This window comes from Nymphaea colorata, unplaced genomic scaffold (genome assembly GCF_008831285.2).
Source record: "Nymphaea colorata isolate Beijing-Zhang1983 unplaced genomic scaffold, ASM883128v2 scaffold0001, whole genome shotgun sequence".
NCBI classification, from domain to species: domain Eukaryota; kingdom Viridiplantae; phylum Streptophyta; class Magnoliopsida; order Nymphaeales; family Nymphaeaceae; genus Nymphaea; species Nymphaea colorata.
In genome coordinates, this window is record NW_022204507.1 from 1721547 (window position 1) to 1793635 (window position 72089).

At 40.8% G+C, this 72089-nt stretch overlaps 1 protein-coding gene and 1 long non-coding RNA gene across 4 annotated transcripts; one reads left to right on the plus strand and one right to left on the minus strand.

The window, feature by feature from the left end:
• Window positions 1-1285: 1285 nt before the first annotated feature.
• Window positions 1286-6879, minus strand: LOC116267905 (uncharacterized). Of its 2 annotated transcripts, XR_004175691.2 has the most exons (6): window positions 6436-6879; window positions 4878-5634; window positions 3650-3847; window positions 2995-3138; window positions 2334-2415; window positions 1290-1802 (listed from the first exon to the last, which is right to left on the minus strand). It is a non-coding gene; the product is annotated as an uncharacterized LOC116267905 (long non-coding RNA). The 2 variants fall into 2 exon arrangements; XR_004175690.2 differs by having other exon boundaries at window positions 1286-1802; window positions 3650-5634.
• A 9167-nt stretch (window positions 6880-16046) lies between these two features.
• Window positions 16047-53878, plus strand: LOC116267843 (ALBINO3-like protein 2, chloroplastic). Of its 2 annotated transcripts, XM_031649770.2 has the most exons (14): window positions 16047-16635; window positions 17576-17682; window positions 18668-18795; window positions 18927-18998; window positions 30843-30944; window positions 31501-31560; window positions 31696-31761; window positions 32087-32134; window positions 32635-32751; window positions 32850-32905; window positions 51340-51457; window positions 51614-51685; window positions 52626-52735; window positions 53500-53878. In XM_031649770.2, exons 1-14 carry the CDS (start codon window positions 16076-16078, stop codon window positions 53615-53617), a joined length of 1734 nt encoding a protein of 577 aa, XP_031505630.1. In that variant the 5' UTR covers window positions 16047-16075; the 3' UTR covers window positions 53618-53878. The 2 variants fall into 2 exon arrangements, with proteins under 2 accessions (XP_031505630.1, XP_031505631.1); XM_031649771.2 differs by lacking the exon at window positions 31696-31761.
• The last annotated feature ends 18211 nt before the right edge of the window (window positions 53879-72089 follow it).

Sequence of the window (72089 nt, forward strand, 5' to 3'; positions counted from 1 at the left end):
GTTTCAGTCAATCCATTTTTTCCAATATCAAATGCAACCAAATTTAAATTTTAAATTATGAATGCAACAGGTCCTGCATGCACAAACTGTTTGAAGTCCAAATTAAATGGATCTATGTCACAACCTTAAAGCCAAACCAAATAGATTGAGATCATGGATCCAAAGCCAAATGGATCCATGTCATGTCTCTAGATCCAGACCAAATAGATCCAAATCATGAATTCAAGTCCAATCCCAAACAGATCTAGTTCACAATACTAGATCCAAACTGAATATATTCATATCATGATTTTGGACCCAAACCAAATGGATCCAGTTCATGGATTTGGATTTAGAGAAAATAGATCCAGATCATGGATTTAGATCAAAACTAAATGGATCCAAATCATGATCGAAACAATATGGATCTAACTCATGTGTCCCAATCAAACTAATTGAACTCGGTACGATCCAAATGTGACAATCCATACACGAACATAACCTAAGTCACCAGGGTGCACCCTGTTTGAACTTGCACCCGCGTCGACACGGTGTGGGTGTGGGTGCACCTCCGGTGCACACCCAAAGCGGTCAAACAAGAGTCGGGTGCGGCTGACTGCACCCGACTAAAATTGTCCTTTTCTGACTCGCACCTGACTCGCGTTTGACCCGAGTCAGGTGCGATCAAATGCGAGTCGGTCAATTTTCGTCCAATTTTTAGGGTTTTTTTAAATTTTTAACAAAGTCAACCACCTGCGTCGACCTCTCCCCTTGTCTCTCGCCCGCGTCTTCCTCGCCCCTCCCTTTTAAATTCTGAACTCATTAAAACTAAAATTTGGTAGTTGACCTGTGCCACTAAAGTTAGGTTGGATGGGCTACGAAATACCGATCATAAGCTTGTTTTTAGTTGAGGATGAAAAATGGAGCTGAAAACATGCCGTTTCTGGTGAAATGGGCTCTACCAAGCTCAATTGAGCTGCTTCAAGTTCGAATGAGCAAGACGGTGCACTAATAAGCCAGAAAGGAAGGTCATGAAACCTATTCTAGGGCTGAAAATGGGTTAACTGAGGTCTATGCATTCAAATAAAGCTATTACTAGGGTTTTTCTAGGGCTTAAGGGTAAATAGTAATAACGATTAGGGTTAACCTAGGGGGTAGGGTTTTCCTAGGTTTGGGACAATGGTAATCCTTCTGGTGAAATGAGACGGCGTGACACTGGCCATACAATTTGGAAAAGGGGTTTAGAAACAATAATAAAATAGGTGGAACAATGGTAAATTTGTCATTTTACAATGTGAAAATTTTGCGGTGTTTACACATATGTTTGGCGCACACATCATCCACACTATTTTCATCATAAGCAGCAATTGTAACAAACGAATGGAATGGTTGCAACATCTGATACGATCTTGTTGCAATGAGGTATGAGTTTCTTGACGCCCTACCCTGCTTGGATGAAGGGGAAGGCAGGGAAATGGTAGTGTCACACCCCAACCTTTTGACCCTCAAACAATTTTTTTTCTAAACATAAAGCATTGAGGTGCGACTATACAACAAATCGAAAAGGACACCCAGTTTGGGAAGGCGTGAGCCCAATGCTCCAAGCACATCACACAACAATACCTTGAGGCCTTGCATCGCCTGTGCTCCGAACAGGCGAGACCAGTGGCGAAGGCGGAACAACTCCCAAACACAATGCCACAACCCACTGGTCTCTCAACTCTTATTCTTTCATTCTTATCATTATAATTGCACATTCACAAAATGACTGGCTACCTTATGAGGTTGGTTTACTTCATGAATACACGTACACCTCCAATTGCCTGCACACGAAGGCTACACATATCATTAACATTCTTAGCTAGCCGTCATAACAATACGGGTACAACTACCACTTCAATCTCATTCAATTATATCATTGCTCACGGCAATACACATGCAACAATTCACAACATTCACATTAATAAAAGTTCACATCTTGTCAAAACACATCAATCACATCTTTCAAAACTTAGCCAAATCCTGGAGAGTAGTCTCGATCTGTGATTGGCTCGTAGCTATCCTAGGTAGTTATCATTCTTGGATACTTTCTAATGCACAATTGGGGTTGAGAAGATACTCGACTCGATACCCCACCTCATCTGTCCTACGCAATTATCAATCTAGCATGCACATGCAATTGCGTATAAATTTTTAAACAAAACTAATCACATAAGCATTAACCTCTCATGCATATATTCATTCAATCACTTTACAATCATTCGATCACATCACAATCCTAGGGTCCAACCATCATAAGAACACACATTCACGAGTTGGCACCAGGCAGGGATTTGCCTGGAATGCTGGTATACCTGTCGCGCGTCCACAAAACACTTCAAAATGCCTCGAGTTTCACGTCTTGTTACTCAAGTCTACTAGATGCGCCCGGTGTACCTGCAAACACAATCAAATGGTAAGTTCTCTACTCGCTTCGCTTTTTGATTTATATAAATCTGAAAATACAATCATTGAGGCATGTCATCGCCTCAAAAGGGTGTCGACATGTAGTGTCGACCCACAAGACCCTCCAATAGGCCACTTCCCAACTTCTTGACGTTGCCACCAAACGTCAAAACTTAAGGCTTCGATCAATCCATCACTAACACATTTCTCATTTGCTTTCTTTAGTTGAGGTGTCTTCCTCACAATTAAGATTTTCAACATACAACGCATATGTACATCAATAAAAGCATATTTTCCAAGTTCACTAAAACGATACTAAACGTTCTCTACAACAATACAATCTTTACCATGCTTCCTAATTGCTTCGAAATTTAACCCATCATGCTTATTAGATCATTGTAGACATGGATCATCATCCCTTCAAATTAGTCGTAGACCTTCCTCAAAATAGTAACGTCGTTAACAAACATCCTAATTCATCAAATCTTAAATCTAGCATGCTCCACTAACAATTATGCATGCTCCAACAATAAAAATTCAACCATCTAGGCTCGATTACGCCTTGCTCACCCCAATCTTAAAATCTTAGCTGCTGCAGTCCTCCCGACAGCCACCGCATGAGTTCGATCAAGTGCCAAAGTCAATGATTGCTTGTTGTCGTCGCTAACAACACGGCCTACTTGCTGGTAAGAGGTGGAAAACAGACTTCCATAGCTGAAATCCAAGCAAACGGCAATAGGTACGATGAGAATCAACAAAAGGGAGATGAAAATAGAGGTATGTCGTGAGAAGGAGGCAGTTGGCAAGGCAAATAAAAAGGGGGCTCGGCTGAGAGGCAGGGTTCGGTCGAGGGAGGGGCTGGCGGCAGGGAGAAAGAGCACAGAAATGTTCAGTTGAGGGAGAGAGCTAGAGCAGAGAGAGAGAACATGGGTGATGGAGTGAGACAGCACGAGCGGGAGAGTGGAAGAGTGGCAAGGGAGAGAAAGCGTGGGCAGAGAGGGTTCAGACAGAGGGTAGAAGCAGGCAGGGAGGGGGAATCGAGCGGGGGGAATGGGGGAGATGGAGAGGAGGAGACCGACGAGACGGGGAGACGCTAGAGAAGAGAGGGCGAGAGCGCACGGGAAAAAGGACGGCACTAACGGAGAGGGGAGAGGGTCGTGCAGGAGGGAGGAGGAGAAGAAGATAGAAATGCGAGGAAGAGGCAAGGAAAGTCGAGAGAGTCTACCAGAACGCTGTCACCCTTCACCACCGTCGTGGCTGTAGTCACCTCCGCCTTCTTCTTCTCTGTACTATGGTCGTAGCAAAGGGAGAGACGAAGAGGGGAAATGAGGGAGAAGAGGGAAAGACGATGGAGGAGAGGGTGACGTTGGCACCCTCCTGGTGATGGGTCTGTGTCTGGGTCTGGATCCCAATCCGACCCGACCTGCCAAAAACAAATAACGTTACAGGTAGTCATTTATGTGTTTGGTTGGCTAATTAGTAACAAAAAGAAAACCAAAAAACCTGTTTGGATGTAAGGGAAAGGAAATGAATAATGTAAATATGATGCCTTCAAAATTGAAGAGATTGGGATGAAAAGAAAAGGCATAGTGACATCTAGATGAACAACGTTTTGCAGCATGTGATCAGTGATGACAGCCACTGTTGACCATCAATTTGCCGGTCCGAGTCTCATTTTGGCAGTCCGAGCCTAGGCCCGACCAAGTTGGACCATGAGCTGGGGGAGGGGGTAAGTTTATCACCATGGGCTAAACGGGTTTTCTAGAAACACCGCCCTCCCTTTTTGGCTGGCTAATGGGAGATTTTGCCACTCAAAACCATGTTTTGGGTGCCATCCAAACAGGTCTTAAAATTTTTTCAAACTTACTTATGGGGTAATTATATAAATACTTTTTAAAAAATACAAAATCCGGCCTAACTAATAGGCCAATCTTGAACACACACTAACTTTTGAACTTCAACAAAAAAATGGTTTACTTTCTAATATAGTTCTCACATAATTTTTCCTTAATAAAAATATTAAAATAATAAAATAAAACATAAAATTACCCTTTCTCTAAAAAAAATTAGATAAAATATTTTAAAAATGAAAACTTTGCGAGCGGCAAATAAGAATAAGAGTGGTGGGTACAGAGGTGACGGCCTGCCAGGCTTTCGGGTCCCAGCCAGGGTTGATCGGATCGAGTCAATAATTTTTTTTATTAATTCTAAATTATATATTTATATATTATTCTTCTCGAAATGCCGTTTTGGGGCGTAGGCAAGAAACTCGTGGGAGAAACTTGCTTGCTGGAGGAACTTGTTTACAGGAGACAGTAGACAAAAAACATCAATAGTGGAGTGCACATTCCCTTTTGCATCTTCATGTTACTATGTACTAGAGCCCTATAGCAAACAAAAGAAAAATCAACAATTTCTGGCTCCGCAAATGGACTGGAGTGGACTGAACTCACCATGAAGGCATCGATTGAGCATTGACGGTGGAACAAAACATTAGCAGCTACTAGTTTCAACCTCGATCAACAACCACATCATGCTTTTGAGGCAATGAGCAGGTTGCAAGCAGCCCGTGAAAGAATCCATTGGGTGGATGACGGGTTGCAGGGCCGTGAATGCAAGGTCAGTGAACAGTGAATGTGAATGGGGTTGCGCTATTTATATGGACGAACCTGGCACAATGAAGCACCATGAGGGATTTGGGCTCAATCAAAGGCATCATGAGCTACTGCAGATAATTTCCCCTTTCCTTTTAACTATATTTCCTTTATCAATTTACATGCATACATGTGGACGCAAATCCATAAACTCATTATCACATATTATATATAATATGTTGGATAGTGGCCATTGAGCCCTATCTGAATATCTAGTAACTGCAAAGCAGTTACTAGAAGTGCTCCTAAAATATCTCTTAAGATATCTCCCAAGTAACCGCAGCTAGGGTTGGGGAAAACCTAAGGGGCTAGGCTTTAAATTCCAAGCAAGCTTTTCTTGAACTGAATGAAAACGAGCCGTGAGCAGCCCTTTGGAAGAAAACCCCAAAATCTAACATCCTCTTCTTTTCTCCTCCCTTGCACTTGATCTGTTCGGCTCTACAGGGGACCATCACAACTGGTTAAAGAAGTTACTGTGCAGGCGACTACGTGCATCCTCCGCTGCAACTACACTTGATCCAACAGTGGTATCAGAGCCAGGTTGGGAAATTATCGTCTGAAATAGGTAAGTAACTTCAGTCAATGCAAAGATAAAAACTAGCTTGAATGTATGAAGCATGTTAGCCGTATGAAGTATGAAGCATGTTAGCCGTAAGCAAGGAACGATGCCTAAATCAAAAGTTAGTCTGAATGAAGCATGTCATTTGCAGTTTGCTAGATATAATATCTGTGCATGTAAATCCAGAAGACTAAGGCGATTTAATATACTTTGCCAAATTTTTATGCATATATTGTTTGCGCCTGTGTTTTTCCAGAGGATAGAGAGTTTCCCGGTCTGGACAAGGACAACGCTGCTGATGACAGTCAGCGTTGTCGGCCTCACAGAATAGAAAGCCTTACTAGAAAATGAGGAAATAACTTATATCTTGACCAGAACTCTCTTGAGACGAACCCTCTGTCGCAGCTGGAAGTTCACCGAAATTTTTTTTGATGAACCCATAATCAAATGTAAACCTGCTTCATCATGTAACTTCGTTTTTTTTTTTTTCTTTCTTTTCTCTCTGCCTATTGTTGTCGGTAATAGAAAGGAAAGCCAAAAGGTTCGCCTATGCTAAATAAAGCATAGCATAAAGCATGATAGCATTAGTTCCTTTTTTTGTTCTCTGTGTCTGCGAGAGACGGAGACCAGGACAGAGCCCTACGGCTCTGTAAAAACTTTCAGAACAGGCCCCGAAATTGGGGATCTACGTCTCTGGCAAACCGTAGAACAGGAGGCAGAGCCTGCTCTGCTCGACATACATAGACAAAAAAAAAAAAAAAAACCAATGAATAGGAAGGAGGGAAGGAAATATACAACCTCTGTTCTTTTTTTTTTAACTCGACCCGTCCATCTCTACCGTTGAGTAGAAGCAGACGTACAATCGACTGAAAACCAGTCGTCTTCCAAGTGCGAGGAGCAAAGATCTTCTCTTGCTGAAAAGAAAAATGGGAGGTGACTTGGGTGAAGGAGGAAGACGGCATTTGACATCCATATGAAAATGCCGGCCCATCCTGTGGTTTATTTGCTTCTGGTTTTGGGGAAGGCAAGTCAGCTCGAGGGCCTCATATGCTCTCTACTGGTAAACTCTGCTTCCTGCAACCCTCCGCGCGGTAGAATAGAGGAGGATACCTTCTTTCTGTCACGGTGGTAGAAGATGGGAAGAGGCAGCGATGGTGGCGTGGGAGGTGAAACCTTCTGCTAGGGTTTCGCGAGAGGGGAGAACTCTCGAGAGGAAAGAGAGAATGAAAGTGAAAATGAGGAAAACGGGCGAAAAGAAGCTTTTATAGTTAAAGTTCAAAATTACAAAAATAGTCCACCATGTTAGCTAAATTCTCAAAAAGGCTGTTATAAATTCCAGAATTTCATGCGGCAACTTTTTTGCGGAAAAACTCTTCCAAAAGAGGCTCGCGAAAGTCTTTTTTATCAAAAACCTGGAACTTTGTAAGAAATTACTTTTTGGTACCCTCAAATTATCAGAAATTACTAAAAAAAGGGGTTACGGAAAATTATTTTGCAATTTCAGTAGGAAACCTTGATTTTAAGTGAATTACACAGAAACACCCATAAGCTTGTTAGACAATTATAAAAGTAGGGCCCTGAAAATAACTCTGAAAAGAGATTATGTATGTTTCATATTTAATCTAATGTCTTGTTATTTTAAATATTATTTTAGAATGTTGTTTGAGATTCATGTACATGCTCTAGAATTCCTTCTTTAATGTCTCTTGATGTAATATTGTAAATTTCTTTCTTTTGTTATGATTGTTCTTTGCTTGCCATCGAAAATTAATTTAGAAATGACATCAAGAGTGGGAGCTTCTGAATTAGCTAAGACTGAAAAACTCAATGGGACGAACTTCCATGCATGGAAGCGTAGAATAATGTTGGCCTTGACCTTAGAAAGACTAGTTTATGTGATCAACGAACATTTTCCAATTTTAGGAGACAAACACACAGATGAAGAGAAAAAGACATATGAGTCATTTTTTTCTGATGATCTAATGGCTAAAACTATTATGTTAGCCTTCATGGAAGATGATCAAATTAGAGTCTTTGAGGATTGTCCAACTGCCAATGATATATTTGATACTATCGCTTCTAAATACAACACCATGACTGCTATGCACATCCAGTTACTGCAAGAACAGTACAATTCATATAGGATGAAAGAATCAGACAATGTAATGAACCATGTTAATAAGATGTTGGTCATAGCTAAAGATTTAGCCGTGGTAGGGAATGTCATATCTGACAATATGCAGATAAGCACAATTCTGAATAGCCTACCTCCTTCTTGGGATATGGCAGTTACTGCTTTAAGTGTTCAATTTGATACTCTTACTTTAGAGAAGCTTCCTATACAGTTAGCTCTATAGCAACAACGTTTGACTAAGAGAAATAGAGCAGAGTTGATGACAGTCCAGGAAAAACCTGCTGGTAGTCATATGCCTGTAAAACCAAAACAATTTAAAAATCGAAATGATGGCAAGTTCAAGGGCAATTATGCAGGTATTAAGAAATCTCAAGGAACTGTAGTGAAATGCTACAGATGCGGGAAACCTGGACATATAAAGAAGAATTGCAGGACAAAATTCCCAAGTAAGAAAGACAACAATGGTCGGGGCAACTACAACAGAAGGAAGCCTCAAGGGGACTCTGACAAAGAAGTCATCTGTGTCGTATCAGAATGTCTGTTTGCAGATGGAGATCTAACTGGATGGTGGGTCGATTCAGGAGCAACTCGTCACATTGCTAAGATGAAAGAAGGAGTGATCCACATGGAAAATCTGAGTCCGGGAACCCACAAAGTCTATATGGGAAACAATTCTTATTGTGATGTCATGGGAATTGGGGCATATCGTTTAAATGTTGGGGGTACAAGTGTTGTACTTAACGAAGTTTTGTATGTCCCTTTCATGAGGAGGAATCTAGTGTCAGTTCCTGCACTAACTGGGAAAGGTTTTGAAGTACGTTTTATTCCAGGGAAAGTAACAGTGGGAAAACATGGAAGGCTCATGTTTAGTGGAAAATTTGTAAAAGAGCATGGTATGTTCAAACTGAATGACATGAATGAAGCTTCAAGTTCTGCTTATTTCGATTGTGCAATGAGTGTGAATGTAAACTTATGGCATGAAAGATTAAGCCATATAAGCATAAAAAAGATGCAGACTCTAGCACAACAAGGTTTAATACCTGACATAAATATAAATGATTTTGCGAAATACAAATCATGTGTATACGGAAAAATGACAAGGAAACCATTTCCGTCTAAAGTAATTCGGGCCACTGAATTATTAGAGATAATTCATACAGATATTTGTGGACCTTTTAGGATCCAAACTCATAGTGGCAAGTTATATTTCATAACTTTCATTGACGACTTCTCAAGATTTGGTTACATATACTTAATCAGATATAAATCTGAAGCACTTGAGAAATTCAAGGAATACAAATCTGAAGTCGAGAGACAACTTGGAAGGAATATCAAAATTATAAGGTCTGATCGAGGAGGATAATACACTTCTAGTGAATTCCTCAAATACTGAGGAGACCTTGGAATTAATAGGCAAAAGACAATGCCTAGGACACCACAACAAAATGGTGTGGCTGAGAGGTGTAATAGAACCCTCTTGAACATGGTGAGATCCATGTTGGCAGGAGCATAATTACCAAAAGTTTTTTGGGGAGAAGCTGTGTTGACAGCTATGTATACAATAAACCGAGTGCCCTGCAAAGCAGTCCCAACCACTCCTTATGAAAGATGGACTGGTATAAAACCAGATCTGAGATATTTAAGGAGATGGGGATCTGTAGCACACGTGAAAATTCTAGATCCAAAGTTGGATAAACTAGATAATAGATCAGTGAGATGTATATTTATTGGATACCCAAAAGGATCCAAGGGCTACAGATTATATCATTCATCTATGGGACTTATAGAAAGCAGAGATGTAGAGTTCATAGAAGAACTCAATAATAAAGATTATGATCCAGTGGAATATCGAAATGATACACTGGATGAACTGATTTATTCAGATGAACAGTCTGGTAATGAACCGACTGGAGGTCAGTCAGGAATTGAACCGACTGGAGGTCAGTCAGGAATTGAACCAACTGGAGTTCAGTTTGGCAATGAACCAACTGAACAAGAATCGTCTGAGGAACAGTCAGGAAATGAACCGACTGAAGATCAGTTAGGCAATAAACCAACTGATATGAATACTTCATCATCTCAGACGTTATCAGGTCATAAAAGACCTAAAGCTCCTCCTTCATATTTAAATGATTATTATGTATATTTGGCAGAGGAGCTATGCTACCTAGCGGACATTGACGAAATGTCTGACAATCTGACATATGATGAAGCGGTAAGCTCACATGAATCGTCAGATTGGGTGAATGCTATGGATGAAGAAATTGAATCCATAGAAAAGAATAAAGTCTGGGAATTAATAGATCTTCCTAATGACAGAAAACCCATTGGATGTAAATGGGTACTAAGGAAGAAATATAAAGCAGACGGATCAGTCGAAAAATTCAAAGCCAAACTGGTAGCGAAAGGTTTTTCCCAAAAGAAAGGAATTGATTACTCAGAGACCTATGTGAGGTTGCAAAGTTCGCATCAATCAGAATAATTTTGGCTATCGCGGCATTCTATGACCTGGATATTTGTCAGATGGATGTGAAGACTGCTTTTCTGAATGGTGAATTGAAAGAAACTATATATATGACTCAACCGCAGGGATATGTCATCAAAGAAAAAGAAGACAAAGTATACAAGTTGAATAAATCGTTATATGGACTGAAACAGTCTCCAAGACAGTGGTATTTTGCTTTTCACAAAGCAATTACAAAACTTGGGTTTGTAGCAAACCAACTAGACCACTGTGTATACGTTTGGAAAAGTGAGAGTCTTTTCTATATTCTATCATTATATGTTGATGACATATTATTAACAGGAAATGATAACGATATGAGATACAAAACGAAGACTTTGCTAAATAAAAACTTCGAAATGAAGGACTTGGGTGAAGCATCCTATATATTAGGAATAAAAATCACTCGAGATAGAAACTCAAGAATCCTGAGTTTAGGCCAGGAACGGTATATTGATTATATCTTGAAGAAATTTCGTATGTTAGACTGCAAACCAATTGGGACTCCTATAGCTAAAGGAGCAAACTTAAGCAGGAGTGATTGTCCCAATGAAGGACAACAAAAATTAAATGTTCCATATGCACAAGCAGTTGGTAGTCTGATGTATTTAATGCTTTGTACCAGACCAGACATAAGTTTTCCTATCGGTCTGGTAAGTCGTTATCAAAGTAATCCTGGATGGCCTCATTGGCAAGCAGTCAAAAGAATTTTTCGGTATATTAAAGGAACAAAAGGACTGAAATTGTCTTATCAAGCAGATGAGCTAACTTTAGTTGGCTATTCTGATGCAGATTTTGCAGGCTGTAAAGATGATAGTAAATCCACTTCAGGGTATGTTTTTCTCTTTGGAGGTGGGGCGATAGCCTGGTCCTGTAAGAAACAGGGATGTGTTGCTCAGCACACACAAGAAGCAGAGTATGTAGCATGCAATATTGCAACTACTTTTGTTGTCTGGATAAATCGGTTCTTGAAAGACTTGAAATTAGATCTTGCTCATGAACCGGTCCAACTGTACTGTGATAATCAGGCAGCAATATCTCTGATGAAAAATGGAGCTGTTAGCTCAAAGAGTAAACATATAATGGTGAAATACCATTATGTTCATGAAATGATCGAGAAAAATGAAATCTCGGTTGATTACTTGCCTACCAATGATATGGTGGCTGATCCCTTAACTAAGGGGATATCTGAAGATTTGTTTTCAAAGCATGTAGCCCATATGGGGCTAAGATATATTTGAAGGTTGCGAAGGAAAAACCATTGAATGGAAAACCTCGCTGTAAACCTTGAAAAAGGTTTGGATTACGTTGGATAAGCCAATTAAGGAAAACCACGTAACAAACTGAGCAAAGAAAACCCACATATAGTGGAAGAAAACTGGCGGTCTCATGGCCAAGTGGGAGATGTTGGATAGTGGCCATTGAGCCCTATCCGAATATCTAGTAACTGCAAAGCAGTTACTAGAAGTGCTCCTAAAATATCTCCTAAGATATCTCCCAAGTAACCGCAGCTAGGGTTGGGGAAAACCTAAGGGGCTAGGCTTTGAATTCCAAGCAAGCTTTTCTTGAACTGAATGAAAACGAGCCGTGAGCAGCCCTTTGGAAGAAAACCCCAAAATCTAACATCCTCTTCTTTTCTCCTCTCTTGCACTTGATCTGTTCGGCTCTACAGGGGACCATCACAACTGGTTAAAGAAGTTACTGTGCAGGCGACTACGTGCATCCTCCGCTGCAACTACACTTGATCCAACAGTGGTAATATAAATTTAAATAGCACTATAATCTAATTCCACCATGAGGGTCTAATGCGGAAAGTATTAAAACCTTATTCATTCTCCCTGCATATCTGACTTTGCATTTTGTAAAGTTAGCAACTTGCTATAAGTACGTTGCACTCCATGCATGTCCCCCAGCACTTTGTAATGACGTGCTCTATCTCTATGATTCTGTTCAGTTACCTCGGATTTCATATCCATGATCTTTCATAAGGATCATAGTCTTTATTTGAAATTTTGACGGGTTACGATATGACTGGTAGTCCTTGCATCTTTAATGTATGGATCCCAACTTAGAATTTTTCATGTTTAGAATACTTTGGTGAGAAATTCTGAGAAAGGGTAGATTGTGGTTCTGTCCTCTAAGACTCTTGACATATGCATGCATCGAAAACTTCAGCTGAAAATGGGTTACTGAAGTGTGAGTTGTTGAATGCAAAATGGACAATATGACCCATAAGTGTAGCATCATGATTGAACAACTTAGGGATAAGTAGAGTGAGAAGCACAAATATGGACACCAGAGATAAGACTTTTTTGGATTTCCTCAAGTTGTCCACTACTATTAACTGGGAAAACACACAAAAATTTGTTCATGTTTCCAATACTCTGTTTCAACACCAGTCTTATCAAGCAATCAAATGGTAAAAAAAAGTCACAAATGTAAGTAGTTTGTTTAATGAAAAGTAATTAATGGAATACTATAAAAATGAACAGATCATGATGCACTAACTTTCAGATTCATGGCTTCATTTTACAAAATTGAATTACATATATATATATATATCATTTGTTTCATAAGGTGCCATTGTCAGGTACAACTTATCCCTTGTCAAATACGAAGAAAAAGCACAAAATCTGTAAATGAGATTTAATTTCAGCTTCAAAATAGAGCGGAGATGAAAAAGGTACGAGTTGACACCTCAGGTTCAGACTTTCTCTGCCAACTTATTTTTGATGTTTGTTTGATTTAATAAATGAAAAGTTCCAGCCTTCCTTCCAGCTTAGTATTTGCTTGACATGTTAAGTTGAAACAGAGAAACCCTTGAATAAAGGTTTCTGATTAACCAAAAAAATTAATTTGAGGACTACATCTAACAGCCTGCCTTAGATTTTTCCTTTTATTAAACCTGAGGTGTGTAGAATTTTGAAATTTAAGATCCCCAAATTCTTACCAAATTTATGGATCTATAGTCTCAGAAAGGGAAAGGGTTGTGACTTCAAGTTGTTTAAAGGTGCATAACTTCAAGATTTTTAATCATTGCATCTTTCTTTCTCTTTAAAATTCATGAATTTGCAACATCATGATTTTTTTTTTGTATAGGTTCTTCAAAAATAGCAAAATTACCAATCCCAAAAAATTGTTCATCCCAATCTACAGTTGTATGATAGGGGACCATCTTAATTTCATGGTTTTCGAACTGTTGATTTTAGAAGATTTAACTATCATGGGCTTATTCTTTCCTATTTGAAAACTGATTTTGGATTAGAAAATTGCAGAAACTGGTACTGCAAAAATACAAGTGTAAAAAATAAACTAACTGAAACAGAAAGAATCAGTTGTTAGTGGCCAAAATGATGCACACACATGCTATTAATGAGTTGTTCATTTCATATACACATGTATCCTCTTTTCTCTCTTTTTTCACTTTGTTCTGCCAGTGGATATTTCCTTTTTATGGCCAAATAAGAAAAAAAGACTTGTGTCCTCTTTAGATGTATTGTCTTTTCCCAAATAAGGTGTGATCTTTTAATGAACTTCTTAAAACCTTCTGGCAGCCATTTCCTTGTTAAATTTATTGGCCTCTTGAGAAAGACATGGTCTGGTTTGGAATGTCCTATATTTCATTTATCTTGAATGAAACAGGTGTTTGTCTTTATTACTTGGCAGTTGAATGTTATCAACTTCATTGCATGTTCATGTTTCATTTTTAGTTTGCATTTTCTATTTGAAACTTTCCATACTTTTCTAGTGTCATTATCTTTCTTAATTAAGCTAACATCAGTCTCCTAATTTTCATCTGCATTTTCCTTTACGTCATCATGTTTAAAAGGCAGGAATGAAAGCTGGCCTGATTGCTTGTGTTGGTTTCATAAGTTTTAACATGTAAACTTTGGCATTAATAATAATGTGGAGAACGGTTGGTCACAATGGACCTTGTGCCTTGTTTATGTTCCTCATGTTTTTATCCTCCTTATGAAACCTTTATCTGGCAACATTAGTTTCGCTTGTGTAAGATTACTGGAAGCCTGTTTGGAGGTGGCAAGACCTTATTATCATGTTTAGTGTTTCAAAGAAATTGTTGATCAAATGTCACTTTCACCAAACAAATAATGAATTTCCTCATGGAATCCTTTCTGGTTTATTTACAGATTCTAGGTTGTTTTTCTCCATATGATGCACTTGCTTTTAGTTTTTCTACTGTTTAATGCTTCGCAGGACGGGGATACTATATCTACATTCAATCATGGGCTTGTTGGTTATTTTTGTTTGTGCTAGAAGAAAACATAAATGTCATACAACATCTACTTGCATACTAGCTTGACCTCGAGCCTTAGCTTTAATTTGAAAAAAAAAAAGACACCCTTCCATTATCTTTCTGATTGACAATCTTTGGATATGCTTAAGGACTTCAAAAAGATAAAAAGAACCACCAAGGACTTACCATGTTCCTTTTTTAGGATGAAATTGGACAATTTGGTACACTTGCGTAAGTCACAAACAAGAATAAAGTCTCAGCTATGTTATTATATGTTGGCTCACTATCTACAATTCATGCAAGTTCATGTAGTAATAGTTCAAGAAGAAACATTATCATCACTTTGTCTATTTTGCCCCCTTCAACATTTTAGCTTCTTGGCGTTGCGTATCTGCTGTTAAAAAAGAGAAAAAAAGGATATCGTGTAGGCTATGTATTAAAAGCACAATCCTAAGGAACAACTTGATAGTCGAATGTAATCAGTGATATGACGCTTTGGGTGCATAAGATGGAGAAATAGAAGACATGGAATCATTGGTTTTCAGCTTGGGGAGCCAAAAAACTGCTACCAACAGCTTATTTGACGCAAATAAGCTTGGGGAGAGTGGATTCGGTTCCATCTACAAGGTACCTTTCTTAGCCATCAAGATGCAATGGTCATGATAGTTATGATCATGCCATGAGTAGTACTAAACTTGTGCATATTTGGGAAGAGGCAAACTGTGGATGATCCTGAATTGATGCTTTTATGAAGTTGTTGTCTTCAAAACTCAAATATGTGATCTCTTACTTGGCACCCTGAGCATGTTACTGTCAGAAACAAGCAATGAACTTGTTGGAATTATGCTAATCGGTTAGGTGAAACCCTCACATTATGAGGTGTTTGATGATTGGTATTGGATAATGCCAGGAGAATAGTGATAGCAGTGAAAAGGCTTGCAAGAAACTCAGGGCAAAGAATAACGGAATCCAATAATGAGGTCCGTCTGCTAGCCAAACTTCAGCATAGGAACCTTGTCTGGCATCTTGGTTGCTGCTTGGAAAAGTTGCATTGATTTCCAATGCCTGCTTTAAAATTTCTGCATTGAAGTGCAGCAGCTATGTGAAGCATTTGTTCATTTTCAAGTTGCATTCGACCAAACATGAGCCGAGGATATAACTAGTCTATATAATAATGCTTGATAGGGATGTATGCTGTAACCAATCTTCGTTGGCATTGCTCTAGTGTTCCTTGTTAATAAGTGTAATGATTTTATGATTTGCTTTAACGGTAACTGTATTATGCATAATGGGTGTTCTTATTTGTTCAACTGAAGTTGATTTCTAGAGGCTTCATAAAAAACCCTGGTTTTTTGTTGACAAAAACTATGTTTAAAATTTAAAACCTCTCTTCGATATTGTCATCTAAACAAACAAATTATGTTTTAAAACAGTTTCCACAAAACCTGATTTTAAGGAGTGTCATCCAAACGCCCTCTTAAAAACCTATCATAACAAATATACAAACAACGCTATGAACTCTTTACCAAACTACATACATCGTAACATGATGTGTGAAGAGAGAAGCTTGGTCCTCTTGCACCGTACAGACTTACCACCTGCTCTCTCTCCCTCCCGGCCCGAACCTGGCGATGCTCGCCGGTGGACTCAGGCGTCTCTCTCGCCGCCACATCTCCACCTGCTCTCTCTCCCTCCCGGCCCGAACCTGGCGATGCTCGCCGGTGGACTCAGGCGTCTCTCTCGCCGCCACATCTTCGTCTTCCCCCTCTACCCTCCTCGCCTTCTTCCCTTCCACTCCCTTGACCCCTCCGTTCCATTTCCATCTTCAGATACACCAGGCGCCTCCCCTTCACCTTCATGCGACTTTTTCCCCACCGACCTCCCGAAACTCGTCTCTTTCAAACTCTTATCTTCGCGCGCCTATCCCGAATTCTCTCAAGAAACCCGTCCGACTCCAGACGAATCGACTCCGGAAGATGTTTCCGTCCTCGGGTCCGACGCGCTTGACCTAGGGTTTACTAGCTCGGAAATGAGTGGATGGCGCACGCCGGTCGATTGCGTCATCGACTTGCTTGATACCGCCCACGAGTTCTCCGGCTTTCCCTGGTATGGTATCCGATGCTGGGTACAGCTTCCGTTCGATGGTGTCCTGATATTTATCTTGTCCCTTCTGGAGATTCGGAGGTGGTGGTTGCTAGAAATCGTGTTAGCAATCGAGGATCATGGAGGTTTTCCTTTCTAATGCCGGAAATTGGAGGGATCGCAAATTTGCAATTATCTTAAGTGTACCATTAGCAAAACGGCAATATACTTAGCTAGAGATGCAGCATAGATTTTGATGTTTTTCGTCCAAACGCCTGCATTGTGGGTACCGTTGCTTAATGAGTGCAAGGTGGTAACTCCAAAGATGTTCTTGCTCCTTAGGGAGGAATCCCGCATTCAGATGTATGTCTGGGGCTATTTCTTCATCTTCAACGGACATAATAGCCGCTAAGCGTGAAGTCGTTGGGATAGTCTTCGCATGGTTGCTTTGCACTTCGTTTGCGTAGAGAAGAGTTACAGATCTAAGCTATAAAAAATTTGCGCATCTGCACATTCATTTTTTAATTTAATTATGGAATCAGCTATTTTAAACTAATATTCATGAGTACTGATCTGATATAACTCTTAACCGTGATCGGGTTTCCTGTCGCTTGATGATTGTAGGCGTGTGTTCTGTAGCGTCTCTCTTCCGACCTCTCGATGCATGAGCTTGATGTTTATTGCGTAATTTCTGCTCATTCATGTTTATCCTCACTAAATAAGCACGCTCTTCATGCATAAATAGTCGTATAAAATTCTTCTTGACCATCTTGGTTTCCCGTCATCTATGACCACCTCAGTTTTGAGTAAAGTAATTTCTTGTGTCGAACAGCACATTTCCGTCACTTTATAGTGGTAGACTATCGAAACCATCAATTCATCAAACCGTCAGATGCTTACCTGTTGTTTTGTTTTGTATTTCTTTTTTCTGGTTTAATTTACTAACTTCCAAATCTTCATACAGGTGGCTGGTAATTTCCACTTCCACACTGGCCCTTAGAATTGCATTACTTCCAGTAACTATTTTGCAATTAAAGAAAATGGATAAAATCGCTCAGTTCACCACCAGATGTAAGTCTTGATTTTTCAACTTACATTTTTCTCTTTTACTTGGAAAAGTGAGGTGCTTCTTTCCTAATATGAATGAACAGATGGTATGAATAAGCTATGTATTGTTAATGCTCAGAATGTAGTGTTGTCGAATTTTGTTAATCTACATGAATTTTTTTGAGAACCTTGAGGGACAGCAGGATATAGAGAGTTTTGATTAGTTTTGGATGTTGTACTATCTGATCTTCTTGAACCTACCGTAACTTGGTCTTGATTTGGGTTCTAATCAGTACATCTATAACTCTTTGGTGATTTGTCATATTAAGTTAACTCTAGGCTAATCGAGTTCCTGTATTTATCAAACTTATATATGTATACTGTAATGCTTGGACAATGACAACAGTGTTGGTATCAGATAGTTCATGTGGGTGTTGGATACTGCCAAAAAGGGCAGGCACTTGGACACAGCTACAGAGACAAAGAAACACACACACACACACACACACACACACACACACACATATATATATGTATATTATATCTTCTCTTTCTTATATATATATATATATATATATTATATCTGCTCTTTCTTTTCTTGTTTATTGTCTAACCGATAAGGTGGGTTTTTTTTGTGTTTTTTTTTTTTTTTGGGGGGGGGGTGTGGTGTGGTGGTGGAGGGGGAGGGGGAGGAGGAGGAGGAGCAGCACCTCATCCCCAATCTTTTTTCCCTTAAATTTGATGGGGAAGCCCTCATTCTGTGAAATGAAAACAAAAAGGCTCAAGACAGATCCATTAAAAAGTATCTAAGGAGTATTGGCATCCTGTATCTAAGTTGCATGACATCTTTGATTTAGAGAATCTTTAGTCCAAACGCCCTTTTGGTAGACCTTTTCCTCTAGTAAAAGGAAGTTAAGACAAAAAATTAATGTGCTGTTATACAGAAGTTTATTGATAATGTAAGGCTTGAATGTCAAAGTAGACTAATATTTTACTGGGCTTCTCCAAGCGCCTCCTCCATTATCACCACCTTCTTCAGGATCGAGTTTGAAAGAACGAGATATACTTCACCAAAAGCAAAAGAATGCAATTGGGCGTCCATCATTTTTATGGAGCTTCACATCTTTCTTTGTCCAGGTAATAATGCCAGGTAATCTTTCTTTTGTGTGCAGATGTGGCTGACACATGTTCTTCTCTCTTAACTGGATTAAAGTCTATTTGATTCATGATTCCGGTTTATAATGTCATCCTTTGCTTGAAAACCACAGGCACCTTGCTTTATTCTGTGGATGATGAGCATTCGTAGGATGTCATTGGACAGCCATCAAGGATTTGATTCTGTAAGAGAAAATTTTGAAATCTGCCTTGACCTAAGCTTATTTAATTTTCCAACACTTTGATTCATCTTGTGAAAGCAACCTACCATATGGTTCACAGTGCTGCATGTGGTGTTATTCAAATTTCATATGTTGAATGACCTTCACCTACCCCCCGCCCCCTACACCACAACTCTCTCTCCTCTCTCTATCTCTATCTCTCTCTCTCTCTCTATATATATATATATATATATATCTTTTGCTGCACCTGTACAGAGATCTTGAACCCCATATGTGTCAATGGATGGATTTTTCTTCCTTTTTTAGTCTAGTTCTCTCTTTTTTTTTTGTTACTAAAAGTTTCTGATTTCTCTGTCTGTCTATGTTAGGCTGTGTTTTATTTAATATATTTGGTTCTGTTTTAGTGTACGTTATATTTGGGTTCATCAGTCAGTTTGGATCAGGACCTTAGTAGGGACCTGCTTTGCTTATGTTGTAATCTCTTTTTTGGCATGATTAGCCCTAATGCAGATCATCATGATGTTTTGTTCTCTCTCTTGATCTCTCTCCCTCTCGTTCTCTTTTCTTCCACCGTACCAGTCGATTGATAGCCTTGAAGGCTATCAATTAGTATCAGAGACATGATAGATCCTGCTGCCGCCCTTGAAAATAACGTGACGCTCGCCGTCTTTCGCTCGGCCCACCTGCAACACCGCCGCCACCACTCCTCACACAGTCACCGGCGATTCCCTCCTCGGCACGTCGGGCGTGGGCCACGACACATTGCTGGGCATTGGTCTACATGACCACCCACAAAATGGCAGCACGATGGGAACAATTCTGCCTACACAGCAGCTGAAAGCCAATGGTGGTTTCAGCGTTTCCTTTGGCACCTTTGGTGCTACCGGCGTGGGTGTCGGAACAGCCACGGGTGGCATTTTCTCGGGCAATATGAACTCGGCGCATAGTGGTGGCAGCCCACCGTTGGCACTACCTAGTTTTTCAATATGGGGGAGGAGACTTAAACAGATGGAAGCCGATTAAGATGGACTTTCCCTACTTCAATGGAGACGACCTGCCTAGTTGGAACTTTAAGGCCGAACAGTTCTTTGAGTGCCAAGGAATTTTGGACGATGAAGGTCAGCCATGCGGCTATGCATTTTGAAGGACCTGCCATTCAGTGGTTTAGATGTTTGGTATCGCAACACAGACGACCTGACTGGTAGCAACTGGTGGCTGTCATGACAATCCGCTTTGGACTGTCGATATATGTGGACTACAATGCAGAACTTTCTAAGATAAGCCAGAAAGGAAGTGTGGTGGAATACCAAGAGCAGTTTGAGGAAACTAGCAACGTGGTTCGAGGGTGGCCAGTCGAGGCTCTCATCGGGGCATTTGTCAGCAGCCGTAAGGAGGAATTGCAGATTGAAGTACAAGCGTTGCGACCTTTCATTGTACATTTTTGCTTTGCCGTGGCACGTATGGCCGAAGAAAAGCACCGTCATTTCATAAGCGTCAACCGGTCGAGCAGGATAAGCCGATGAACAAAGCATCAGCTGGAAAAGGTTTCGCCCGACCATTGGTACGACGCCTCACGATTCGAGAGAAAAGCACCAATGAATCTGCTTTCATTGTGACTAACCGTGGACAGCGAGACATTCATGCAACCTCCACATGTACTTAGTGGAGGAAGATGAAAACATGTTCGAGGAGGAGCCCCCAGAAACACTCGATGAGTCGTCGACCGTGAATATGACCATGGGGTACCCACTGGAAATCTCCTTGCACGCACTAGCCGGGAACGAAGTGCCTCAATTGATGTGGGTAGAAGAGCGACTCAGAGGCCGATCGGTGAGTGTGCTGGTCGATACGGGCTCTACTCACAACTTTATCTATGACAAATCTGCGAAGGCACTAAGTTGCAAGATTGATACACAACCAGTGTTTAACGTGGTGGTAGGGGATGGAAGTACCCTGAAATGTAAAGGACGTTGCAATGATTAAAAGTTGAAAATTCAAGGCCATTGCTTTCCCGTGCAGTTGTACACGCTAGCCATGGCAGACACCGATCTCGTGTTGGGAATGCATTTGGTTACGAGGGCTTGGCAAAGTGGTGTGGGATTTTGTTGGCATGCGGATGCACTTTACACAACATGACGGTTGTCGACTCACGTTATCGGTCAACACACGACTGGCGGCTAATTACAAGATGTTGAGAGGAGTAGCCGTGAGCCTTTTCTCTTATGAGTCAAATGGGCCAGTCGAAAATTCAGAAGCCACACCGCCAATAGATGGAGTACGTTTATCCTCACTTCTCGATGAGTTCTCTGATGTGTTTGCAGTTCCTCGGGGATTACCGGCACTATGCTCATGCGACCACAGGATCAATCTTCAACCTGGGGCGATCGCCGTCAAGCAACGCCCCTATCGGTACAACCGGTTCCAACGGGAGGTGCTCACGCAACTAGTATAAGAGATGCTAGCACAAGGCATCATTCAGCCTAGTCGGAGCCCTTTCACTTCATCAGCATTACTCGTGCGAAAGAAAAATAGAAGTTGGCGATTATGCATGGATTATCCGGCCCTCAACGCCATCACTATCAAGGATTGATACCCTATTCCTGTCGTGGAGGATCTTTTGGATGAGTTACAAGGAGCGTTGTTCTTTTCCAAGCTCGACCTGCGAGCCAACTACCATCAGATCGGAGTACTTGCAGAAGACGTGCTAATGACCGCCTTCCTCACACCCGACGGCCATTACGAGTTCTGTGTAATGCCTTTTGGCCTCACCAATGCGTCGACAACATTTCAGTCTCTCATGAATGACGTGTTTAGGCCTTATCTACGCAGGTTCGTCCTTGTCTTTTTTGATGACATTTTGGTGTTTAGCACAGAAGAAGAGACACATTTCAATCATTTGCATGTCGTTTTGTCTCTTTTGAGGCAACACGTCTTACACGCCAAAGTAATTGCACATTTGGCATGTCTCACGTTACATACCTGGGCCATGTAATCAGTCGAGGCAGTGTGTTGATGGAGGCAGATAAGGTGGCAGTGGTAAAGGAATGGCCGTCACCTCGGACAGTCAAGCAGCTTCGTGGTTTTTTTGGTCTGGCAAGAATGTTGTAAAAAGCGTATCCTAAGCCGTATCATTCCGGCTTTTAGATACGCCGTACCGTAACGTATCGTAACTGTATTCCTAAATTTAAAAAAATAAAAATAAATAACAAAAATATAAAAAAATCAAAAAATTCATAAAAAATCAAGAATAATATGTTCTTCATAAAAAACATGTTTTACAAAATGATAGACTTATGAATTATTATTGCTATAAAGTTACACGTTCATTATTCATAAACATCAAAATTCACAAGTCATGACTCATAACAATATCAATCTAAAAAGCACAACAAGTCAACAATTACATAATGAAATTGTGAAAATGTTCAATGCCAAATTGCCAATACATAGAAAATGAAAGCATTCTCTCGACTCTCATTCATAATCTTCATCATATTCATTTTTATTTTCATCTTCATCTTCTTCATCTTCATCGTCATGAATTTGAAGATCCTCACCAATATATCCAGCAGACTCTCCTTCATCAACAAATTCTTCTGTTGCTTCACCTTCAAGATTGAAGCATTGAAGATCTTCATCATCAAATATTATAGTTGGTTCTTCCTCAATCCATGGTTCTAGATCGTCAAAGTTTTCTAGGCTGATAGGATCAAACTAAGATGTGTGCCTTTTGCTGATGTTTTTTGTAATTGTTTATGTTAAATAAGAGAAAACTTATTAATAGATAATTATATATAAATATATTGTAAAACAACTGTAAATATTAAGTTATATTACCTTTGTTTCAACCTCATATTATATCGAACAATGACAAGGTCATTCAACCTTTTATGTTCGAGTCTATTCCTTTTCTTGTTGTGGATATGTTGGAAAACACTCCAATGCCTTTCACATCCACTAGCACTGCATGTCTGGCTCAGGACTTAGTACCCTATGTAAGGCCTATCCTCGCTGTCAGCTAACCTGAGGACTTTAACTAATGGAACACATACCTTTAATAGCTTCACACATGATTCCCAAAATTCGTTATGAATATAATATCCACAACTAAAAAAGAATTTCTTTTATGAGCATGTGGATATGCAGCCCATTTTTCATTAAAAAACATCTGCCTCAACGGAGTTCTTTGTTTCACTATACTCTGCGGAGTTCTTTGTTTCACCATACTCTGCACAGTCAATACATTTGTGGCAAATCTAGTTTGTGCAGGTCGTATTAATTCAACTCTTTTTGTAAATTTTCTCATCAAACTTAATACATATGCATGATTATAGATAAATTTTGTAACCTCTTGGCATTGGTCAACATTTGATTTCATATCATGCATCTCACTAAGATCATGAAGCATTAGATTAACACAATGAGTGACACATGGACTCTAATACAATGTTCTATACTTTTGAAATAGCATATCCCCTGCAGCCAATGTTGTAAAAAGCGTATCGTAAGCCATATCGTTCCGGCTTTAAGATACGTCGTATCGTAACGTATCGTAATTTTTTTAATAAATCAGAAAAAATAGGAAAAAAATTCGAAAAATTCATAAAAAATCAGTAAAAAACAAGATTAATATGTTCTTCATAAAAACATGTTTTACAGAATGATAGACTTATTATTGCTATAAAGTTATGGTTCATCATTCGTTAACATCAAAATTCATAACAATATCAATCTAGAAAGCACAACAAGTCAACAATTGCATAATGTATATCAATAATTTCATAACCATAGATTCATAAGTCTAAGGTATTAAGGTCCATAAGTCTATGAGATACCACATGAAAAAACAAGTTTTAGATGTTATGTATTACATCACAAAATGATAATGAAATTGTAAAAATGTTCAATGTCAATACATATAAAGTGAAAGCACTCTTAACTCTCATTCATATTGTTCATCATATTCATTCTCATCCTTATCTCCATCTTCTTCCTCATCTTCATGATTTAGAAAAACCCTTTACTCCCAAAGGGAATCAGCCACCCACGTACAAATCCATGGTTTAATCGATGATTTCATGGTGGAAATCGATGATTTTCCTCCAAGGCGGCACAATCTCTAGGTTAGAAATGACGAAGGGCCGGGTTTTTATGAAGAAAACTCGAAAAAGGGGGGTTCGGGCCTCCCTTTTTTGAATTCAGCCCGTATCGTACGATACGATACGAGGCGTATCGTACGGTACGATACGATACAAGGCGTATTGTGTATTGTACAATAAAAGTATGATACACCCCTATTTACGATACAGGGGTGTATCGTATCGTATTTCCTAAACAATACGATACGTATCGTACGATACGGCCTCGGACCCGCTTTGCTTATGCTGTAATCTCTTTTTGCGTGATTAGCCCTAATGCAGATAATCATGATGTTTTGTTCTCTCTCCTGATCTCTCTCCCTCTGGTTCTCTTCCTCTCTTCCACTGTACCAGTCGATTGATAGCCTTGAAGACTATCAGTCAGTCTCTCTCTCTCTTAGAGTCTTTGTTTTTCTGTTTATCCTAAGGTAGCGTTTGGATGACATACTCAAATTTTTTTTTTTTGAAAACTAGTTTTTTAATCAGTTTTGAAAGACTGGTAAGTGTGTTGGTTATAGGAATAAAACACATTTGTGAATAACCTACGGGGTGGCATGCTATTCATTTTTGGAAAACAAGTTTGCAACTACTCACTCTCTCACGGAGGTCGAGCAGAGAGTGAGAAGCTCTGCGCACAGAGGTTGAGCAGAGAAGGGGTCGCAGACAGTAACCCCCAACATTTGCCGGGGGGATGGAGATGAGAGGGGTAGAGGATGTGCAAGTCGAGGGTGAAGCAAGGTTGAGGTCGAGTGGAGAAAGAAGGCCTGTGCACGGAGGGTGTGTGGAAAAGGGGGGAATCAGATGGAAACCTCGTCGATCGCCAAAGGAATGGAGATGAATGGGTAGATGGACCCATTGTCACAAAAAACACCGTTTTTTTGAAAAAAACGCGTATTTAACGCCAAAAACAGTTCTGCCGTATAATACCCGTACTATTCCCGTTTTTTTTAAAAAAACGTCAAAAAACAAAAAACGCGTATAATACCCGTTTAATACCCGTATTATACGTTATTTTCCCGTTATTTTCCCGTTTTTTGTCGTTTTTTTATTAATTATTATTTTTTATAATTTTTAAGATGTATTAAATGTTTAATTTTTTAAAAAAATTTGCCGAACTTTTCCCGTTTTATTCCCGATATATAAAACTTTGCCGTATTATATCCGTTTTTTTCCTCGCCGTTTAATACCCGTCCCCATTTTTTGTGACAATGGATGGACCTGAATGGCTGAATGGGCAGATGGACCTGGATGATAGGGTCGAGTTCCCTGTGTTGGGAAAATTTGCTGATATCATCCACGCGGGTGGAGATGTGTGCGAGCATGACCACCGGAGCATAATGGAGGTAAATCGAGGCAAGGCATCCATGGATGGGCTGAATGAGACACGAACTCAGCAAGGAAGTGGTCACAGGAGCGGGTTGCAGGGATGGGCTAGTGTCGTTGCTGGCAGCCAGGAGACGGAACTGGATGACTGTCCGGCGGTGACTGTAGACAGGACTGGAGATGAACCTACAGTGGTGTTCTCTACCGAAGCGTACCAGAAAATGGAGGACATATACCGCTTTGCAGCCGTGGCTGGTTTCTACGGAGGACGATCAATCACAAGCATGGATTACAGGTATGTTTTTCAGACCTTACGTAAGCTTTGGGTGAACGTTGTCTGTCCAAAGTTTTCTGTCATTGGGAATGTGTGATTCTTGGTACGGGTGAGTTCTGAGGAAGAACTCATGGAGGTTCTGCGCAGAAAATGGGTTGTTGGAGGTTGCTTTCTTATTTCGAGTCGGTGGAAGCAAGGAACTGAGTTACGATTGCATGAGGAGGAGGCTATTCCTCTGTGGATTCGTCTGCCTCAACTTTCAGTGCTGTTTTGGAACTCTTATAGCTTTAAAGCCATAGCGCAGGGGCTGGGCTCATCCTTTGTTAAAGCAGATGAATGTACTTTGCATAGGGATAAACTTGGATTCGCGATATTGAAGTTCTCCTTAACATTCAACCTGTGCCCAAAATCAAGTTAGAAGTTAGGGAAACCAAGCTTGTGCAAGATGTGCTTTATGAATAAAATTAGGTTCTGCCGTGTTTGCGGCACTACCTCACACTATGAAGATATGTGCAAGCATAGAGGGACAGCCTTGAACACGAGAGTAGAGGAGCAGGTCTGGAAAAAGGTTCTAGTGCCTAGAAAAGTTAGAGGAGGCATTCAAAAAAGTGTCCTTGGCGAACGGGGACTTCATGCTAACAGATTTGCAGCCCTTAACAATCAATACAGGAAGTTGAAGGAAATGGTACTCAACAAAATCATGATATGGATGCTAATCTACCTTGTGGAGGCAGAGGTGGGAGTGCCTCATCTACTCAGCAAAAGGAGGTAAAGAGGGCTGGAGATACTGATTGTAAGAAGTACAGTAAAAGAGGGATGAAAGAAGGAAAAGAATATACAGATGGGAAGGAAGAGGGAAGCAAGACGGAGAGCACTCAAAGACGGCTGTAATCCCTTTTTCAGTCTTACTAAGATGGTAGGTAACAGTGCTAGTGACCAGGCTGGGCCATCAAAGTTCAGATTCGTAGCTGCGTCCAAGGACTCCGCGACAGTCAAGGGGAAGGATGGTGACATGTCTAAGCAAGGAAGGCCCAAACAGGTTTCAGCCATTACGGGTAGACAAGGAGAGACAGCTGAAGATAGGCAGAGGGGGACCTGCAAGTTTACCAGGTTTGCTAGCAAAGGGAAGAAAGTCAGTTGTCTGACAAAATTTTCAACTTGGAAGAGGCTCTTGTGCATAGCTGTAATGGCTCCAAGAAAAGGAAAAGGGTAAATGATAATATGCACCCTGCCATTAGGGTAATGCAAGAAATGAAAATGACATGGTACTCGTGACAGAGGGTACTGCTAGTGAGGTACCGATAACTCTTGCACATGAAAATCTTTAGTTGGAATATAGAGGCCTTGCTAAGAGGCCTGCTCAACATGAATTGAGCCTTATCTTCAACAAGTTCAAACCCTCAGTTGGTTTTGTTCTGGACATGATGATTACCACCCACAGGGTAAAGGCACTCATGGAAAGATACCACACATATAGATATGTGACCAATGCTGACGGGCCTTATGGTGTTGTTAGAATCTTGTGCATGTGGAATGAAGAGGAGATGGAAGCTTCCCATGTGGTGGCTGAACAGAACTGGGTTGGTGTCTCTTTCTGTAGATTAGCGGACAATAAAGTTTTCGTTGTGTTTGGTGTATATCTGCCACCAAGATTTGCGGAAAGACTACAAAGCTTCTATCAACTGGAGGCTATTGTGTCTAGAGTTGAGGGGCCGGTTTTACTTATTGGTGATTTTAACGCCATGCTAAGCAGTTGCAACAAATCGGGCACAACACCTTCAGCTAGCTCCTGCTTATCTTTCAGACGTTTCATGTATGCTTGCAGGTTAAAGGAGGTTGAAGACAAAAATAAGAGGTTCACGTGGTCGAACCATAGAAAAGGTCAAGACTCAGTGCAATGCATGCAAACTGGATTGGTGCCTGCTGAATAATGAGTGGATTACTAGATTTGGAAGGGAGGGCAGCCTTAAGGTTTAGACACATGCTAGTTCAGACCACTGTGCTCTTATCTACCAAATCAGGGATGCTAGCGATGATAACAGGGGTAAAAAGCCTTTCAGATTCTTTAAGCCTTGGTTGATGGACCAAAAAGGCAAGGATGTGATGTTCGAAGCTTGGAGAGGTGTTGTCAGAGGATGCCCCATGTTGCATCTCCTTATCAAGTTAAATCGACTGAGAGTGGTGGTTTTAGAAAGGAATAGGAATTCTTTTGGTGACCTCACTATCAACATTGCTAATCTTCAAGCTATTTTGGAGGGTTGCAGGGTTCGTGTGGAACAAGGCATCGAAGGTGCGCTAGATGATGAACACATGGTTAGGCAACAGCTTTCTCAGGCCCTCCTCATGGAAGAGGTAATGTGGAAACAAAGAGCTCGTGTACGCTGGCTTGCGGAGGGAGATAAAAACATTGCCTTCTTTCATGCGATGGCTAAAACTAGGCAAGCTAAATGAAAGATTAGAAGCCTTGAATGTGATGGGGTTGAGTATGCCCAGAGCTCGCAGATTCTTGAAGTGTGCACAGAGTACTTCAAAAGGGTCCCAGCTGAGGATGAAGCACATGGTAATTTGTTTGATGGTATTGATAACACATCTTCGGTCACTGAGTTTGATAATTCACATCTCTTACAGCCTATCTCGGATGAGGAGGTTACGGCAGCAGTGTGGAGTTTAGACAAGGATAGCGCAGTTGGCCCGGATGGTTTTCCTAATTACTTCTTTCAGGAATGTTGGGCGATGGTTAAGACTAAAGTGGTGAGTGCGGTGCAAGATTTTTTCTCGTCTAGGAAATGGTGAGAAGCATCAATGAGACTATGATATGCCTCATTCCCAAGAAAGTCAACTCTAAGAAGGTAGAAGATTTCAGACCCATTTCCTTGTGCAATACTGTTTATAAAATCATAGCAAAGGTTATTGTAAACAGAATGAGGGGAATCCTTAGTCGTATGATCAATGTTAACCAAGCTGCATTTTTGAAAGGGAGGCACATTTATGACAACATCATGTGGGTGACCACATTTATGACAACATCATGTGGGTGAATGAGACCATCAATTCTAAGGAGTTTTGGGACAAAGGAGGTTGCTGCCTCAAACTTGATTTGATGAAAGCTTACGATAGGGTCTCCTAGGCCTCTCTGGCCAATAGCATGCAGTTTTTGGGATTTCACTCATGATGGATAGCGAGTCATGAAGTGTGTCTCCTCTGTGTTTTATGCTGTTCTTGTGAATGGCAGGATGGGAGAGAAGTTTGATGGGAGGCGCGGCCTGCGACAAGGTGACCCTTTGTCCCCCTATCTCTTTCTTATTGTTATGGAAATGTTCAATCGACGGCTGATCAAGGAAACTATTAGCAAAAACATCCTTGCTCCTAAAATAAGGCGTGTGAGGCCTAATGGATGTGCTATGCTGTTTGCTGACGATGTCATCATGGTGGTTAAGGCCACCAAAAGAACTATTACTACTATTAAAGTGATTTTGCAGGATTTTGAGTATCTGGCTGGCATGAAGGTCAATGAGCAAAAGTCTGAGATTTTTGCCAGAACCACGATTGATTGTCACATGTGGGAAATTCAGAGTATTTTACACTGGTCTATTGGCAGCCTTCCTTCGGAGTATCTTGGGTTACCTTTGTTCTTGGGCAATCTTACTGAAGATATTTGCCTTCCACTCCTTGATAAGATGGAGAAGAGGTTGGCTGGTTGGAAGGCAAGAGTTTTGTCAAGCGATGGCTCCAACCTAGGATAAAGGAGAAGTGGAGGCGTCGGTGCTGGAGGATGACATTTTTAATTGTTTGTTGGAATTTGTGGTGTCTCCGTAATAGATGTCTCCATGACAGTCTTCAACCACAGATTGGTAGATTCAAGAGATGTTTGGAGGAGTTGCATGGACAGCTTCTCCTCCATCAAGTGGACTACTGAGGATGGTAGATTCAAGAGAGATGTTTGGAGGAGTTGCATGGACAGCTTCTCCTCCATCAAGTGGACTACTGAGGATGATATTAAGCTGAGAATTTGGATGGAGACTGGTCTGAATACTGTGCACACCATTGGATCTAATAGAGAGGGGGTGTTAATCAACATTGTTAGTGCCTCTACTAGGCACGGTCCTAAAATCGCTGGTTTAAGCTATGTGGAAAATGGCCAAATGGGCTGTGTGGTCATTATCAACGCGCGTGGTAGGATGCACGAAGGAGAAATGGCTGTCTTGGATCGCATTCTCAGCTTTCATAAGGATTATGGTGGTGACAATATTATTGTCTCCCCCATCAAAGATTGGGTAAGGAAAACTAGACAGCAACTAGAAGGAAGAAAACTACATTCTAGCTGGACTGAGTGTCTTCATCATTCTCACTTGCGTGTTTTTGTAGAGCAGGGGCTGCGACTGTGGACATAGGTCGTTTGATTATGGAACATGCTAGTGATCCTCATGATTATTTTGCTAACTTGATAATGTATATGCACTGACTGTAGGATATGTTTGTCCTCATTTTTTGGTGAAGGGTTGGGTCAATCCTTTGTGCTTATAGTTGAGGTCTTTTTTGGCCTCCCCTTGTATATATCCATTTTGTAACTTTGTTGGAATAAAGGTAGGGGGCCTAACCCCCAAGCAAGCTTTTTACTTCAAGTTTTGCCAAACCTCATTTTTTGCATATCCAAACTTGCCTGAAATGGCTTGTTGGAAGCAAAATCATTTTTTATCTCCAAAAGTTAGTTTTGGATGTCATCTGTCTGGTTGTCTGTTTGTCAGTCTCTCTCTTTTTTTGCTATAGTGTGTGTATGTGTAATGCCTTTACTGTACTTGCACCTAACCTTTTTTGAATTAAGTCCTCCCACCTGCATCTCCCACATTTGTGACTTAACTGCCATCTGTGTCTTAGTTAAAGGGCAAATATGTGATGGATATGGTTCTTATTGCAACAGGCCTTCTATCACCAAACGTAAATCCAAACTTTTATGTTTGTCTCACAATTTCCCCTGGTTGCTATGAAAATTTTCTTTAGCGTATACCAAAAATAATTTCTAAGATCATATTGCTGCTACAATAGTTTAAATGTTAAAGTCTGATCACAATTTCTATCTAATGCCTACACACTATTTTCTTGACAATTTTTCAGGGTGGTGCATTATGGTTTCAAAATCTTACAGAATATCCACATGGCGTCCTTGGCCCTGTCTTTCCTTTATTAATTGCTGGACTGCACTTTGTCAATGTTCAGGTAGTTCTCTAGCCTATTACATTTCCACTGTTTTTGTGTATCCAGTTACATGGCTCTTATTTGCTTTTAAATTTATGGGAATGTGAAGCAAAAATACTATTGCAAATCTGTCATGCATGCTTAAGTTGAGACTGCTCTATGGTCCAAAATAGCTAGGGGAATTTTGGATCAGGCGCCCAATGGGTGAATATATCCTTTATGTGATGCTGCATAAGAGATCGATATGGATCTATAACATGGAAGGATGTTAGCTAAGACATGGCTATTTAGTTATTCAAATTATCAGATGTGTATATGGTTGAAGACTCGGCCAATGACCAGTGACCACTTGTTCTATAGCTTATGTACAGTTCTTTCTTTGGTGTTTAAAGTACTTTATACCTGTTAATTCTGTCTCAACTTGTGGGCATTTTGATGCTTCTTGCAGTGAAATTAACATGAAAAAATGATATATTTCTATTCTCTCTTTCATAAGGTCATTAATTTGTCAGCTTCCCTTTATATGTGTGTGTGTGTGTGTGCGTGGGTTGAAAACTAAGTCTTTATCTGTTTCCAGATTTCTTTCATAAAGTTTAAGGATCAGGAATTGCCTGGAGTATTAGGCTTGCTTCAAAAGGTTAGTTGATGTTGCATCATTCCTGTTGAAGCTTTGCTGTATCATAAAAATCAAGTGCATTTTATTATCACTTGAACCATAGCATCTTGCTGCTTTTGATGCTCTGTACTTTACTGCTAATTGCTTTTGTTGCAGTACTATAGGCTTTGGTTAAATTTCCTGACAATCCCGATCCTATTTACTGCGTTTTGGGTGCCACAGGTGAAAAACTACTTCTTGTGATTGCTTGGTTGTGTTTTCTGATGGAACCTTTTAGTTTTTACTACCGTGTTTGGAACTTGCGTTTAAGGTTTACATGGAACAGTTGATTGGCAGTAATGTTATTTTTGTTATGAACCTATTTTTATAGCTCCATTGCACCAATTACTCTTCATGGTCTCTCACAGCTCAACTTTGGCTTCATGTTTGAAACTATAAAATAAGTCTTAGATTTCCTGTAAGTTATAACAAAAAGCTATGCTACCTTTAAGTGCATTTTCCTTTTGTAACAAACTCTTTGTCCTCTTTCTGCCAATTGTCTTTACAGGGAAGTCTGGTTTATTGGCTAACAAATAGTTCGTTGACTGCAGTTCAAGTAAGCCTTTGTAGTGATCCTTTGTTTTCCTTGGCCAATTTAAGGTTAGATTTTTCAGTGGTCAAACAGTGGTTGGTAAAAGGAAATGAATAGAATTGATTTCACCATGTTGAGGAGTTTGTTTCTGTTGTTGAATCTGTAGATATATTATGTTAAGGTGCATCCAAGGGCACGATTTTACAAAATTTTTGTTGCAGATGTTTTCTCATTCAAGTTCTATTCCCATTTTGTATTTGCTTTCTCACAAACTGCTGGGACAGAAAGCTAATATTCATTTTTGTAACACATACTAGAAAAAGAACAGTCCTAATGGCACAACTTAGCTAGTTCAATTGATAATTTTTGGGTTCTGATAATATTGGCTAAGGAAACTGGAAAACTTTACATGTATTGCATTGGTTTCTCTGGCTTTACCTTATTCACTTTATGACTGGCCAATCCTTGCCTCTTTCTACAAAATGACAAGCATAATGATTCCAGTTACAAATTGGTATATGCAGCAATTAGCATTGAAGCATCCTCGTGCCCATCAAGCATTGAGATTACATAAAAGATCTGGGCCAGTGATGGCTGTGAAGATTCCTTCAGAAAAACTGGTTCCTGATGAACTCCTTGTTGTAAGATTAAATATGCTGGACCGCTGGCTGAGTTTTTCTAATCATTGCAATTTGCAAGTACAATCTTTGCCTGAATATATATGAAAATCTTTTTGCAGATGGCTCTGCAACATCGTGTGGCTGGGAATCAGGATGAGGCACTCACATTGCTGAAGTATTGCAAAAATAGATCTACCATTTTCTTTCTTTTTCTAGGAAGTAATTTTGATGATGTTGCTGAATTATCTTTTGACATTCCATATTTTTGCTGTTAGTCTGTAGTTATGTGCTAGATATGCATGAACATGGTTCCCTATTTAAGATTATGCTTATTGCCAACTTTTTCCCTTTATTGGGCATGTCACGGAGAAAAGATGATAGTCTTTTTATGATAAAAAAGTACAAGAACATTTGAATCCATCAGTTCCTATTCTGAGATGTGAAGCCTCTCTTTTATCCGGTGAAACCATATGCTGCAACTATGGCCACATAAAGTGTTATCTAATCTCTTTGGTTCTGGTAATATAAATGGTTGCTTAATATTCTTGTTAAACTCATTCCAGTTCTTATTGTAATTCTATGTTGCACCATACTTCTTTGTCGACCATTCGTAACTCTGGATATCTATGTGTTTTTCGCCTTACGCTGCTGAACATTGGAAAACTGTTGACACTTGACAGAGAAGTATGTTGTCAAGATATGGCTTTGTAATAGTCTGGAAAATATTTTATTTTAACCTTCACTTGCTTGCTTTGGAATCAACATTTTCAACCTACATGCACAAGTTTAAAGTCGATATACTTCCCTGGATTGGATGAATCCAATGCATCAGATTTTTTCACATGAGCAGTCAAATTCAAACGCTAAAAGATGCTCTATCATGAAGCTACATGAGCAGTCACTTGGCTGCACCTACTTTTCGTCTCTCACATGACCTCTTACTTGTTTGCTTGGTTCTCTGATACATGGGACATATAAATTCAGATATTGGACCACCTTGCAGGGTGCTGTTCTTCTAGTGTTAATTACTGAAATGAATCACTGTCAACTCAGATTGAGCTATCAAGTCTCTGGCTGCCCATAATGCTGCAATAAGTAGGATTGCAGCAAAGTTAAATAAAAAGGGCTCTCCTCAACCTCAGCCTAGACATAATCTGATGCTGTTGAATCAGTTCCTCTTAATAGCTAACAGTTCTCCTTTGCTTGGTGAACATTGCCAATCTATTCTCAGATCAGGAGATATGTATTGAATAGCTTGGGTTGCTCACATCCATTGACTGTTTCATCTGCTCCCTTTCTGACTTGACTGTCCGTTAACCACTGCTTATTGCTGTTATTTCACTTGCTTTGGATGAATGTCTTTGAGTTCTCTTTCCTTTCTAGTTTGACAGTCAAACTCACCATTTTTTTTAACGGTTAATTCAATCTCTGTATCTCATCTTATTTTTCCTTAGTTGTGCCTATAAGGCTATGTAAATTTCTCAGACAAACCATAGATAGAAAGTGTCTGCTGGTGCATAAATTTTTTTGTATATGGCAATTTCCACAGGTGAATTTTATATGTTGCTTTCCTTCGTGTTTAGAATTCATTTGGAAAATGTGTTATATATTCATCAAAATGCAATAAGTGCATTAAAACTGCAATGTGGGTCATATCTGTTTCTTTAAAAAATAATGATAAATAAATACTTAACAATGAAATGGTCTTTTCTCTGCCTCATCTATATTTGATCATTTGCTGGCATGCTTGAAAGGATGTCATGTTAAAGATATTGGAGGGATGTTGTGGATCTGGATTTATGTCCATATCCAATATATATCACACACACAGGCATGGAGGAATATTAAGGGGTGGTGTTCTTGTGATTTCTTGTATCATTGCCATGTATAAATAATTAAATTGTAACAGGAGATTAGGGCACGCCTAATCTGTTGAAGTGTGTCCAAGTACATACTTTGGGTACTGGTACAACGGCACAAGTACGGGGACCTTATTGAAGCATCCATGTGACTTAGGAGTATGACAGCTAATCTCCTCAATTAGGCATTCCTTAATCTTCATTATCTTTTAATAATCTTTTCGTGATAAAAAATACAACATTTAAGCAGAAATTACAAGAGATGCCACTACTAGCTATATTGCACGACTTTAATATTAAGGCATATTGGATCTGGATTTGGGTCAGATCCATATGCTTTTCACCACCCTAAGTTGTACATGGTTTTGCGCTATGAGTAACTTGCTCTTCAACGTCCAACAAAATCTATCCTTTGTGAGGATCAACTACTTTCTATGTCGTATGGGTATGAATAGGGGTACCCATACGGGTGTATTTTTTAAAAACTTGGGTATGGGGGCACGACTATATATATATATATATGTATATACACACACACACATATATATAAGATTTTAAGCAAATGAACACATAAATTCATTGTTTACATTAAAAATATATGTTATTGAACGAAAATTTCCAAAATATAACAAAAACATATAAAAATACAAAAATATACCCAAAAATTATAAAAATTAAGTTTGAGTGTGCCATACCAGAACCGGTTCTCTTTGTTTGGAATTCTTAGAGAAGATGAAATGCTAGTCTAGCTCTTCTATCCTAGGTTGCTGAAGGGCATCCAACATGTCGGGAATTCCTTGTAGATGGAGGGTAGTTTGGCTCTCCTCTCCTCTGTCGCTAAAGGGCATTCAACACGTCGGGGTAGTTGAGCAGGACTCTCCTCTGCAGTGATTCTCGATCGGGCATCTTGGATGCAGTATTCAACATACAAGCTCTCGCTCAGTCAACTGAGCATCTTAGTGCTTTACTACCTTACCTGAGCTTCTCAATGAATGCATTTGTCAGGCATCTTCAGTCGTGCTGCACACATTGGCTCTCCTCTTTAGTATGTGACTCTGATTGGGTGAACTGCAACTCCACCCCTGTAGTGGAGCTTTCTAGCAACCCTCTTGGGCGTTGACGTGAATGCCATCGTGCACATCCCTCTGTTCAACTTTATGAACAAGTATACCCAAACTGTCCTCATTGTTGGTTAAGCAGGCTGACTACAAATCAGGTCCACATGACGTTGACATGGGTATTTTTATCTTTTAGAAGTGTCCATGTTACAGAGGTTACTTGGTCTTGGGTGCGAACGAATTGAGGCTCAATATCCTTCTCTCTAACCTTCTATCAAAGAAAATGTTGATCAATCTCTATATTTTTGGCACAACTATGGTGGGCTGGATTGAAGGACATATTTACAACACTTTGGTTACCACACATCAAAGTACAATGTGAGATCTCTTCTGCAACTTTAGTCAAGAGATGTTGCATCCATGTAACTGCTGCTATAGCCACTGCCATCGATCTATATCCTGCTTTTATGCTGGACTGATCTACGACTTGTTTTCTGCTGTTCCATGACACTAGATTTCTTTCAATGAAAACATTATATCCTGAGACTAACCATTGTTAATCAGGATCTCTTGCCCAATCTGCATCATGGTACCCAATCAGTTTATGTTTTCTCATTGGGTCCAAGAGAGTTCACCTATAGATTAACCCATCTCCCATTGTTTCTTTCAGATATCTCAATATGTGTCTCTTAGCTTTCATATATGAGGTGTGGGGGTCATGCATGAACCGAGATACCTAATTAAGTGCATAGACAATATCTAGCCGTGTGAAGTTAGATACTGCAGCATCCTAACTATGCTCTGATATTCAGTAAGATTTAAATATGGATCACCAATTCACCATCTCGTGCGCCCATTTGATGATTAAGAATACTTGGCATAGCTGTTGGTTTATAGTCTTTCATTCCTGCCCTGCTCAACACATCTAACAGATATTTGTGCTGAGAGACATTTTGTCTTTCTTTCAATCAACTTCTACACCAGGGAAGTGTCTCAAGTCCCCAAGGTCCTTCATCTTAAACCTCTTGTCAACAGTTTCTTCATACTGTTTATATGACTTTCTGAATTCCTAGTAATGTTAATATCATCAACATAAATTAGGTGGTGAGTTGTGATGCTATATGTACTGTAAACAAACAAAGAGTGATCTAGCATGATCACTGAAAGCTATGCTTTTGAATTTCAGTGTAAGACCTGTCAAAAGAGGATCTAGAGGCTTGTTTGAGGTCATATATAACTCTTTTTAATCTACATATGCTCTTGAATTGCCTTCCATGTACCCAGGTGCTTTCTCCATGTACACTTTCTCTTTCAAGTCCCCATGCAAAAAACATTTTTGACATCAAGTTAACTAATATTACAGTCATGTTCCTCAATAAGTGCCCAAAATAACCTGAATTGTTCTCATTTGCACAACAAGACTAAAAGTTTCATCAGTCTTGTCTTGCCTACTGTGTAAATCCTTTTTAAAAAAAAGGCAGACTTGTATCTTTCTATATTTCCATTGGGCTTAATTTTATATATCATTTACATCCCACAACATTTTTATCTGCAAGTATAGGTACAATCTCCTAAGTGCCACATTTTTGAAGGGCTTTTATCTCATCTTTCATGGCCTCAATCAACTTGAATGAATAGCCTAATGAAATGTCAGTGGCTCATCTTTCTTTTTTATGCCCATCTCTCAATTGGATGCCATGGGCGGGAAGACTGCCTGATAGTAGGAGCGAAGGAAGTAGGTGCAGCTCCATCTCTGTCTATGACTTTTTCAGTTTCAGTGTCCTCATGGTGACTATAGACTATGCCTTTATATCTGCTTTCCACTGTGGATGGAGAGAGGGTATCATCAACAACTTGGTGAACTCCTGGGCTATAATGAGGACAATCCTCATGACATCCATCCCCTAAATTGGCAAAAGGATTTGTACTAAGCCACAAATGATATACCTCCATTCTCTCCAACGTGACTGTTCTATCACTGCTCTGCTGATCAAAGTTAAGCTTGTCAAAGACAAAATTGAATGATATCTTTATGTTCGTTGGTGAAAACATAACATCTGTATCCTTTATAGTCTTCAATATATCCAAAAAATCTACATTTGACAACTTTGACCTAAATTTATTTATCTATGACTTGCAAACATGAACCTATCACACTCTTCCAAAAACCCATAGGTCATTGCAGTTTGGAATGATACTATCAAGAGTATGAAATGGGGACTTGTCATCAAGAATATTCATAGGCAGCCGGTTTATAACATAAACAACATTATGGAAAGCCTCAATTCATGGATTGATAGGGAGTTTAGTGTCGTGCATCATGCTCATTGCACTTTCCACAATGTGCTTGTGCTGTCGTGCCGCGATTCCATTTTGTTGGCGGTACGCAAGCAAAACATCCTTCTCCCTATTCCCTTATTTTGGAGATATTGAAAAGAATCACCGAACATAAACTCACCACCACCATCAGATTGAAAAAGCTAAATTGTAGAGGAAAATTTATCATGAACAAGATTGTGGAAGTGTTGGAAAAGAGAGAAAACTTCAGATTTACTTTTCATAGAATAAACTCAAGTGCGTTGCAAGTAACTGTTAACAAAAAAGAGATAATAACGATTTCCAGAAGTGGAAAGAATGGGTGTTGGACCCCAAACATCAGAATAAACAATTTCAAAGTGACTTAAAAGTTTTTTATTAACATAATTAAAAGGTAGTATATGACTTTTGCATAGCTAACAACTAGAACATTTTTCATCTCCAGCATCAATGTTGACATCATGCAGGGATGAAATTACTTGACACTTTTTTTTGATAAAGGACTCTCCCAATGATCTGATTTACTATGCCACACATTTGGCTTATTACATTTGGACACACTAAGGACTAATTGAGATTCTTTAGGAGATTTGCACTTGAGTTTTAAGTTGGAAGAAGTATTGACAATAAGATTATCTTAAAACACTAACATATTCCCTTCTCCTTTTCTTTAGTGAAGTCTCCTCCATGTGAAGGTCCTTGACTTGTATAGAAGATGTAAATTCAATTGAGGCATGCTTATCATTTACTAATTTTGACACAAGACAATATTCTTCCTAATATTAGGAGTATGTGTTAGGGACCGAGTCCTGGGTCACGGGTCAGGCCCATTAGACTTACCCAAGAACAAGTATAAATAAGGGTTGGGCAGCTGTAATTAGGGTATCGCAAAAACTATTGGGTGTTCCTTTGGGAGGAGAAACCCTAATCTGGAGATTAGGGCTGAGTGTGTGCACATGGAATTTGGTGTTTCCCCTTGTAAGGGCCCATCAAGGTTACCAGTGGCTAACAATGGTATCAGAGGAAGGCGCATGGTGAAGATCATCCATGGACCCGTCCAGCCATGGGACGACATTCCTGAATTCTGCATACTCCTGCATGTTAAAATATAAATCCTTCACCAGCACGTTGAAGATGAGTCTCTTAGGATTCCACCTCCTTGTAGAATGTGTTAAGATATTTAATGTCCTTGTAACATGTGAAGAGTCTCCTAGGATTCTATGTTGTAGTTAATATCCTTGTTATATGGGAAGTCTCCTAGGATTCTATGTTGTAGTTAATATCCTTGTAATATGTGAAGTCTCTTAGGTTTCTATGATGTAATTAATGTCCTTGGAGCTTGTGAAATCTCCTAGGATTCTACGATTGGAGACTCTTAGAATTCTGGAAATGAGATTATAAATAGAGGCCGTGCAAACCATTTTGGCTACGGCTTCTTCTCCTCAGTTTCTTCTTGTTTTCATTCTCTCTCCCTCTCTCTCTCTCTCTCTCTCTCTCTCTCTCTCTCTCTCTCTCTATCTCTATCTTCCTGCGTGAGTGCTGTTTTCTGGTTACAGATATTGGTGCTAGATTTCTATCATGGTATCAGAGCGCCAGGTTACGTTATCTCTACCAAACGAAATGCCCAAACAGGTCTGATCTGGTTAGAACTCTTTTCTTATCTTGTCTTTATCCTGAATTTACTTTTCTCTTGCGCAATTCTTGTTCCTTTTTCTTCTTGCTTACCCAAGGACACATCTTGTTATATCGTGTCTTCTTTCCCTCTCATCTTCTACCTATATACCATTCCTTTCTGCTGTCATGGAAAACCTTTCGCGTTCTGGCATGTCCTCAGGTTTTCTTCCTCACCTTATTACCAAAAAACTCAACCATGAGAATTATCTGATCTGGAAAAGACAAATCATGTCTTTCATAAGAAGTCAAGGCCTCTTTGGACATCTCGATGGTTCAACAAAGGCTCCACCAATATCCGTCTTACAGGAAATAAAAAATGAGGCAGGAGAAGTTATTGCTGTTCATGAAGACAACAATCCTGAACATGCTATGTGGATGAGACGTGATCAAAGTCTGGTTGCGTATATTTTGTCCACTTTATCTCAACAAGTGTTACTTTCAGTTTCTGATGATTGTACTGCAGAAGAATTATGGGAAACCCTTGCTGATACCTTTTTCCAAATATCAGAAGCTCGAATTATGTACTTAAAGAAAGAATTTCAGAATTTGAGCAAAGGTTCAACGTCTATCATGGATTATTTGGGGCGTATTAACGCCGTCGCAGACCAACTTGCTGCCTCAGGGAATAACATTTCTGATAAGGAAAAGGTGCAACAAACCTTGAATGGACTTGGGCATGATTATCATGCTTTTATTACAGCTCTTGAGGTCCTTCCTGTTCTGCCTTCCTTCAACTAACTACAAGGTAAACTTCTCCAACATGAAATGAATATGAAAAGAGTCATTGAAAGGACTGATCAAGGGAACTCCCAAAATGTGTTGGCTATGAATGTAAAGTTTGGTAAGAGCCATGAGAACTCCAACCATGGTGGTCGTGGCATTCTACCAACACCACATAACCAAGGTATGTCTCCTTTGGATACTTTAAAAAAAATATCAATTTGTTTTCAGTGCAACAAGAAAGGACACATGAAGGCACAATGTTGGTTTAATCCTCAAAATAAAAACAAAGGGGTAAGACATGATTATAAACAAGGAGGACAAAGTTCTAAATCCACCGCTGAAGATATGCAACAGCTATTGATGACCGCATTCTCAAAGATGACTATAAAGCAAAATGAGCAGGGAGAATGGTTCTTGGATTCAGGTGCAGCTACCCATGTGACAGGAAATGCAGGTAAATTGACTAACTTATCCCCTCATTACGGTAGAAGTTGCATTATAACAGGTGATGGAAAATCTCATCCTATTACACATATTGGAAATGCACATATTCCATTGTCATCCTCGTCTCTATCACTGTCTAATGTTGTTCTTGCTCCCAATATAAAAAGAACATCATATCCATTTCTAAACTCATTGATGATACAAGCTCTTCTGTTGAATTCACACCTTCTTCTGTCTATGTCAAGGACCTCCAAAAGAAGAAAATGTTCGCTAGAGGGGAGCGTCAAGGGAATATGTACGTCTTCAAGGAATGTCTACCCAAGGATTCATCCACTTTTGATATAGGATTGAAGACATTTTCTCTTTCTCATAATGCGTCATCAATGCCAAGTTCTTGCCATTTTCAATCAAAAGTAAGGGGCCCTAACCAATTTTTGGAGTCTGATTTGTGGCATAGTCGGCTAGGACACTGTGGTCGACATTTCATTGAACAACTTGTCACAGATAGTCTCATTCCAAGATCAAGTTTACCTCTTACTTCAAGTGTAAAAAAATGTTCAAGTTGTGGACTTTGTAAGAGTCATGTTTTACCTTTCCATAATATAAATCAAAGGGCTTCCAAACCTTTTGAAACTATTTTTTCTGATGTATGGGGGCCAGCCCCTATTGATTCCATGTTTGGGTCAAGATATTATGTCTTATTCGTTGACTCTTACTCACGTTTCACCTGGATTTACTTCATGAAACACAAATCAGAAGTACCTCACATATTTCAAAACTTCTATGCCATGATTCAAACTAAATTTTCATCCAATGTGGTGCATTTTCAATGTGATGGAGGGGGAGAATATTCCTCGCTTGATTTTATTGAATTTCTACGTGAAAAAGGGATAACTAGAGAAATTTCCTGCCCTTACACACCACAACAAAATGGTGTAGTTGAGCGGAAACATCGACATATAGTTGAAAGCGCGATGAGCATGATGCATGATACTAATGTGCTCATTTCCTTGTGGACTGAAGCCTTCCATACTGCTGTATACATAATAAATTGTTTGCCTATGACACTCTTGATGTCTAAATCGCCATATTTTACACTCTTAGGCAAACAACCTGATTACAAGAACTTGAAGGTTTTTGGTTGTGTATGCTATGTTCACGTTGATGCTGCCTTGAGGAACAAGTTTCAAGACAAAGCTATTCAATGTAGATTCGTTGGATATGCTGATGAATATAAAGGTTTTCGATGCTATGATCCAACAACTAAACGTATCAAAACTTCAAGAAATGTCATTTTTGATGAACATAGTTTTGATAATACAAATGAAATGCCTATGACCATTGAATCTTATGATCCCTGGACCAGTACACAATTATTCAATGCAGATCCTGTTATAGAAAATGATGTGCCTCAAAGTGAAGATTGAGAGAGAGCAATACAACCGTCGGATATGGCTCAGTGAAAATCAAGAAGATCCAACACAGTCATCAAGTCATCACGAAAACAATAATGAAGAACAGAGCAACGATGCACATCGGTATTCGGGTCTTATCTACAGTCGACGACTAAGGGACAGAGATGCTCACAGTGAAGAAGACAACATGCCCCACCTTAGAAGATCCCAACGCATTCGTCATCCCATTCACAGGTGGGTTAGCTATGATTCTTTATCACTTGATTTTCAATTATTCATAGCAAAAGTTGGCAAGGAGGAAGAACCTACTTCATTTGATCAAGCATCAAAATCACATCATTGGAGAAAGGCTATGAAAGAAGAAATGGATGCTTTGCATGAATGTGGAACATGGGAGATCGTTCCGAGACCACACGAAAAGAACGTAGAGGGCTCCAAATGGGTATACAAAATTAAATACAAACCTGACGGCAGCATAGAAAGACACAAAGCAAGGTTAGTAGCAAAAGGGTTTACACAACAATATGGAGAAGATTATGATGAGACATTCAGCCCTGTGATCAAAATGAGAACAATTCGCGTGATTATATCATTGGTAGTTGAATATGGATGGAGACTACATCAAATGGACGTGAAAAATGTTTTTCTTCATGGTGATTTAAGGGAGGAAGTATATATGGAACAACCTCCAGGATACACGAAAGGAGACTCTCATGCATGGGTTTGCAAACTAAGAAAATCTATTTATGGACTTAAACAGGCCTCACGTTCGTGGTTTGACAGTTTCTCTTGCAAGATTCAAGAATGTGGTTTTCGGAGATGTCCTCTAGATCACTCTCTTTTCATTTATCGAAAGGAAAACATATTTACTTTACTTCTTATATATGTTGATGATATTGTTATCACAGGCAATTCAGAAAAACACATAGAAGAAGCTAAAGTTTTGATGATGCAAAACTTCAAAATGAAAGAGCTTGGTGATTTACGATTCTTTCTTGGAGTGGAGATTGATAGACACAATAATCGCCTCACATTGACACAACAGAAATACACGTTGGATCTGCTGAAAAAGTCAGGTATGTCTGATTGTAAGCCTGTTGGAACTCCTAGTGTTCTAAATCAAAGACTAAGTGCTCAAGATGGGGAGTTATATAAAGATCCTACGCAATATCGAAGTATTGTTGGGACACTTCAATATCTTACATTTACTAGACTAGATATTATATATGTTGTGAATCAAGTATCTCAATTTATGCATGCACCTACAGATACTCACATGGATGCTGTCAAAAGAATATTAAGATATCTTAAAGGGACAGCAGGAGATGGCTTAGTTTATGGTAAGAGTGAAAATATAACTACTGGACATCAACTTATGACATTCACAGATGCAGATTGGGCTGGAGATCCCGATCAAAGAAAGTCCATTTCTGGTTTTTGTATTTTCATTGGACGTAATCTTGTGTCCTGGAGTTGTCGAAAGCAAAAGACAGTAGCAAGATCCAGCACTGAAGCTGAATACAGATGCATGGCTGCAGGTACTGCTGAAGTTACATGGGTTAGACATTTGCTAGAAGACATTGGAGAAAAGATTAAAACATCAATGTTAATGTGCGATAATCAAAGCGCTATTAACATTGCCTTTAATCCCGTACAACATGGTCGAACAAAGCACATTGAGATTAATCAACACTTTGTTAGACAAAAGGTGGAAGACAAGGAGATTCAACCTATTTATGTTCGTACAGATGAACAAGTTGCAGACTTATTTACAAAAGGATTAACAAAGGAACGATTCTGGTTTCTAAAAGGCAAGTTGTACATGGTGCAAAACCATGCACAACTTGAGGGAGGGTGTTAAAATATAAATCCTTCACCAGCACGTTGAAGAGGAGTCTCTTAGGATTCCACCTCCTTGTAGAATGTGTTAAGATATTTAATGTCCTTGTAACATGTGAAGAGTCTCCTAGGATTCTATGTTGTAGTTAATATCCTTGTTATATGGGAAGTCTCCTAGGATTCTATGTTGTAGTTAATATCCTTGTAATATGTGAAGTCTCTTAGGTTTCTATGATGTAATTAATGTCCTTGGAGCTTGTGAAATCTCCTAGGATTCTACGATTGGAGACTCTTAGAATTCTAGAAATGAGATTATAAATAGAGGCCGTGCAAACCATTTTGGCTACGGCTTCTTCTCCTCAGTTTCTTCTTGTTTTCATTCTCTCTCTCCCTCTCTCTCTCTCTCTCTCTCTCTATCTCTATCTTCCTGCGTGAGTGCTGTTTTCTGGTTACAGATATTGGTGCTAGATTTCTATCACTGCAGTTAGGAGCAGAGGCTTATGTTTTGTGAAGCCCTGATTCTTGGAGACCTGATCAGCCTGAAGAGTATGAAGAATACATCAACAATCTCACAAGTTTTGGGTTGTGGCTACGATGGCAGTTCTTTCTCTACTGGGCAAAGAAGGCTATTGAGAGCTATGTCGTTTGGAGGGTGCTGCTCTTGGCCGATTTGGCCAAGAGCAGAGCCATCTCAGTGGGGATAGAGGATGAATTCGAGAGATTGGGTAATGGACATTGGTGGTTAGGCGTCAAACCAGAAGGGGAAAGACGTCGATTGCAGTTTCTAGGATCAAGCTGGGCACCTCCTAAGCACAAGCCCCAACTGGAGACCAGACAGCAATTGATCGACCAGATATTGAGGCAATTAGAAGAACATGAGCAGAATTGGCTGAAAGAAGAATGCGGCAATGACCTTGACCAACAGTACTGCAGGCATGGAGAAGGAGTTGAGGAAGAGGATGCGCAAAATTTAACAGGCATGGAGAAGACAAACCAGGGAGTTGCCGACCATGGAGTTGCTACCACAGGGCAAGAGGAGTTGGGTTCTAGCAAGAAGAAACAGATACGAAAGGGATTGGCGTTAGATCATTCCTTCATTCCTATTAGGAGGTGCAAACGTGACATCAAAGAGAGGTGCGGGAAGTCAGTAAGGCAGCCTAAGAAACCCCTGTGGAGTAGAGTCATGGATGCAACAAAAGAGTATGTATGTCTTTGGCAATGGTGAAGCCTTGAATTTTAGGTACGCTTCTTCATTTTCCTTCAATCCTGATGGAGTTCTTTACAAGCTAGTGCAACCGCTGTTAAACCAGATTTGGCCTTTCGGAATGGGAGATGAAGGAGGCAATTGGCTGGAAAGAGAGATTAGGATAATTCCATGGGGACGCTGGGAGTTTGGGTTGCCGGAGAATAGGCAGCGTCACATATCGTCATGAATGTTCTAAATCCTATCTTGAACCCTTTATCTCCATTCTTCCATGGTGAGGGTTATCAAGTCAACATTCCCATGGTGTCCCTGATGTACCCCGAGTGGATGTGGATGTGGAAGCTGCACATGAAATTTGTCCAACAAGGACAGAGTCCCTTCGCCTGCCATAACAGTAGAGGAACCATCTGCGAGAGAAACTCGTTCCCTTTCCGAAGATAACTTATATTCATGAAATAATTTTGGGTTACCTGTCATGTGGTGAGTGGCACCACTATCCACAATCCATTCCCCCACAGAAGAGTTACCTGTATCGCCAATAACTGCAAGAGCATGATTAGCCTTTGTCTCATCTGGTGTCTCGGCATGGTTGACATCAATCCGACCCAAGTAGGCCCTCGGTTCACGATTCTGGTCAGCAGAAATGGAGACTTTTTCTCACTGGATTTGGGCACCTCAGACACATGCATCTTCCCAATAGAAGACCTCCCTTTGTTTCCCTTTTTCTCTGGATGAAGATCCCAATAATAATCCACGGTATGACCAGTTTTCTTGCAGTGAGTGCATCTGCGAAGAGATCTGGTCGGGCCTCCAGGACCACGACTCACAAGAGCGGATCTCTCATGATAGGGCACGAGATCCCTCTTGCCCTCATTTGTGACCAGCCTTCTCTGTTCTTCTGCTTCAACACAGGAGTACACATCTTCAATACTGGGCACCTCTTCTGAATTCAGAATCTGGCTTCTAACACCTTCAAACTCATCATTTAAACCAGCTAGAAAGAGAACACCCTATTTTCCCATACCTGAGCTACATAAAGTGCCTGATCTTGGGGACAATGCCAAGGAATATCAGAATGATAGTCAAGCTCTTCCCACTTGGCCTTCAAAGCCCCGTAGTAATCTGCAACAGAAGAGTTCCCTTGTCGAAGGCCATAGACAGTCTTCACTATTTGGTAAGTACGAATTGCCGTTTTCTTTTGGCCATACATTTGCTCTAAGACTACCCACATGTCTCTGGCAGTCTTCTTCCGAAGGATAAGGGGCTGAATATCGGCGGAGACGGAGTTGACAATCCAAGTTTTCACTTATATCCTCAAGAAACCAAGTGTCCCATACACCACTTGTCTTTGCCGGTTCAGGGTTCCTTCCATCGATATAGGCAATCCGACCGCGGGCAGCAATCCCCATAGTCATAGTAGCCGACCACGAGAAATAGTTCTCTTTTGTAAGGCGAAGAGTAATGACCTGAGCGGGAACATTCTCAGTTTTAAAGACCCCGATTTCAGATTGATTGGTGTTAACGGTAGAGGAAGAAGAAGCTGCCATAATCTCAGGCCAGTCCGACAAAGGGCACGGGCGGCGGTAAAACACGGACGGAATCGGCGACAACAGGGAGTACCAGCGGAAGCAGAGAGCAAGGGCGACGTCAAGGGAGCAAGTCGCGACAGCAAGGGCGACGTCAGGGAGCAAGTCACGGCAGCAAGGACGACGTCAGGGAGAAGGTCGACGGCGGCGGAGCAAGGGGGACGGCGGGTGGAGAAAACACCACTGCGGCGGCGGTGATGGCGCACAGGGCGACGGCGATGGCTCACAGGGCGACGCAGCCGGTTGGAAACGGCGGCGGCGGAGATGGCGGCGACAGTGATGACGACGGCAGTGGTGGTAGTAGCAGCAGCAATGGTGGGTGGAGAAAACACCACGATCACCAAAAACGTCCCAACCTCGTTGGCTCTGATACCATGTAGAAACACGAACACAGAGAAAGAGAAAACGAGGAACACGATGTGACATGGAAAAACCCTCAACAAGAGGAAAAAAGACCACGGATGAGGAGGAGCTGGTGCCCACTAGCAACCGTGCCCACTAGCAACCAGACTCTCTCTTAAGATTTCATTCACCTTAAAGATTAGGGTTACAATGATATAAGTATGCTCTAATTAGGACATACTGGATCGGGTCCAGACCTGGACCCGTACACCAATATCCGTCAACAACCGACAACTATAAACAAGGTATATCTGAGACCAAAGAATTTCTTCAAGCACTTTGTCACAAAAGATCTTGGTCTCTTTGTCACAAAAGACCAAACTACATTTTAGACTCATTGCATGAAACTGGCATGTTGGGGGCAAAACCTGCCACCATTCCCATAAAAATCCTCGATTGCACCTACATGATGAGGAGTCAGAACCTGTAGAAGCCAAGATGTATAGATCCTTAATTGGAAAACTTCTTAATGTGACAGTTACAAGACCAGATATTAGTTTTGCAGTGGGAAAGCTGAGTCAATTTATGGAGAAACCAAGGAAGATTCATTGGAAAGCTGCATTGATGATACTCAAATACTTAAAGTCCTCTCCTGGTAAAGGACTACTATTCAAGAAAGGGAAAACCTTAGATGTCCAAGTCTATAGTGATGCAGACTATGCAGGATCTGTTGAAGATAGAAAATCTACTATTGGATTTTGTGTTTTTGTAGGAGGGAATCTTATATCCTGGAGGAGCAAGAAACAAAATGTGGACTCACGATCTAGTGCTGAGTCAGAATATAAGGCAATGGCCCAAACGACAGCAGAATTAACATGGGTTACATCCATGCTTGAAAGCCTTGACATTCCAGTTCAACTACCTATGACAATGTTTTGTGATAACAGGGCAGCCACCTATATTGCAAACTATGTCACATGGGTACGGGTACGGGTGCCGGTACTGGTACGGGTACGGACCATTTTCAAAAAACTTGGGTACGGGCTGTACACACACAGACACACACACACACACACACACACATATATATATATATATATATATATCAAAAAATTGCAAACAGAATAACATATTCAGTATTCACACATATATATCAAAAAATTGGATACAATGGTAAAAGATAATTTATTCTAACGACACAACCACACAAATTTATTTTGATATTCAAGAAAAAATAAAATTGCATGCCATTCAGCCAAGCTTCAACAGAGTGTTGACCCATTCAGCCATTCGGTAGCATGTAAAACCATAGAACATCATAAGAAGAAAAATAAAAAGTAGCATATGTATAAGTAGGCTGGTAGCGATACACAAGAAGAACAATAAATCAATCAATCAAAGTAACCAAACACACGGTCTGACACGATATTGCAACAATCAAACAATTACAAAGGAAAAAAAAAGGTAGATGAAGAGGATGTCCAAAAAAAGCCATTGTGCAGTCGTGCTTGCACTGAAACTGAGACAAGAGAAAAAAATTGACTGCAAAACTACTTATTTTTATACACAATCACATTGACTACTTGTTAGAATATCTCTTCTTCTATTGACGATGAAACCCTCTCGGGTAGAGAAAGGGCGAGCCAGAGGGAGAGGTGATGGGTTTTCAGGCGATGGGTTTTCTGCACATTGTCTCCGTCGCCAGTCGTCACCGGTCGTCGCCGTCGCCGGTCACAGTCGGTGGATCCGATGAAAATGAAAACAAAAAATGAAAAAAACAAAGTCACAGTCACCTCCTGTCGCCGCCGCTGTCGTCGCCTGCGTTCGCCGCCCCTGCCGTCGCCTGTGTTCGCCGCTGCTTCGTCGCTTGAGAGAGACGAGGGGTAACAGTCGTAAGAGGTAAGACGCAAGGGTTTCGACGCTTTACGTTTTTTTTTTTATGTCAAAATGATTTTTAACATTAAAATGAAATAAACGTTAGAAAAAAAATGGACAAAATTGGACCCGGTCAATGTTGACCGTGTCCAATTTTGGACGGATATGGCCTCCGGTACGTTGACCGTACCCGGTACGATCAATGCGTACTGGAGCCGTACCCAGGCCCGTACCGGTACCGGTACCGGTGTCGTACCGGTACCGGTAGGGTACGCCTCCATAAGAGGCGTACCCATGTTACATAGATTGCAAATAACCCAGTTTTTTACGAACGAACTAAACACATTGAAGTAGACTGCCATTACATTCGTGATTTAGTTCAAGGAGGAGCGATTTCTACAACTTGCGTGGTCTCTGAAGAACAAACTGCTGATATCTTTACTAAAGCTCTTGCAATTAGTGAATTTTCAAAGTGTCGTAACAAGCTGAGCATGGTAGATATCTATTAAGGCTGGGCGTCGGGCCGGGCCGTCGCCGGGCCGGCCCAACCCGGCCCGGTACGGGCCGGGAAAATCTCGGCCCGGGCCGGACCCGGGCCCGACAGCCAGGCCCGATAACCAAACCGGGCCGGGCCTGGGCGGGAAGGGCGGCCCAACGGCGGCCCGGCCGGCCCGACTCCCGCCCTCGGGCGGTCGGGCGGCCTCCGCCCTGAGCCCTTGGCTCGCTCTCCATCTCCCTCTGCTCGTCTCCCTTTCCCTTCCGTCTCCCTCTCCCTTTGCTCCTTCTCCCTTCCGTCTCCCTCTCCCTATGCTCCCTTCCGTCTCCTTCTCCCTCTGCTCCCTCTCCCTTCCGTCTCCCTCCCGTCTCCCTCTCCCTTCCGTCTCCCTCTCCCTCTCCCTTCCGTCTCCCTCTCCCTCTGCTCCTTCTCCCTACCGTCTCCCTCTCCCTCTACCTCCCTCTCCCTCTCCCTCTCCCTCTGCTCCCTCTCCCGTTTCCCTCTCCCTCTCCGCCTCCGTCCACCACAGCCCCGCTCGCTCCCCTCCCTCTCCGCCTCCGTCTCCCTCTCCCTCTCCGCCTCCGTCTCCCTCTCCCTCTCCCTCTCCGCCTCCGTCCACCGCAGCCCCTCCTTCTCCCCTCCCTCTCCGCCTCCGTCCACCGCAGCCCCTCCTTCTCCCCTCCCTCTCCGCCTCCGTCCACCGCAGCCCCGCAGCTCCCCTCCCTCTCCGCCGCGATGGCCGGCCGTTCGGCAGGCGAGCGGTGGAGGGCCTGGACGAGACGCTCGACCGCTCGGGCGGTCGAGCGCGGGTCGGATCCACCAAACGGGCCGGGCCGGGCCTGATTTCTGTGGCCCGGGCCCGGTACCCGGCCCAGCCCGGCAATATATCGGGCCGGGCTCGGGCCCGGGTTTCAGGCCCGGCGGGCCAACCCGGGCCGGGTTTTAGAGGGCCGGGCCGGCCCGGCCCGATACCCACCCCTGATATCTATGCTCAAGCTTGAGGGGAGTGTTGACGTTGAGGTAGTTTTTATAATATTAAAGAACTTGACAGTTCTTTAATTATTTACAATAACTTTTTGGTTTACATTGTAATTCTGTTTTGTACCCTAATTCTCCCTTAAGTAAGGGTTAGGGTAAGTGATCAATAAGATTTTAGGACGTGTTTTCTTGTCTCTCTTTCTCTCACGACAACAATGTATTATACACATAGGCATGCAGGAATGTTGAGCAGTGGCATTCTTGTGATTTCTTGTCACATAGAGAAAATTAAATTATGACAGGAGATTGGGACATGCCTAATTTGTTGAGGCTGCCAACCTCCTGCTGCTGGAGCCCTTTCTCAAATACTGGTTCATCTTCATCCTTATGGCAGTGGTACTTGCTGGTTTTTCTCGATCAAATAATGCCATGTGATAGAGCTAGGCAACTTTAATAAAGGGAGCATCGCTTTTATGACCCTTTAATTTGGATTGGCATAGCTTTTATAACTTCTGTTTTGACCTTGCATTGATTTTCTATTTTATGTGCTATTAATACACCGTGCTGGTCAAATATTAATGATGACTCTGGCATGTATTTTGTGTGTGTATTTCTTGGTTGACTGTTTGCATGATGTTCCTGAGAAATATCTCCTGTGAAATGTCCTGAAATAATTTTTTGTTAAGAATATGCTTGGGTAAAACATCGCTGGTCCTGATTGTGGCCAAAGAATGCACTTCTTATTTGTAAGTACTGACTGACTGAAGGAAGAGGTCTTCTGATGCTTACTATAACTACAGACTGGCAACTCAGAAAGATCCTAACATGATAAAAGCATTGATTGCTATGGGTGAGATACTGCTCTCCAAACAGCTGCCGACAGAAGCCAGTGAATATTTCAATTATGCAATTAACAAGGTATAAGGTTGTTATTTAGCCTTCTCTGTTTTGTTGCCTTCGATTTCTTGTAGTCAAAGAAAAGCAAAAACACAATGTAGGCTTCTTATTGATTGAACAGCATATTACGTTTTGGACCATTACTGTAGTTGTTGTTTTCAATTTTGTAATGAACAGATGAATAATGAGGAAGATGAAGGTATTCTAATCTCAGCGCATCTTGGAGCAGGGGTTTCACTGTTTTTACAGGTAAATTTTTTGTTGAAGCCAAATGATCATCTATAAATAGTGCAACTCTCTGGAGAAGGCATACGCAAATCCCACTACTGCAAGTAAGCCTGGGCAACGGGCCGGTTCACCGCCGGGCCGGGCCGGCCCGGCCCGATCGGACCCGGGTTCGGGCCGGGAAAAATCTGGCCCGGGCCGGGCCAGGGCCGGATAGGTCGCCCGGCCTGGCCCGACTCCCCGCCCTCGGGCCTCCGTCCCCCGCTCCCCTCCCTCTCCGCAGTCCGCCCCCGACTCCCTCTCCCTCTCCCTTCCCGTTTCCCTCTCCGCTCCCCCTCTCTGCTTTCGCTCCCCCTCTGCTTCCCTCTCCCTCTCTGCTCCCTCTCTCCCTCTCCCTCTCTGCTCCCACTCCCCCTTTCCTTCTCCTCCCTCTCCCTCTCCGCTTCCCCTCTCCCTCTCCCCCTCTCCCTCCTCCTCCGTCCCCTCCTCCACCTCCTCCACCTCCGTCTCCCTCCCCCTCCCTCCTCCGTCTCCCTCCCCTCCCCCTCCCCCTCCTCCTCCATCGGAGGGCGACGGGAGGGCGGGGGTCGGGAGGGGGAAACCCGGAAAGGGAAAGGGGGTCGGGAGGGCGGGGGAAAGGGAGAGGGGAGGGCGGGGCGGGCCCGGGCCGGGCTGAGCGGCCCGACGGGCCGGATCGGGCCGGCCCTTACCCTGCCGGGCCGGCCCGGCCCGATGCCTAGGCCTAACTGCAAGTTAAGAATTCCACTACAAACAAGGTTCAGACTTGTGCCTTTGTCAGTGCCACTCTTTAATCAAGGGTATTGAGGCGTTGAATATGTCCAGTTTGTAGAAGCACTAATTAAATGGCAAATTGGTATAGGCAACATGCAAATTCCATATTGGCTGCATTCTATAATGCGAATTGTCTATGAACATGTAGTCTCCTTTCATTTTGGTGCTGCAGGGGAGAAAAATGGAAGGCCTTCTACATTTAAAAAGAATTCCAGATTTCAAGGAACCGGAAGATCCATGGGGGAAAGCTTGCTACTTCAAGGGCTTAGTTACACTTGCGAGGTAAGTCAAAACTGGATATGCACGCAAATACGCACACATGTGCACCCGCATACACACATTCTCACACACATGAAAGCCAAATCTCTGGTGATTTTTGGCAGTCTTATAGCCTCTATTCTTGGTGAAACTTCTGAATCCCTATGAACTGAGACGTGCATCAGCGTCTCCATCTTCCAAGGACCCAGGGTGGATGCTCATTGTTTCCACCAAGAAAAAAGAATAAACACTTTAGGTGGAGTGGTTGGTAGGGAAACTGATATGAGGAGTTCAACACTCTCCTTCATGAGCTCTCCTCTGCATAGTGTTTCAATGAGAAAATCACATTACCCTGCTTTCCTCACAAGAGTACATGTAAACCACATAATTGCATAAAGCTTGTTAAAGTATGCAACTTGGTTTGAACAAGAAAATCACATTATCTTGCTTCTGAGAACAGCTTCAGTGGGATGCCTTTGGGTCTAGCCTGTGTGTGCAAGTGTTTCCTGCCGCAGGGAATGAACTGGCCTCTGGAATCTTCCTTGAAACATCAGGATCACCATGGCTGTTTATGGGAAGACCTGTTAATCAACTTGTTGATAGAAAGATCAGGAAATATCCGAAGGGCGGTTGCCTTGCTCCTCCACTTGAGTGTAGCTCTCTGTTATATCCACCTACCTCAAGGGACATTAGAGATAGGCTTTGTTATCATCTTCATGGCCACATCTTTTCATATCATTACTTGCACATGAGAAAGTAAACCTGATCATGCTGTTATCTTTTTCTAGTGCTCTGTCGCAAGCGGGTGAGAAAGACGAGGCAATCATGTATCTTCAAATGGCTGCAGTTTACGATCCTTCTGTCACCAAGTACATCCATGAGATCCAAAAAGAGCATACGCAATAGCCCCTTCTGTGGCCGATGGATAATTTTTTCATCTTATTTTATATCAATTTATCTGCCTCTTGGTTAACAGGAGGTTATATGATACATCCATGTCCTCTCTTTTATCGGTATTGTATGCCTGCCTCGTGGCCATTTGGAGGTAACAAGGTTCTGCTGAGCAGCTTGATATTTTGTAGTTAATTCTTTTCCGTTTGTAGTTAGAATAAATTGCCAAGTGTATGATCTGCACAAATAAACTTTAACCATGTGTTTATGGCTTCAGTTTCAGCTTTTGCCAGGTCCGTGATCGATGTACATCTGTAATGGAATATGACGTGTATGTAATCAAATAACATGTTAACTATTTTCATTAAAGAATTTTCCAAAAATGAGTTCTTAAAGAGATTTGAAAAATTGAAGATAGACGCGGTGTTTCGCATAATCGACACGATTTAGATACCTTATATAAGCTGAGGCAAACGAATAACGTGTACAAATAGTTATATATATATAAAAAGTGAGGATTTCAAAATTGTTTTCTTTTTGGATTATTAGATATAAAGAGGTGTAAGAAAAATAGAAAGGCGTAGGAAAGATGCCTTTTTTGTCCTGAAAAGTGGAAAGAAAACGGTTGAGGAAGGCAACTCAAATGGGTTAGAAAACAAGACTGGGTTAAACCCAACACGAGTGCTATGCGGGTTGATTTGTCTCGTTTTCGGCTTTCACTGTCTCACTCTCCCTTTTATACTTAGTGGTTTCGATTGGGGGGCGTTTGATGGTTTGGCTAAAATTATAATTCCTCCCTAAACTGGAATGGAATTAGAGTTGTAGATTCGAATTTCATTCCTATTTAAAGGTCTGGAGATATCATTATAGAATTAAAATGACCTGTTTGACAAAAGAAAAATTAGAAATTTGGGATTAACGAACGTGTTACCCATGGCTTCTTTGAAACACCTCTTTTGATGAAAGGTATGGGTCTCCTCTTCCAAACGCCCTTCCTTAAACATGCCATCGTGAGGGCATTATAGGTCGAATCTAGCAAACTGCAGCTGTGCAATCGTCACAAAGTACTCGACTTCTTCATCGTCCAAGAAGCCTAGAGTTGAAGTTTTTGTTGAAGATATGGGCATTTCTTTACATTGGTGAGTGTCATACTTGTCCAGGAAAGCTAGGCACCATTAATTTCATGAGTCCTACAATCTTGAGTGCTTACAATCCTAATCCCTACAATTTGTTTCCATATTTGCAAAAAACAAATATCGTTTCGTCTAGTTCTTAATACTTTATGAGAGGGGCCAGATAAAGTGTCATGTCACTTAGACTGGACATTAGTTAATTAGGAGTAAAGACTGACTAGGGATTAAAATTGCTATCAAATCCCTTCCTACTGTTGCCTTGGACTACAATGTTTTGATAATCAATATTGAGGAAGAGAAAAAAACAAATTGTGATAGGAGGATTTTCAAGTTTTACAAATATAGGCTTTGTGGATAGCATAAGAAATATTAGTCAGAAAAAGTTCTACTTAGGCTTACAGATGCCACATGATCAGGCTGATAAAAAAAGTTGGAAACTATTCTAAAAAAAACTAACATCTTAGAGTATCATATTCTTTAGTAATGTTCATGAGAAGTGTCTAAGAAAATTGGAAGGAGTTCAAAAGGAATATGGTGTTCCACAACTCTTAGGAAGCTGAATAGGAATGCATGCTTAATTATGAGTTGAACATAGAATTGAAGGAGGAATTTTTTTTTTATGGAAGTAAAATCTAAAATAAAATGACTTATGGAAGAGGATAAAAATGCCAAGTTGTGTATGCTCAACACAAATGGTAGAAGCATATGAACAAGGTTATAATAGTCAATGGGGTAAGCGCAAAAGTCCTAGATTGATGCATGAGGTGGCTATTGGTTGTTTTAGAGATTTCTATAGAGAAGTAAATTAGGGAGAAATCAAAATTAGTCAGTGTTTATTATGAATAGCAAGAAGGCGCCAGGTTCAAATGAATTTGTTATTCAATTCTACAAACATTTTAAGAAAGGATGTATCAAGGTAGTGGGAGACTTCTTTGAAGGTCAATCCCATCCTTAAGTCCTAGGAAGCAATTCCAATCAAAGACATTAGGATTACCATACTATGCAATTGTCTATACAAGACAATATCTAAAAATCATGATGGGGTGAACAAAGAACAATTTCGTGAAATTCATCAAGAAAGATCTGGGGGCCTTTTCCTTGAATATAATCAACCAAGATCAGTTTATTCTTTGCCACAAGATGTTCAATGGTCTCAACAACCATAAAAGACATTCACTATTTGTAATGCTTGACATCTTTCAGGCTAGCCGGATCGAGTTCAGATCTGGACCCGAACCCATTTGCGTGAGGAGCCCAATGCGAGGGCCCTTCTCCCTCGCCTCCCTCACGTCTCCCTATTCTTCCTCTTTGCCTTTTTCCTCTATCTTGACCGTTGAGAACAGGAGGAGGACGAGGGTGCAGCGGCGACGCTTGGGCCAGCGGAGGAAGGACGGCGGCGGCGGTGTTCGGTAAGCCCTCGACCTCTCCCTAACTCTTCCTTCTTCTCCTCCTCCCTCTCCCATTGTTTCTGTCATCTCCCCTCTCAGCTGCACGGCCTCCTCCTGTGCAACCCTCTCCTTCTCGTTCTGTCAAAATCTGTCCCACTCCCTCACCCACACTCTTTGCTCGAGCACGCTTAGCCCACGCTCACCCCTCTTTGTCAACACCCTCATTCTCTCGCGCATGCTCTCTCTCTCTTTCTCTCGCCACTCTCTTTCCCCTTCCGCCAGCTCTCTTCCACACGGTCCCTTTCCTCTACTACCCTCTCGCCTCCTTCTTCCTTCTCACACACTATCACCCTCACTGCCCGTCTTTCCCCTTTGACTAAACTCTCTCTCGTTTTCAGCCTCCCTCGTATCTACCGTAGGCTTTTCTAATGGCAGACCCTTCTCTTGCATTATTTCTCGCTGATTTTCACTCGTGTGTTTGTGGCTGTTGGATTGGATTGCAGTTTGGGGACGCGTTCCTCCCCTCATAGCAGCGACTAGACGGCGTTGGTGGTGGCAGCATTGCATGATTTTTGTCATTTGAGGATCGTTTGAATGGTTGAGGTGGCTGTCGGGAACATTGCAGCAGTTTGAACTTTAAGATTGGGGTGAGCGAGGCTTAATCGAGCCTAGATTGTTGAATATTTTATGTTGGAGCATGTATAATTATTGATTGAACATGCTAGAATTAAGAATTGATGATTTTAGCATGATAAGTTGATTCTCGAAGCTATTTAAAAACATAGTAGAGATTTGAAGGGGTTAAGAAGATTTAGAGCCATTTTTGTAGACACGTGGCGCATGCATTGGTTGTTGGGCGTATTGCGTTATTGATTGAGAAAGAGCTTGTGAGTAGGATGTAATTTGGGGAAGAGCTCTTTTTGAGGGCCTTGTAGGTCGATACTACCCGTCGGCACCCTCTTGAGGCGATGACATGCCTCAATGTTTATGTTTCATATTCGTATATTTGGTAAAGCGAAGTAAGTATAGAACTTACCATCTGATTGTGTTTGCAGGCATACTGGGCACGTCCAATAGACTTTGAGTGACTAGATTTGAAGCTTGAGGCATTTTGGATATCTTGGCGACGTGTGACAGGTATGGTGTCATTCCAAGCAGATCCCAGCCTGGGGCCAACTTGAATGTGTGTTTTGAGAATCGTTGGATCTTATGACTGTGATGTGATTAAATGATTGTATACATGAGAATTGAATGTTTATGTGATAAGTTTTGTTTTGAAAATTACTACGCAATTGCATGTGCATGTTAGAATTGATAACTGCTTAGGACAGATGAGGTGGGGTATTGAGTCGAGTGTCTCCTCGACCCCAACTGTGCATTAGAAAGCATCCTAGAATAATAACTGCATATGATAGCTACGAGTCAATCACGGATCGAGACTACTCTCTGTGGTTTTGCTAAGTTTTGAAAGATATGATTGATGTGAATGTTGTAATGTTTCGTATGCATTGTCTTGGGCATGATACAAATGAATGGAATTGAAGGGTAGTTGTACCCGTATTGCTATGACAGCTAGCTAAGAATGTTAATTATATGTGTAGCCTTCGTGTGGAGGCATTTGGAAGTATGAGTGCACTCGTAGAGTGAACCAATCTCATGAGCTAGTTGGTCATTTTATGAATGTGTTTTCATAATGTTAAGTAAGAAAAAATAAGAGATGAGAGGCAAGTGGGTTGTGGCAATGTGTTTGGGAGACGTCCCGCTTTCGCCACTGGTCTCGCCTGTTCAGAGCGCAAGCGTTGCAAAGCCTCAGAGTATTGTTGTGTGTTGTGCTTGGAGCGTTGGGCTCCCGCCTTCCCAAACTGGGTATCCTATAGAAGGCTGAGTATCTCTCCTTGGAATTCACACATCCAGGGACGAGTGCTCTTCCGCTACAGCGTGAATGAATCCATATCGATTTGGGCCACCACGGGAGTTGTCTCCCGACTGTAGGCCGCCCGCGGTGTGCACGTGCCTTTATTTGGTACCCACAGGAACTGTCAATTCACTAAAGTTAATGTAAATGATAAGAATGTGAATGAAGTGAATGAGAAGGATATGTTATGCATAGTTGCATGTTATTTGTGATTATTTCATATTTGAGCCCTTACCTTAGAGGTTTAGGGATTTTTCTGACTTGTTACCATACTACGAAGGCTAAACCTTCAGTTGTTTTTCTTTTTCAAGTTTTGGTGGACTCGGGGCAGCAGGTTGATCAGATGGCTTCACTCACATCCTACTAGGGAGGTTTTGGGTCAATTGTAGTGCTGACGCGTCTTCTTTTGGTTTTATTGATGCCTTGTTTTTGTTATGCATCAATGTTGTGATTTTGGATGCATTTTGGTCATATATACAAATGAACTGAAATTCTTAGATAATTGAAAGTTTGCCCCATTGTTTTGAATTGTTTAGCTCATCTTATTTTGAATTGTTGTGTCATCGTACCTCAATGTTTTATGTTAAGAAAAATTTCTTTTTGAGGGTCAAAAAGGGTTGGGGTGTGACAGTATTGCTAAAGCTAGACATTTCTAAATCACACAATGGGGTTAATTAAAGCTTAATATAGAGTGCTTTAAGCCATGCATTTGGTTTTTGCCTAAGATCATTTGTGCACTGATATTCATTTCGCTGCTTTTGTCTATTTGTTAATGCTGCTTAAAATTATTTAGAAGATGTTGTATTGTTTTTCAAATGGAGGAAACTGTATACAAACTTTTTCCTGTTGCTGTTTGACTTATGATACTTTTCCTGTTAATCCTAACTATGATTTTCCTTCTCATACCTATCTCAGACCAGCTTTTCAGACTTTGGTCTTCACAGATCGTGCTTGATGAAAATATTCATTGGAAGCCTAATCGTTCTCATTACTAAGTTGTTGTCCATAGCTGAGTGTTGAATAAGTTCCTTCTAACAAGTTCCTTATAGCCAATTTCAGCTTCACTTTGGGTTTGGCAAGACTATTTTTTTAATCTTTCAAAGGTTGTCCATCCCTCTCATCAACTTGAGTTGTAGCTATGTTGTCAAATGCTATTTGGGGCTTCTGCCTAGGTTCTCCTAGGCTGTCAGGCTTGTCTAATTGCTTAAGCTAGTCAGCTTCAGGTGAAGTGTAATTATAGATTTAGCAGTTAGCATTTATGAAATGGTAAGGTTTTGTGTGCTCTATGACTTTGAAAAGCATTGATATCAGGTTCCTACCACCACCAGTTCCATTCTTTTCTTTGCTGATGGTTCTTTGACATGCAAAGAATCAATCTAATGCCTTGTGCTTTTTTATTTGATAAAGCAATCAGTGGTCTACTAAGTATTTTTCTGAGTAAAGAAAAGTAGGAGTTTCAATTAAAATGTCAATCTGAAGGCTACTGATAACTCACTGCATGTTTTCTGAGGAAATAGAAGAGGTTGAGGGATGGTAAAAATATGCAGCAAAGGGAGAGCTACCCCAGACTTTGTGGCGTAAAAAATATTTTGCCCTTTAAAAAAATATTATGCTCTATAACAGCTGCCTAATGTGGAAAATTCTCTTTTCATTTTCTGCAACAAAGATGGAAGTTAAGGTCGGTCCAGGAGCAGAATTTGTGAATTTGTCAGGTAACAATGCAGGTTCAGTGACGAAAGCAGTTGGCTGTCGAGGCATAGGTGTTTTGAGACTGGAAGAAGCCCTTAAAAGCTCTAGTTCCTTGAGAATTAAGGAGCATGAAGATGTCCATGTGAAAGCTGGTCGTCCAGAGTGGTGGCCGGCAGAGTGGGATCATCAGCAGGAATAAGACTCAGACGTTGTTTATAGTTGTCCCTAGTTCTCATCCTTTTTATTTAACACCATTGCCTTGTAAACTGATGCTGTGAATTGTGAAAGTTGGCGACCTCCCCAGCTAGCTCATTGATGGGCGCGGGTGGGAGAGATGAAAGCTAAGATATCAATTTTGTACCGTGATCAGTAGTAAATGTACTGAAATTGTGTTGCTGGCATTTCCACTTCTTACTTAGTAAGGCCCCTTTTTTCTGTTTTTTCATGACCCAGTTTCTCTCTTTATCCTATGTAATGCCTTATGCATGCAAATATCTTTTTTTGGTGATTGCTGTTCACGTTATTGAAATTTTGGCCCACCCATATACTCTCGTTGATGCAGGTTATTACTTAAATCCATAGGACTGGATTCTAGCGTTGAAGGTCTGCTTTGTCATCACACACAAAAATTCTGGAAATATATTTGTTTATCATCAAATACAGAAATATATTTCTGGAAATATATTTCTAAGTCATCACACACACATCAAAATGAGAATCAGAAAGATTTTTCCCATTCTTTTATTCCAGGAAATATATTTCTAGAAATATATTTCTAATTCTAGATTTCCAGGCCATCAAACGGGCCCTAATATTTTACTCCTTTTATTTTCCCACGAGGGAGAAGGCACCTTTTTATTTTCATGATAGGTAGAAGGCACCTTTTAGCTAGGGCTCCCTTGTGTCCAGAATCTTAATTCATTGTTCCTCTTTTCATCTTTCAATCAAGACAGAGAGCTTGATCATGAGAGAGAGAGAGAGAGAGAGAGAGCTTGTTGCCTCTTGCTGGACAGGTGGTTTCTCTCTTCATCCATCCCTCAGGCTCGGCTGCATGCAACGAGAGTTGTCTCATCATCATCTGCCTTTGCCTTCCTCCTGCTCGTCGGCGATTGTCCTCCAAGTCATCAAGTTACATCTCTCTCTATCTCTCTCTGAAATAGTTGATTGTGTGGGTGGCTGCTGAACAACATTCCCAAATTTCATGCTTGGGATCTTAGGGATGAAATAACCTAGGGTTTCCAATTTCGGCTTGGGAATTTTAGGGATTTCTCATTCTTTTTGTGAGGATACTTTGCTTAGTGTCAAGCCAGATCCAGTTGAGAAGGACGTCGAGCCATTCATCGAGGTGGCGTGCAAACAGGTGGCAACAATCACTTGGGCTCTGGAGCAGCTAAGAGGGTTTATGATGCATTTGTTCAAAAAGAAGAGATCGAAGTGATGTGGGACCAGGTTTAGCCGGTAACTTCACTAACCATCAGTCAATGCTGGACCTAAATACATGCTCTAGTTTGATTTGCTTTGACTTAGAGTGATTATGGCTTGTTCTTATGGAGTGCTTTTTCTTCATTTTTTTATGCCTTTCCTAGTTCCATTGATAAAAAAACTTTCCTTGCAATGTGTTCAATGAATGTTTAGGAAAAATTGCATTTATTGAGCCTAAGAAGCTTGTATATGCATTGAAGGTCATGCATCTAGAATTTTATATATTTGGTGTTAGAATAGTGACATATTTTTCAACAAGTATGCTTTGTTTAAGCTGAGAATCACTGATCATTTAGAGTAGATGTGAACCTATTTAGACACATGTGCTGAATCATGTTGTTGATATTAACTTTTTTTTTTTTTTAAATATGTAGTGGCTTGCAATGCTGTTATTTCAGCATTGCCAATTTAATATAGGTAAGTACTATGAGAGAAAAAGTAAAAATAGCTTTAGCTATGTCAACCTCTTTCCACTTTTTAAAATGAAGGTTGGCGTATTCTTATGGCTGTGGAGATCCTCCACATGATTGGTAATTCCTTCCATGACAGGCCAGGTGTGTGCATAAGAAGTTATATTTGACCCTCCTTTTTCAGCTTTTTGCTTTTTCATTGCTCACTTATAGTGTGTTGCATGATCAATTGCAGATTTTACATTTTCCAAAATTCTCCCATTTTGTTTTTATAGTGACATCATGTTCAAGACACATATTTTTTTCATAAGGAAATGGTTGGCAACTTGTTAAGTAGTTTCTAGTCAGACTATCAAGAAGTCTCAGTTATTGGAAATAACCTTGATCCGATGTCTCCAAAAACTTTGTTCAAGCAAACCTTCTTATATGAAAAAATTGCTTCTTAGAGAAACTTGATCATTTTCCTTTTTTTTTTGAGTTTTAATTTGTTTAATTGATTCTTTTTTGGAGGCAGGAGCATTATTTATCTATTTGGTGTGTAATACTCGACTTTTGGGTGGGCCAGGTCCAGGCCTGGACCTGTACCCGCTTGCATGAGGAGCCCGTCGCGCGAGGGGCTCTTCTCTCGCGTCTTCTCCCTCGACCTTACCCCTTCTCCCTCGTCCCGCTGGGTTGCACACAACACAGAGAAGAAGGAGGCGGAAGAGATGGCAGCAGCGGAGAAGGTGAAGGGCGACAGCGGTGGTGGCGCGTAGGTAAGCCACTGGTTCCCCTCTCTTCTTTCTTCTCCTCCTCCCTCTTTTGATGTTTTCCTCTTCTGATGCCTCTCCCTTAGTCCAGTAGCCAGTAGGCGATAGGATTCAGACCCATCAAAGGTAGGCCCGATTGTTCTTCGTTGAATGCCCCTCTTTCTCTCGTGCTCCTTACTCGCATCTCTCTCTCTCTGTGGTCTCTCTTACTCTCTCCGTCCGTCTCTTCCCTATGTGTCATCGTTCTCTCTCCCTGCACACTCTCGCATCTCTTTGGTCACGCCTTCCTCTACATTCTCTCTCACTCTCTCTTTGCCCACGCCCTCTGCTCGAGCCCTCTCCCTCAACCGAATAGTCCCTTACGTCTTTCCTTCTCTCTTGCGCCAGACCCTTCTCTCTCACCCGAACCTTTGGTTCCCCCTCTCTCACTCGTCTTCAGCCTCCCACACAGCTATTGTGGGCCACTTCTAACGACAAAACCCTCTTTTAAACCTCCCTTTTTCACCGATTTTGATTCTCATGTGGCTGTTGGATTGGATTGCAGTTGGGGACGTGTTCTTCCCTCATAACAATGACTAGAAGGCATTGGTGGTGGCAGTATTGCATGGTTTTTGCCATTTGGGGATCGTTGAACGCTTGAGGTGGCTGCCGGAAGCATCGCAGCAGTTTGGACTCTTTGATTGGGGTGAGCGAGACCTAACCGAGCCTAGATTGTTGTAAATTTTCTGTTGGAGTACGTATAATTATTGTTTGAGCATGCTAGAATTAAGAATTGATGATTTAGAAGGCATGCTAGAGATGTCGCTATTTTGGGGAAGGTCTAGGACTCATGTGGAGAGACGATGATCCATATCTACAATGATCTTTTAAGCACGGTGGGTTGATTTTCGAAGCAATTAGTAAGCATGGTAGAGATTGTATTATTGTGGAGAACGTTAGAATCGTTTTGGTGAGCTTGGGGAAATATGCTTATATTGAGGTGCATATATATTGTATGTTGAGAATCTTATGGTGGGAAAGACACCTCAACCAAGGAAAACAAGTGAGAATCGTACATGTGATAAGTCGAATACAAGTTTTGAGTTCTAATCGTTGGCGGCAACCTCGTGGGTTGGGTAGAGACCCTTTTTGGAGGGTTTCGTGGGTCGACACCCATTTGAGGCGAAGACATGCCTCGATGACGGTATTTTCAGATTTGTATCGATTGTAAGCAAAATGAGTAGAGAACTTACCATTTTGTTATGTTTGCAGGTACACCGGGCACGTCAAGTAGGCCTTGAGCAACGTGGGTCGCAGTTCGAGGTGTTTAGTGGACGCGCGACAGGTATGGCGGCATTCCAGGCAAATCCCTGCCTGGGCAATTGTGTGAATGTGTGTTCTTAGAATCCCACGATCCTAGGATTGTGATGTGATTGATGGATTGTTTTGTGAATGAATGGAAATCGTTTGATATATGATATGATTTGTTTTGAAAGGCTATGAGAAGCATGTTTTGAAAATGTTACGCATTTGCATGTGCATGCTAGAATTGATAACTGCTTAGGACAGATGAGGTGGGGTATCGAGTCGAGTATCTCATCGACCCCAATTATGCATTAGAAAGCATCCTAGAATGATAATTGTCTAGGACAGATACGAGCCAATCACGGATCGAGACTACTTTCCGTGGTTTGGCTAAGTTTTGAAAGATGTGATTGATGTGTGTGATTGTGAATGATTTGTCATGTGACAAGTTCTGTTTTGGAAAGCTATTAGAAGCTTGTTTTGAAAATTGTTACGCATTTGCATGTGCATGCTAGAATTCATAACTGCTTAGGACAGATGAGGTGGGGTATCGAGTCGAGTGTCTCCTCGACCCCGATTGTGCATTAGAGGGCATCATATAATGATAATTGCATAGGACAGCTATGAGCCATCACAGATCGAGACTACTCTTTGGGATTTGGCCAAGTCTTGAAAGATCTGATTGATGTGTTTGATGAGATGTGAATGTTGTGTTTGTTGCATATGTATTGCCGTGGGAAATAATGCAATTGATTGAAATTGGAGGGTAATTGTACCTGTATTGTATGACGGCTAGCTATGACTGTTAATGTTATGTGTAGACCTCATGTGGAGGCAATTGGAGGTGTGGGTGCACTCGTGAAGTGTACCAACCTCATGAGCTAGCCAGTCATTTTGTGAATGTACTATTATAATGATAATAATGAAAGAATAAGAGATGATAGGCCAGCGGGATGTGGCTATGTGTTTGGGAGACGTCCCGCTTTCACCACTGGTCTCGCCTACTCGGAGCGTAGGCGGTGCAAGGCCCCAGGGTATTGTTGTGTGATGTGCTTGGAGCGTTGGGCTCCCACCTTCTCAACCTGGGTGTCCTAGGGAAGGCTGAGTATCTCTCCTTGGAATTCACACATCCATGGATGAGTGCTCGACCGCTGCAGCGGATGAATGGATCTATACTGTTCTGGGCCACCACGGGGGTTGTCTCTCGGCTATGGGCTGCCCGTGGTGTGCACGTGCCTGTGTTTGCACCCACAGGAACTGTCAATTCACTAAAGCTAATGAAAATGAATGTATGTGAATGAAATGTGTGTGAACGAATGTATGTGATTGATGGACATGTGAATGCTATGACTGAAATGAAATGTTTAAGCATGTCTTGCATGTGGTTGAGATTGTGTTTCTATGGCCCTTGAGTGGTATTTTCATGTCGTGGTCTATGTTAGGGGTTTTCTTGGCAAATTATGTGCCTATACCCTGACACGACATGACGAATGATGTGCCTATGCCCTTACACGACATGACGATAAATTGCTTTTTATGATTGTACTTAGATTTGAGCCCTACCTAAGAGGGTTTGAGATTTTCTTGGCTTGTTGCCATACTGCAAAGGCTAAGCCTTCAATTGTTTCTTTTTTAGGTTTTGGCGGACTCGGGGCAGCAGGTTGATCAGATAACTTCACTCACATCCTACTAGGGAGGTTTTGGGTCTTTGGTAGTGTCGGCGCGTCATGGTTTGGTCATTTGATGTCTTATTTGTATTAGGCATCAAAGTTGTGGTTTGGGGCATTTTTGTCATACACATAGATGTGACTTTGTATGAATTGAAATTGTTATATAAATGAAAGTTTGCCCCATGGTTTCAAATGACATAGCTCCATCTTTTTTTGAATTGTTGTGTAGCCGCACCTCAATGCTTTATGTTTATAAAAAAAAATTGTTTGAGGGTCAAAAGGTTGGGGTGTGACATGGTGTCCTTACCTTTGCCGCTTGAGCTCTGCTCCATGGTCATTTGTTATGCCATGTGCATATGCATGAAGTCCTTTTACATCCATTAAAACCAGATCTTTTTTCTTTACATTGTGTTACTTAAAGCTAGCCAATTTACTTGGTCTTTTTAAAAGTGAAAGTGATCAAATATACAAGATAAGCAATGTACTTGGGGCACCAAATTATGTTATGTGGCCTAATGTGATCTGCCACTTGCAATCTATGTACTAGATTATGGGGGTTCTAGTAATGGTTTTTTCTTTTTCCTTCTCATGTTTCCTTTAAGTTGCCATACTTTGTTTGTGGATGTGTTTTTCCCGTGTAGGTGAAGCCTGCTAACCTTTCTATGGTACGTACAATATCCCTTGAATATTTCATAATTTTAATTACAATGAGGCTTATGGATGTGAATGATAACTTTTCTCTTGGGTCCTGCGAGCACCTTTTACATTCTTGATTGTGTATTTCATGAGGTTTGATCATTTATGACAGGTTTCTTCCATTACTACATTAGTGATTGCTAAGTTTTTTTATTCTAGCATTTTTTTTTTCTCCTGGACTATTGTAGGACGTTTTTTTCGGGGAATTGTGCAGCACCAAAGAAAAAAATGTTCATCAAACAGATAATTTCCCATCCTTATAACTGGTTATCTGAAGAAAGAAAAAGAATTTGCACGTTAATGTTTAGGTTATTAGTTTGTACATTTTGGTCATTAATAAATTGGTTATATTTTCTGGTTTCACCTTAAAAGCAAGTGTGTGTGTGTGTGTGAGAGAGAGAGAGAGAGAGAGAGTACTAATTCTATAGCAAATTAGAATCTAATCTTAGTTTCACTTTGAAAACAAAGTTGGCATAGAGAGGCTGTTATTTAGTAGTATTTGCTGAAGTAATTGATAATACAAACACTATTTAAATGTCTTTCTATGCTTTCATGCTTGTGCATAGTTTCCAAAATTAAGTAAGTTCTTGATTTTTTTTTTTTTATAAATTGTTTAGTGTAAGCTCATGGTGAAAGATTGCAATGAGGCAACGGAATATATAGAAGGCATGCAAGATACCGCTGATGATTTTTAAGGACTTTGCCAACAAAATCTTGTTGCAAGTACAAGTAAGGGTTGTTAATCTATGTCCCTTCAGCATTCTTGGGCATCTAGCTCATTGATGCTAATGTTTCCAGCAATATTTTCACATGCAGGGTGAAAAAAAAATTAAGATGTTATGCTTGGGTGTTGAAGCAAACGAGTATGCGTATGGTCCATTTTATTTCCCTTTTTCACCAATAGTCTTTAACATGGTTCTCCACCTAGTAGAAGCATAAGTTTACCACTGTCAAAGTACATTCTTGACAGTGGGTTTAAGACAATATATCATGTGTACTTATTGAGAAAAGGTGCATTTTTTCTGTTCAATTCTTATCATTATTATTTGGACCATCTTCTTTATTCTGTAAATTGCTGAATTTAGAAAAGATAATAGTGAATATGCTGCAAAAATAGGCCAGCCATGGAATTTCTGGAAACACAATTACACATAGCATTTGGTTTGGTGGCACCTTTCACATATGATTCTCTTTTAGAGAAAGTGAGAAGGAAAAGTAAAAGCTTATTTTGGTTGCAGTTACTGCTCCTACTCTTAGGAAGGTGTGGCTTCAAGAAATGATCTTGTATGTGCTACTATTAGTGTTGAGTACACTAAACAGTTGATTAGAGGGTTTCTACAATATTAGAAAGTTAGTGTATAGGTCTTTTATGTTATCTAATGTTGCTTGGACTCATATTGTAAATATTGTACCACCAGCCCTAATTTCTTTACATCTAAGATGAGGGTTATGTTAATGACAATCTTTTGACTTCTCTCTCTCTGGTTGTAACATGGTATCAGAGCCAAGAATGACCTAACGTTGGCAGCCAAGTAGATTTTTCGGCGTCCTCTCTCCGGAAACTTCTTCCCTCTTCTCCAACATCTTCTTCTCTCTTCCTCTTTATCCATCAGCCGAGAGGCGGTAAGAGGATAGACCCTGTTGCATGGAGGACGACCTGATCATGCCTATGTAGAAGGCGTGATCAGATCTTCACGTGGATCGTGTGGAGCAACATTTCCCTGCAGTTCATGTATGCAGTTTTAGGCGTGATCAAAGTCTTCCGGTCATGGGTGATGCTTAGAGCATGGTAGCAGAGGTGATCTGCAATAAGTGGATGTTGGTTAAGGCTGCTTGTCATATATGCAGTCATCGGTTGTTCGTGAGGAGCAGAATGCGTCAGTTGTTCGTGTGGAGCAAAATGGTAGACTGCTAGTCATTTGTGCAGTCATATGTGGGATTACTAAGACTAGTTGCTGCAGTAGTCATCGTCTGTTTATGTGGAGCAAAATTGTGGACTGCGAGGTGTGTGTGCAGTCGTATATGAGATAACTAAAAATGGAGCTGCTACAATCATCGGCTGAAACTGGAGTAAATTGCATATCATATTCTTTTTTTTTTTTTTTTTTGACTTTGGTGGGTGAGTGAAGATACTTTTTCTCTATTGTTGTTGATTGCTGCATCTTATACATACATATATTGTGCTTCAAATTCTGTTTGAGTTTACAATGGCAAATGGAAATATGTTTGAGAGTTATAATGACTATAAGATGACTGGAAATTCCTTCTCTGATGGAACCACGATCAAGCTTAATGGTTCAAATTGTGAAATCTGGTCAAGGGTGTTCATGATGTCTATGGCTCGTCATAAGAAGAAATATATCCTTGAAGAAAATGAACCTACCGAGAAGAAACAAAAATATGCTGTGTGGGATGAAGACAATAATATTATGATATCATGGATCATGAATAGAGTAGAGGCTCGTATAGCTCCAAAAATGCATATTATACTAAGGCCAAAGATAAGTGGTCTTTCTTGAGGAAGACCTATTCTCATGCTACTAATGTTATTAAGATTTTATAGTTGGAAGAAGAATTATGTAACATACGGCAAGGTGATCAAGACCTATCACAATATGTTGCTATATTGTCTGCTGCGTATGAATGGTTAAAGGCTCTTTGTCTATCTTGCCAGCACTGTTATGCATCACACTTTGAAACTAGTATGGTAGCGAAGTTTCTATCTGGATTATCTTCAAAGTACTTTATGGCAAAGGCTCAAATCCTCATAGGCAGTGATCTTCCAGATTTAGCAGACACATATAATAGGCCAAGGCACCTTGTTGTCACTCTTTCTCAAACTATGCATGATACCCCAGTCTCCGCACTTGTGATATCAAGAGGATGTGGCCGTAGTCCTTATGTTGGATCTAGGGGACGTGGTGCGTGGTGCAAGATGCGGCAGGTTTCAATGCACCTTTTGTGGCAAACTAGGTCATTTAGAGGATCGTTGTTGAGACAAACATCCTTATCTCCGTTCTGTTGGTCCACCTGGACGTGGTGGAGGTAGAATCTCTGTAGGCAAAGGTCCTTCTTCATCCCATGCTGCTCCCTCAAAGACAACAATATCTATGGTTGAGTCTTCTACTGATCCTCCTATATTCATGTCATATTCCCTTAACTTAAGTAAGGATGAATATGATCTTGTTCTTGCTCAGATCTACCAAGACTATATATTAGACTTAGCCTTCTCTATTGGTGCTTCTATTGATGACCCAGGTATGATGTGGATGATAGATTTTGGCAATGTTATAAAAGGCGTAGTGTATCGCGTATCGGTCGGGCCGACCTATACGTCGTATCGTAACGTATCATAAACATAGCATAGCGTATCGTGAAATTAATTTTTTAATTTTAAAAAATATTTAAAAATTAAAAAGTAGAGAAAAATTATTAAAAATTTAAAAAATGAACAAAAAATCAAAAATCAAGAAAAATATATTCAAATATAAAAAAGGTCATATACATAAGGAACATTCATGTGTATCAACAACACATTCAAAAATAAGAAATTAGATATTCAAAATAGCATAATATGCATTCATCACAATTTTAAACTTGAAAATTTTATAGAATCTTAAGACTTAGAGTCTTAGGACTTGGAGTTTTAGGACTTAGATTACATCACAGTTTTATAAGTTCAAAACATATAGTTATCATCTTTCATTATTTAACGATAATCTCTCCCAAATCGATGAATCCTTGGTTATTTTTGATGAAAATGTGCAAAATCTCTCCCTCCTATGTCTCTTGGAGTCTTTAAATACAAGAAGAGAGAGAGGGAGGAGTGTTTTAACTTTAAAAAATAAAAAATTTTGTGTTTTAACTCGTATCGTATGATACGTGCGATACGCATACGATACGCACGTGTATCATGTACCGAAGATGTATTGTATAGGTTTCTTTGACCTATACGATATGTATCGTACGATACGTGTCCGTATCGTACCATACAGATAACATTGGATTTTGGTTTCTCTAGGCACTTTTGTAATCAATCACAAAATTTTTCATCATTTATCATATTCTCTACACCACAGCATGTCAGACTGGCTGATGGCAAGCTATCTCTTGTTTTGGGTAGTGATGATATCTACCTTCCACACTTAGGCACTATTACACATGTGCTATATGCTCCTCAGTTTCCTGTTAATTTGTTATCTGTTAAAAAACTAGTTATTCACTTATAGTGTATAGTCATTTTTTGTCATGGTTCATGTTCTTTTTAGGACTTACTAACTTTAGGACTTACTAACTGAGAAGATGATTGGTGGTGGCCATGAGCGTGAAGGTCTCTACTTCCTATTTGTCCCAATAGATGTTGCTGCACCTTCATTCCCCTCTAGGACTTCTCCTTTCTAATGGCATCTCAGACTAGGCCATCCATCAGTGTCCAAACTTCATCACATGATTCTAGATATTTCTACATTAGAGTCCTTATGTGATGCTTGCAAGTTAGACAAACATACACTCAACAGCTTTCCTTTCAAGTTAGAGTCCTAGTCAAAGTCTGTTTGATCTCCTTATGTGGATGTGTGGGGTCCTAGTTGGGTTCCTTTTCGCACGTGTTTTCAGTATATCTTGTTTTAGTTGATGATTTTACTAAAGTCAGCTGGACAGGAAAGATCTGAAGTCATGCATTTTTTAGAAATTTGTCAAGGAAATAAAAACTTAGTTTGGTTTCATTGTAAAAAATATTCGCATTGATAATGCTCTTGAATTCAAATATTCCTTTCGATTTCAATTTTATGCCAATCATGGGATTCTGCCTCAATATACTTGTCCTCACATGTCCGAACAAGATGGTGTTGTCGAATGCAAACATCAGCAACTCTTAAATGTGGTCGCACCTTCATGTTGTATTCTCACATGCCTGCCCATTTTTAGGGTGATTCTATTCTTACCGCATGCTATCTCATTGACAGATTACCCTCGTCGGCCATCCAAGAACGTATTCCCATTCAAATTTTATATCCAGATCGACCATTATTTCATATACCTCCCAAAGTATTTTGATACACGTGCTTTGCACACATTCTTGGCCCAAACAAAAACAAACTTGCTACCCAAGCCATCAAATGTGTATTTATTGGATACTTTGCCAATCAAAAAGGATATAAGTGCTTTGATCCCCAGACCGAGAAAGAGATTATCAGTGTGGATGTTACATTCTTTGAGTCTTGTCCTTATTTTTCTTCCTCGAGTCCTCCTACGTCTGAGATGCCTGTGTTTGTTCATCTTCCTATTCCTCTAGTGTCACTTGAGTCTATTCCTTCTTCTCAACCTATATCACGTGAACGTTTCCATGATCCTCCATTTGTTTACACTCATTGTCTCAATCACTCTCTCAACTGCCCACTAGCGCCTTTTCAAGAGGTAAGCTCCACTGATAAGTCTGACTCATATGTAAATGATGACTACTTCGCAAATGATCTCCCTAATGCTATTCGCAAGGGCAAGCGACGGTGCACACTACATCTGATTTCTAATTCTGTATCTACTGACTATCTGAGTACAAGTTTGGTGCAGCTTGATCGAGCTATGTCTAGTCACATTATCCCGTCTTCTCACCATCAAGCCCTGTTAGATTCACGATGGAGGCAAGCCATGCAGGAGAAAATGGATGCTCTTATATCTCAGAAACTTGGGACTTGCTAGATCCCCCAATGCGCTGTGACGTGGTTGGCTCCAAATGGGTGTTTACCATAAAGTATTATTTGGATGGTTCAGTTGAACGGGTTCAAAGTGCGTTTTGTCGCTAAAGGATATACACAAAAGTATAGAGTTGACTTTTTTGAGACTTTTTTGTCTGAGCTCGATTGGGCTATATTCGACTAATTATATCTCTCATTATCCAACAACAGTGGCCTCTTTTTCAGTTAGATGTGAAAAATGTCTTTCTATATGGTAATCAATATCTCAACCTATGTCACATGAATGTTTCCTTGATCCTTCAGTAGTTTACACTCGTCGTCTCGATCCCTCTCTCGACCACCCACCAACGTCTTCTCAAGAGGTAAGCTCCACTGATA

What these genes read in the sequence shown, in the direction of transcription:
- LOC116267843 (XM_031649770.2), top strand. Translation starts at nt 16,076, where the DNA reads ATGATGTGTGAAGAGAGAAGCTTGGTCCTCTTGCACCGTACAGACTTA. An exon ending in GAGTTCTCCGGCTTTCCCTG is followed by an intron (nt 16,636 to 17,575) that starts GTATGGTATCCG and finishes ATCTTCATACAG; the next exon opens with GTGGCTGGTAATTTCCACTT. An exon ending in GTTCGTTGACTGCAGTTCAA is followed by an intron (nt 32,135 to 32,634) that starts GTAAGCCTTTGT and finishes TGGTATATGCAG; the next exon opens with CAATTAGCATTGAAGCATCC.